The sequence below is a fragment of the Oncorhynchus kisutch genome, linkage group LG19, assembly GCF_002021735.2.
Source record: "Oncorhynchus kisutch isolate 150728-3 linkage group LG19, Okis_V2, whole genome shotgun sequence".
Taxonomy (NCBI): domain Eukaryota; kingdom Metazoa; phylum Chordata; class Actinopteri; order Salmoniformes; family Salmonidae; genus Oncorhynchus; species Oncorhynchus kisutch.
Window position 1 is genome coordinate 19,097,471 of NC_034192.2, and position 60,948 is coordinate 19,158,418.

A 60,948-nucleotide genomic window follows, 5' to 3' on the forward strand; every position below is an offset into this window, starting at 1 on the left:
TGCCACCTCTCCTCTCCCGTAGCTGACTCCTTCCATGCCCACTGTAGCACGCCATCAGCCAGCCGCAGTCTCTCAAGCGTTGACCACAACCTGTTGGTCGCGAGTGAGAGCGCTGTCACCTCTTCCCATGGTGGCCTCACCTGCGCCTCCACCAGCTGTAGCAGCTGGCTATAGGTCTGTGTCCCGTCTCTGCTGCTGCTCCCATTCAGCCACGTCGACAGTCTGCAGCTCACAGCAGACAGGCCCGCTCGCCCGACACACTGTGGAACAGACCCCCTCCTCTGCACACAGCGCTCTCTCCCGTCCCTCTCTTCGCTCACAGTGGCGGCAGCCGTCTGCAGTACAGGGCCGGGACAGGGACATGGAATCGGCGTTGGAGTGGCATGCCCCTGCCCTCTGCACCACTGTGAAGTCATACGGCTGAAGCTAAAGTGGAGAACACAGTTTTGTCTCTGGCCTCTGGGGAGAGGGGCACCTAACAGTAGTCACTGCAGAGGTCTAGTGAGGAGAACCAGGAGGACCCCCTAACCAGGTCCAATGACTCATCCATACGTGGTATGGGGTATGAGTCCTTCCTGGTTACCTCATTCAGCCGCCTGTAGTCCTCACAGAACCTCAGCTTGCCCCCCTTCTTAGGAACCATGACGACTGGTGCCGCCCACAACCGTTCCTGCTGCTCGGGGTCAATACTCACACAGTTCCTCCCCCATATCTCCCTCACTGCAGTCAGTATCCTCTCCTCTCCCATCTGGGGTAACTGGGCTGGGGTGGCGCGGCCAGGGCTCAAGGAGGGATGTGTCATAGAGGTAGCTGGGGGAATGTAACACACAGCCGTAGGTGACAGGGAGGCTGGGGAAAAGTCACACACAGATGTGGGGGAAGGGGGCAGCCATTAGTCTCTGCTGCTTTAACTGTTGGAGTAAAGGGTTTGTTGGGTTGTGTGAATGTGACATTGGGGGGGGGGGGCATGGTGACTTCCGGGCCTCCCTGGAAGCTCAGTGTGCCCCCATTTAGGTCTAACTGGCAGCCTGTGCTCCTAAGAAAGTCCAACCCCAGGATACAAGGGTCCTGCACAGCCGCCACCCACACAGGATGACGCACAGTCCTGCCCCCTACTGTCAGAGTCATTATTCCCTTTCATGGGTTCCAGCTCACCTGTGACTGTGCAGAGCTGCACAGTTGTGGGTTCACAATGTGTCCAACCTGGCACAATATCTGGCCTCACCAGGGTTACTGTGGACCCAGTGTCCACCAGGGTAGAGCAGGGCACCCCCTCCACAGTGACAGGGACATGGCAAAAGTCCCCAACACAGGTCCGGCCGGCCCACCACAACAACAGGCTCCATCAGCTTGCCCTCGTCTGCTTCTGGGAGAAGCGTAGCCTTGCTTCTCCGTCTGTGCCGGTGGGCTCCTCCTGAAGATGATGGTGGTTGGGAAAGAGAGCCAGGGGTCCGCACTACCCGGTCTATGCGGACCCCAAGCCGTTTCCCTGAGCTCTGGGGGACATGGGGCAATCCCAGTGCAGATGGCCTTGCTGACTACAACCCCAGCAGACCGTGGGACCAGGGCGTGTGTTTAGTGCCGCCTGTAGTGACACAGCACAGTACAACCCATATGCATTTTCCAGCTCTGGGCTGCTCTGCCCCCCAGCCCGCACAGAGGGTCTGTCTCCCTGCACCACCACCAAAGCCCCAGCTGAAGCCCCAGCTCATACCAGCTCCCTCTCCAAAGCCATCTCCAAGGCTATCTGCAATGACTCAGGATGAGCCAGCTGGGTCTGTATGCGCAGCTCTGCTCTGTAGGAGAGAGCGCCTGTATGAACTGGTCCCATGCTAGCTCGCTCTGCACGGAGGGGGGCATGTGAGCATATGCCTGCTGAGAGAGGCTCTCAATTTCATTAGCTAGCACCCGTAGAGGCTCTCCAGGCTGCCTGCATCTATTACTCAGTTCTGAGCGCAGCAGCCCGGGCTGTACACACTGTCCATAGCGCTCCCACTAAAGCACCATAATCACGTCTGTCCTCGGGGCTAATCAATATCAAACGGGCCAGAGCATCATCCGTGAGGCATAAAGCCAACTGCAGTGCCCTATCTTCATTCGACTACCCCCTAAAATGAGCTAACAGTTCAAACTGAGCATGAGAATCTTCCCAATCCGCCTTACACCCAAAAATGGTAGTCGACAGGGACTCAATTCTTTTGAAGTCGACTCCCCACCACTACCTGTGAGATTGAGAGTCTGACTAGTAGCAGCTTTGTCTTCTCTTCCCTAGCAGTTGAAACTCAAACATTGAAAAACAACGTAGCTTGTGAACAAAACAATGTAAATAGCCAAGAAAGGACAAAGTCTCCCTCCAGTAGTCTTTAGTTTCAAGTAAATTTGACTAACTTCTATTCCTGTGCGCAGCACTTCCAAAAATGTATCTTTCACTCAATTCTTCATTGTCAGGTACTGTATAGATATACGGCCTATGGTTATTGTATTTTTCACTATGGTGCTTTAGCACAATATTCCATCTGCTGACACAATATTTGCCTTCCACTCAGTACAACACGACCCAGGAGAGGCCTATTGCAAGCACTGGATTGGAGCCTTCAGAGCCTGTCTGCTGTGGGAGGACAACAGAATATTCTGAATGGACATTATTAAAACAGAATAAACATTTTTGTAATGCCCAATCGGGACTTTTGCAAATTGTTCAAATAAATAATTGTGTGGAGAACGCCCTATAGTTAAAAAGATTAATTATGAATATAGGGATTCGGTGGTTTGATCCCTGTTACATTTGATATCATTGTGATTAACAGCAACCTATTACAGTTCGTAACATAACATTGTTGACACATTGTGGCAGCTCAAATTATGTGGTTGAAGATGGAATAGTGCAGGGCTCTCAACCTTGTTCCTGGAGAGCTACTACCTTGTAGGTTCACTCCAACCCTAATCTAGTGCACCTGATTTTAATAATTACCTGCTTAATAAGTTAATCAGGTTAGTTACAATTGAGGTTGGATTGAAAACCTACAGGAGGGCAGCTCTCCAGGAACAAGGTTGGAGAGCTTTGGACTAATGGATCTAGTTCTTAGATCAATGCATTTGAAATTCGATAAGTCACTACGAAGGTGCAGTTCCCAGAAGTGGAGCTGTCTCTTAATGCAATGGATGGGAAGCCTTATTTCATGTAGTTGTAATTAAATTATGTCTGAAGTTAATTTGTTCTTAATGTAGGACATTAAATGATCAGATTTGGATGAGTTGGCAGCAGTACTTTAGTCAATATCAGCAAAGGATATTGGTTATTAGTTAGTGTCAGTAAAGTGTTGTTTTTATAACACCAAGACAAACAATATGGACTGTGTAATTTAATATTTAAGATCATTAAGTGAACAGTAACAGCCAATATGGAAATACAGTGCATTTGGAAAGTATTCAAACCCCTTGACTTTTTCCACATTTTGTTACATTAGAGCCTTATTCTAAAATGTATGAAATAAATAATGTAGCGTCATACCCAAGAAGACTCAATGGTGTAATCGCTGCCAAAGGCACTTCAGCAAAGTACTGAGTCTTTTTTTTACATTTGCAAAAATGGCAACCTGTTTTTGCTTTGTCATTATGGGGTATTATGTGTAGATTGATGAGGGTGAAAATTATTGTATCAATTTTTGAACAAGGCTGTAATGTAATGTGAAAAAGTCAAGGGGTCTGTATACGTTCCAAATGAACTGTACAAACGATACAGATGTAAGTAGATAAATTATTAAATGTTGATGTGGCAGTTACATTTTCAAACACTCAATTGCTACTGTAGTTTAGTGCTACTAGATACAATTATGTATCGGAATAATATGTTTTTATGCAACACCGAAATGTGGGGATTTCACGATGAATTCCATCTGAGGAGTATACAGTAAAACATTTAAAATTCACATTTAAATCACAAAAAGGAATAATATACAGTTACCGATAAACTGGAACAATATACTATTTTACCTTTTACCTCAGCCAGCCAGTTGAACCAGTGGCAGATGGTGTCGTTCTCCAAACACCGCCAGTTGCCGCCAGGTATGGAATGGGTTACTTTAAACATGTCCCACAGGTCCCTGGCAGTGGGAGGCTTTATGGAGTCCACAAAAAGTGCTCGGAAGCTGTCCAGGTGGTTCCCCAATGCCTTGAGCAGCCCAAGAGAGTTGAGATCATATTTGAACCTGTCATGGTTTAGAGATATATAAACATATATGTAAAAATATATGGATATTTTAAATAAGTGTTAAGGACAATATAGTGATGTGTATCGATTTAGGGGGGTGGACTGATTAAAAATACTTATGTTAGAGGAGGTAATGACAAGGAATTCTGTCATGAGAATTTCTATCCCAATGTTCTAACTGAATTATTTTATAACTCCATCTGTATCCTAGAGGTTGTAAGGCTCTAGGTTTTAAGAAACAGAGTCCCAGCATGCAAATGATCAGTTCTTTATTCAGAGAGCGCTATGTCTTCAAAATGAGAACATTCTTTTTATAGCACACACACAAATGAACTCACATCAGTAGAAACTCCACCTCGCTTTAGGTGGGCTGTATTTTTCCACAGTTCACATACATTGTTTATCACACTTCTGCAAAATGTTTCATTATCTTCTGCAAGCCGTTTCTAACAGTTGCTCTCCTCCCTAGGGTAGGGAGGCCTCTTTCCAGTTATTAGTTATTAGTTTCACCGTTGTCACAAGTCGTCTGTCAACAGTTCAGTTGTCCTTTGTTGTCTCATATTGCGAAATAGTAACACAATGGTCTTAAAATGTCTAGTCACACACATTATTGGATTATGACTAGCATTTCATACAATTATACGTCCCTAGCAGGGCGGAACAGATATGACAGCTTGTTACACAAAGGAGAAGGGGCGGGGTTTGAGTGAAAGAGCGGGAGACTGGGGAACAAAGGGAAGAAGCTGTGCTATCGTAAATACAGTATCTTATGCATTCTAAATTACCGCCCATTTGGAAAATGAAAATGCAATAAATATTTACTCTGAGCTGCGCTTCAGTAGGTTGGTGGTAGATGGAAGACCGTGTTGCCAAACCGAGTCATTTGACCTTTGAAGAATGTCTGTGGTGGTCACTTGAATAAGTTGTAGTAACGTCGTTGTGTGGTAGAAGGGATACTCTGTCTGTTCCTTCCTAACCCTCGTTTTCAGCTGCGGTTACTGACAGGCCTGCTGCTGAGAAGATGTGGGTAGAACTGTTTCCAAAGTTGGATGTTAATGTCTTATGGAAAAATGTATACTTACCTGGAAATAAATTGGAATGTGAAAATAATGATTTTAAAATAAGACAAAATTGTATATTCACAAAAGTAGTGTTGCATCACAATAATAAAGAAATAAAAAGCTAATGCGATATATGTGGTAGTGTACCGGAAAATTGATTACACTTATTTGTAGAATGTGAGGAATTAAAATATTTTTTAGGAAAGTAAAGGAAATGACAAGTAAAAATTGGGGGAGTGTTTATTCGGAAAAGTATGTGTGGGAGGAATTGGTTTTATTTGGTGTGTGTGATGAATGAGAGAGTGTTAATGTGTATTTGTTGAATGTTGTTTTAAGGTTGTTAGGTATGCTATTTTTTGTGGGAGAAATTATACGTATTTTGAGGGGAAGAGGGTAAAGGTGTGGAGTATTTTATAGCATCGTTTAAGAAGCACATAGATATGTTTTATTGTTATAGAATGGAACATTTAGATTTTGATGAAGCTTTTGTTGATGGGAGTGGGTTAATTGCACGGGTGGATGGTGGAGAATCCCAATTTTTGAAAGCATTGTTTTGTTATTTTATTTTATAGTTGATAGGGGGTTTCTTTTAACCTGTTTCTTTTTGTGAGTGGAATTTATGTCTTAGTCTTGACTGTATTTGTCTTCGTTCTTTTAAAATGGAATGGCTATCCCACTTCCTCAAAGGTTTTTGAGTTACTGTAACGGTTCTCGTCCTCCTCTTCTGAGGAGGAGTAGGAAGGATCACCACTTTATTGTAAGAATGTGAATTGTCAGAATAATACTAGAGAGAATGCTTTTTTTCAGCTTCTATTTCTTTCAACACATTCCCAGTGTGTCAGAAGTGTACATACACTCAATTTGTTTTTGGTAGCATTGCCTTTAAATTGTGTAACTTGGGTCAAACGTTTTGTGTAGCCTTCCACAAGCTTCCCAATAAGTTGGGTGACTTTTTGCACATTCCTCCTAACAGAGATGGTGTAACTGAGTCAGGTTTGAAGGCCTCCTTGCTCGCACACACTTTTTCAGTTCTGCCCACACATTTTCTATAGGATTGAGGTCAGGGCCTTGTGATGGACACTCCAATACCTTGACTTTGTTGTCCTTAATAAGCCATTTTGCCACAACTTTGGAAGTATGCTTGGGGTCATTGTCAATTTGGAAGACCCATTTGCGACCAAGCTTTATCTTCCTGTCTGATGTCTTGAGATGTTGCATCAATATATCCACATACAGTGGGGCAAAAAAGTATTTAGTCAGCCACCAATTGTGCAAGTTCTCCCACTTAAAAAGATGAGAGAGGCCTGTAATTTTCATCATAGGTACACTTCAACTATGACAGACAAAATGACAAAAAAATCCAGAAAATCACATTGTATAATTTTTTATGAATTTATTTGCAAATTCTGGTGGAAAATAATGCCATCTACTACTTTGTGAAGTGCACCAGTCCCTCCTGCAGCAAAGCACCCCCACAACATGATGCTGCCACTCCCGTGCTTCATGGTTGGGATGGTGTTCTTCATCTTGCAAGCATCCCCCTTTTTCCTCCAAGCATAAAAATGGTCATTATGGCCAAACAGTTCTATTTTTGTTTCATCAGACTAGAGGACATTTCTCCAAAAGGTATGATCTTTGTCCCCATGTGCAGTTGCATACCGTGTATAGCTTTTTTATGGCGGTTTTGGAACCGTGGCTTCTTCCTTGCTGAGTGGCTTTTCAGGTTATGTCGATATAGGACTCGTTTTACTGTGGATATACATACTTTTGTACCTGTATCCTCCAGCATCTTCACAAGGTCCTTTACAAACAACAGTACGCAAGTATAAACACCATGGGAACACGCAGCCGTAATACCTCTCAGGAAGGAGACGCGTTCTGTCTGCTAGAACAACACAGATGAGCATACTTTGGTGCGAAAAGTGCAAATCAACCACAGAACAACAGCACAGTTGAACGTGGTACCTTCAGACATTTGGAAATTTCTCCCAAGGATGAGCCAGACTTGTGGAGGTCTACAAATGTTTTTTCTGATGTCTTGGCTGATTTCTTTTGATTTTCCCATGATGTCAAGCAAAGAGGCACTGGGTTTGAAGGTAGGCCCTGAAATATATCCACAGGCACACCTCCAGTTGAATCAACTGATGTCAATAAGCCTATCAGAAGCTTCTATATCTATATTTTCCAAGCTGTTTAAAACGCACAGACAACTTAGTGTATGTAAACTTCTGACCCACTGGAATTGTGATACTGTGAATTATAAGTGGAATAATCTGTCTGTAAACAATTGGTGGAAAAATGACTTGTGTCATGCACAAAGTAGATGTCCTAACCGACTTGCCAAAACTATAGTTTGTTAACAGGAAATGTGTGGAGTGGTTGAAAACAAGTTTTAATGACTCTAACCTAAGTGTATGTAAACTTCCGACTTCAACTGTATGTGTGTGTTCCCTCACGCCAACCCTAACCCCAACCCTACTGACGGACTGACCCTAACGCCCAGCCATCTCACCCCAGGGCCTTTTTATTACAGGTGGGCAACCAAGGGGTCTACATCTCTGGCCCATGCGTCAATGCCGTAGAGTGCACCTCCCTAATCCCCCCTCCGGTTTCCACATGGCAGAGATGGAAGTGGATCAACCGACTCCACAACTAACAAAGAACCTAACCCTAACCCGGGTTTGCATCCCACCCCTAACCTTAACCCGTACCCGGGTTCGCATCCTAACCTTAACCCTTAGCCTAACCTGGGTTTTCATCCCACTCCCACCCCCTATCCTTAACCCCCTCCCCTAACCTGGGTTCGCATCCCACTCCCATTCCTAACCCAGGTTCGCATCCCGCTCCCTACCTTAACCCTTCCTCCTCATCATCCCATCAACAGAAAATGTTCATCCCCTTGGTATCAACATTTTCACATAGAGTCAGACCCCTACATCACCAATAAAACACAACTTCTCCATAGCACAACAGGTTTACCCACCCCTTCAACCTTACAGAATCATTTCAGCATTCAGGAAGAATAAAAATCTCAGACTTACTCACTCAGGCAAAGTTCAGTAACATACCACCACAACCCCCCAAACCTCATACCACCCACTACAGACAGAGAAAATTAATCTCTAATCCCAACAGTGACACCTCTGCCCCGATCACAAATAGCCTCTCCCTCAGCACCTCCAATGTTATCTATATTATCACCTGTACACTATGAAATAAACACTATCGGTCAAACAAAACATACAATAGAAACCTGGTTGAAACAACATCTGTACAATATCAAACAAGCATAATTACAGACAGTACTGGTTAATCACTTTCAAGATCACCCCATCACAAACCTCAGTGTATCAGGTCTGCAGGCTGGTCCTGGGTGGACCGGGAGACAGCGAGGGGCAGCAGAATGCAAATGGATCTGAGTTTTAAAAACCATTACACCGGAGGGTTTAAATAAGAAACAGGGATAGGGCGTTGAGGAGGGGTTGGAGGGATTTAACCTTTTTACTTATAATACAAAACAAGAAAAATTTAAAAGAAAGAAAGGTGGTTTGATGGATAATGTGTAGGTTTCTCTGTTAAGACTCACTCAGTACCATCTTTGTTTTATTTATGATCCTATGCTCCCATCTAGCAGCTCTTTGAAGATACTGCATTTGAATAACATTTTATTGAGACATTGGAGGGGCACATAGGAAAAGGCCTGTGCACCTATAAAAACAAGTTTATTTTAACCCTGCCAAATATAAAACCTAACCCTAACCCCACCCCTATCCTAACCCTACATGGACTTAAAATGGCATCAGATCGAACTTGTGGATTCCCAAACAAACAAAAACCTAACCCCACCCCACCCCACCCTTATCCTAACCGTAACCTCACCCTTACCCCAACCCTAACCCCCACCCTACATGGACTTAAAATGAACGTATGACCAAGGATGAAGACTCCTAAAACCAACGTACCCCATAACCAACTCTACTAAAGTGGGCAATTGGAGGGTTCTCCAACCTGGGCGGATCTGTGCCCGGACCCCTCGACTCCCCCATTCGACAAGCGGAGTGCAACCCTCCCCCCGGTCTCTGCATCAGGTTGAAGGCATCAGATCAACATTGTGGATTCCCTAACAAACAACCAACCTAACCATGGCCAGACACCTGGGTGTTGGGCGTCGGGGGGCCTGGACACAGTCAGCCCAGGCACCTGATCTACATCTACAACAGAGATCTACACTACAAAAGACCCGACACAGCACTTCTAGTACTCCAACCAATACACAAAACTGGACAGAAAACAACGGCTTCTACAACTAAAGGCAAGATCACTTTTCACACCAAAGGACAAAACAAACAAGACCACCGACCCCCTACACCAATGGAGACCACAACAAAAAGAGACCATCACCAACGGATACCACCAACACGACACCCACCTCACCTACACTCCACCAACACATAGGAAACACAACCACATTAATAAGTACCCCCACATTTGGAACGCGATGGCTTTGGCACCTGGATGGATGACTGGCGATGGACACATTAAAGGGAGAGGAGAGAAAAGAGAGGCTCAACAACAAAGACCTCATTGAAACAGGACATCTCATCTACAAAACTTCATGAACACCACCTGACCCATACAGGTATGTATTATCCTCACCTCCTATGTGCCAACCCCAGGTAAGTATTCCCTCTAGCATGGGTAGCACCACCAACGGATGGACAACTCAGGATAAAAGAGACCACTATCCCCAACACCAGAGCAGAGCTACTACCACACAACCAGAGGAGCTGTAGCACAACACAACATGTTTCTAAAACTCACACCTACCTACGAGGATCCACCTCCTACTTGAACTCAGCACGGCACTTCACTGCTACCGCTAGAATGGAAAGCTATGGAATTGACACTACTACCCAACTCCAATAACAGTGGAAAAATAGAAAAACACCTGGGAGGAACAAAACACCAGACTGGTGACAATCCCAAGGGAGTAATCTTCATCATCCTATAGCCCCTGGATTCGGACCAACACCTCTGAGAAGCTTAGGCCTTCAACACGCTGATATAGCCCACCGCTCTCCACCGGTACAATGAATACCAATGGGAAACCGATAACACAGCACAACTACCTGAACTTCAACCACAGTTGAGAAAGAGTAAAACACCTCCCAGGAAGGAAACAATGGGTGGACTACAACCCCACACGGGTAGACTTCATCCTATTATAGCCTCAGAATTTTGTCCCACACAGACAAGGAGCAAAGACCAACAGAACAACAGCCCACCGCTCTCCTCCACTACAATGGAAGCCTATGGAGAATCGATAACACAGACACCCAACTTCAAAGGTAAGTATGAACCACTTTAACACCTCTAAACAGGACCCTCTAACAGGAGCACCTACCCAGGAAGGTGGACATCTGCCCTAAACACCCCTTGGACCCTGGGAAGGCCCACACTCAATATGGAACGGAACCTACTACAATCAGTGCTAACCGCTCCCAACACCCCATACCAGGCAATGGGAGAGAGAGAAAAGGCAGCTAACTACTCATCTTCATTCGCTTGCTATGACCACAAAACACCTCAGAAAGATCTCTACAGGGGCTGGCTCCAACTCCCCAAGTGTACACCCTTGCTTCTGACTCCTCCTGGACCTGCCACCATCAGAAAATCAATATGGCACTTAAAACCAGAGAGGATGAGCCTAACGCGCCTTGATGCTAACACACAGGTCTATGGCAGAACAAAGGTCATATTGGCGTCTAATCCCACAGACGCCAATATGTCCTGGACCCCTCACCCACCCACAGCGGAAACGGCTCCCCAAAAGAGAAAGGTCACCGGGCCCAATGCAATTCTCCATTGTAATCAGTGGAGCTAACTCTCTATCCCAGACCACTTGACCTCTAGATGACATGGACATCCCATGCAGGCCACTACAGGTACTGCGATCTGATTGGACGAAACAGCCATACCCCTCACATGCACAATGCATGCTCTCATCATGCTCCAATGAGAAGCCTCGACACCTGCTGGATCACACCCCCTTTCTCTATAAAAGAAGGGCATCATCTCAGACTCAGCACCATTTGGTCGAAGCACTTCAAGGAGACAACTTCATCCAGATCCCAGCAAAGAGCAAGAGACCCACTGTAGAAGATTCGCCACACTACGGCTAGATCTACCAGACCTCCACTCCCAACAATCTGAGCTACTAGACCCTGGCCTTCACTGACTAGATCTTCCAGATCTCCACCCCCACTAACACTACACCTGCACCACACACACCTTTTTCCAGTCCGGAACGGGTAGCTCCTTAGTACCGACTAGGTGCACCTTTTTGCACACTTTTCACTTCCTTTTCCTCCCTGTCACCTGAAGAAGCCCAGCAGGCAGAAATGCATTGTGGCTGGGACCCTCCTAGATCCGTTGTGCAGCTGTAAGGAAGGCAGGACTTCGGGAGCCTCTTTTTGGCTACTTTTTGGCTACTTTCTTCTTAATTTGTACTTCATTCTCTCCTTAATTTGAGTTTTACACAGCTCCCACACACACTACACAAAACGCCGATGGACGAGACTCAAAGGACTTCACTCCAGCAACCTCAACACCCAACATGAAGAACACAGACACCCCCACAACTACGGCAGACCTCCAACAATGCTACGAGGGACAACCAGAGGCCCCACGCGGCCCACAACTATCCTTCCTACCCTCCACATCCTACAAGGGACGACGCACCGAAGGGCCACCCGAAAACATTTTCTGGGGGGCAACCCAGTCTCACCACCCGAACGTCACATCTTCGACGAACAGAACAATCTTCAAACACCTCTCCAGACCGATCTACTTATCACAGGAAGATGGAACCAGCACTACAACGCCACCACCACACTCACGGACCACCTGAGACCACTTGACTCCAACAGTCCGATATCACTACCAGATCTTCGGATGGCAGGAGCAAAACTAAGGGACTACAGGACACACTCTCCAACCGACCCTCTGAGACCACCAATAACAGACCCATCACCCACAGAGGGACCAGGCCTACACAAATCTCCACCTCCGTTCAACACACCACCCAGCAGAGGACACACCCATCCAGCAGAACACCACCGCTCTCCACGAGACTGACCCAGCCCAGACACCTCCCGTCTGAGACACCACGACTACTACACAGGCCATTGGTCCCCCCTTGGTACAGCAAGATATCACCACCACAAGACATCCTACAGCAGGCACTCCCACTACACAGGGAGGCAGAGCAGACCAACAGAACAGGACCGAACAGCTCCTGCACCTCCACGTAGCACCTCCAACCCAGAGGACCACCACCACACAGAGAAGATTGAACACCACCATGCCCTGGGACCTCCTCCACGCTACACAACAGCTTCCAGACAATCCAGGGAATCAAGAAACCCACCTACCTCCAGAGAAACACCTCCCAAGCGGCGAACTGATCCACCTCGTACTCAACACCACCACAGCGACACCTCTGGAACAGAGGCTACGCCCCACACCGGCAGCAGCTTCAGCCAAGACGCCGAGGCCATTACTTCTACTACGGGTACCATGGACTACTCACCAGTCCCCAGACATCTCCTCCTCCTCTTCCCTAACATCATTCCAGTGGCCCATCTCTCCTCTCCACACCCATAGAACTACCAAACAACAATCCAGAGAGACCCCACCACATGGGACCTCCACCCTCTTCCACCCCAGTATCAAGACAACATCTAAACTCATCAGAGCGAGACACCACCTGGAAGCAACCAGCGAACACCTCTCCAGAGGCCCTCTACCACCTGGCTACCAGACCAAGACAAGGCAACTGATAGCCCTCTTTACCCCATCTAGAGCATCACATCCTCGACAAACTAACCATCAACACCACGCAATGGCTCAGAAGGAACCATGATATCACGGAGAGACACTACAGGAACGAAACAGAACACACCCACCACATCCTCTCTGACAACACCAACTGGACAGAGGCCTGGTACCTTGGCAGCAGATGGGCAGAAGAACTCCTCCAAAGACCTCCACTACTACCTCTTCTGGAGAGCCTGCGGAACTCCCTCCCTTGCTTTCAAGGACTGCTACTAGAGGACTCAAGAGAACCCACAAGACCAACAGGGCCTCTACACCCTCTCCAGATCCTAACAGAACCAAACCCTATGACAGAGAGGACCTAAACACTCCTCCAACCTTCGGTCCAACCCCCCCCCCCCCCCCCCCCCCAATGGGCCGTCTGTGCGCTGAGCCTCCCTAGCAAATCAGGCCCATCCAAATCCTAACACCAAAGGGTGAAAACCATGGTAAACCGGTAATCATCTAAATATGCCTGGACACTTGGCTAATCAGCAGGAGAAGATGGTTCCACCCTTATCCTAACCCTAACCTTACCCTTACCCCAACCCCCCCCCCACCCCACCCCCCCCCCCCACCCACTCTATCCCTGAACTGGACTTAAAATGGAAGAAAGACCAAGGATGAAGACACCTAAACAAACACACCCCAAAAATGCGGAGTGCAACCCCCCCGGTCTCTGCATTAGCTTGAAGGCACCAGATCAACCTTGTGGATACCTTATAAACAAAAACCTAACCCTAACGGACGTTATTATTTGTTTCCCAGAGCATTTTGCTTTTCTAGTTAGAGCCTAATGTTGGCAGTGTTGGCACTTTGTTCATTGTTGTTTAGCTAGCTAACATTAGCTGGCTGTCTCGTTAGCTAATGTTACGTGACGTGTGTACAACACCCGTTGAATACACACGTCTGCAAAAAAAGCGTAATGAAATTGTTGCCAACAGAGCTGGTTGTTTTCATGTTATCCAGAGGTTAACAAATCATCAGACAGAGCGTCAAGTGTGCGCTCCGAGAGCGAAACAAGATGGGTGGGGCTAAAGCTTATAGGGTGTGAACGATGCTGAATGGGTGTAGACAAAGAAGATTTTCTCAAAAGTGACTTTACAAGTTGATCAAATTTCAAAGCAGAATTACTTTCCCATTGTTCCTCAAATGCAGTGTATGATATACCATGTTGTAGCTCTAAGTATCTACTTTTATCCAATGTAAAAAACACCATTTCACATTTTGCTACATAAGACCGAATCCAGATGGTGCATCACAATTAATGCATGTAATGCTTTTATTATAAAAGTGCATTTTTATGGTGAAAATGATCTCCCCCAAACTTGAATCTCATGCCCTGCTTATGTATGGCAGTTAGGCTCTATACCCCTTTTAAAGTGGATTAATGTTCTTAATAACTTCTAGTGACTCCCCATCCCGCATGAGGGAGCGTAATCATCGACTGACACTAATTAGCATAACGCAACGGACATAAATATTCCTAGAAAATATTCCTATTCATGAAAATCACAAGTGAAATATATTGAGACACAGCTTAGCCTTTTGTTAATAACCCTGCCATCTCAGATTGTCAAAATATGCTTTACAGCCAAAGCTAGACAAGCATTTGTGTAAGTTTATCAATAGCCTAGCATAGCATTTTGTCCAGCTAGCAGCAGGTAACTTGGTCACGGAATTCAGAAAAGCAATCAAATTAAATCGTTTACCTTTGAAGAGTTTCGGATGTTTTCACTCACGAGTCTCCCCGTTAGATAGCCAATGTTCCTTTTTTCTACAAATATTGTTTTTGTAGGCGAAATAGCTCCGTTTGTTCTTCACGTTTGGCTGAGAAATCGCCCGGAAATTGCAGTCATGAAAACGGCGAAAAATATTCCAAATTAGCTCCATAATATCGACAGAAACATGCCAAACGTTGTTTAAAATCAATTCTCAAGGTGTTTTTCAAATATCTATTCAATAATATATCCACCGGGACAATTGGTTTTTCAGTAGGACCGATTGGAATAATGGCTACCTCTGTATTTTACGTGAGAATCACACTTAGAGCATCAGGTGACCACTTGCGCAGTGTAGCCGCTTACCGGTATTCTTCAACATAAATGCGTAAAACTACGTCACAATGCTGTAGACACCTTGGGGAATACGGAGAGAAAGTAATCTGGTTGATAGCCCATTCACTGCTCAATAGGGACGCATTGGAACGCAGCGCTTTCAAAACATGAGGCACTTCCGGATTTTTCTCAGGCAATATCAGTTCTGTTATACTCACATTCAATATTTTTACAGTTTTGCAAACTTTAGAGTGTTTTCTATCCTAAGCTGTCAATTATATGCATATTCTAGCATCTTGTCCTGACAAAATATCCCGTTGACGACGGGAACGTTATTTTTCCAAAAAGAAAATACTGCCCCCTAGTCACAAAATGTTTTAATTTTAAGAAGATATTTGGCCTCTTTTAGTAACACTTTTTTGGTTACTACATTATTCCATGTATGTTATTTCAATGTCTTCACTATTGTTCTAGAATGTAGAAAAAATAAAGAAAAAACGCTTGAATGAGTAGGTGTGTCCAAACTTTTGACTGGTGCTGTATACAAAATAATATATGTGTGAAATCTGTTTAGAGAAGCGGACTAATAGCTGTAAGAGCAATCCATTTTCTGAACAGGGTGTTGTGCCTAATAAACTGTTTGGTGAGTGTCTATTGTAGTAGTGAAGTAAACCTGCTCACCTTTTAAACTAGTAAAATACTTGACAAAACGGAGCTGTAAATGAGACAAAGAATCAGAAACCGATTAATCACTTAGTAAATGTATTGTTTTCTCATGCACTTTCAACTCTGTGAAAGAACATTCTGTGAAAGTTATTTTTCTAAGAACCAAAGGAGAACCTTTAGGGAACCTTACAGGAACGTTCTGTGCTAGCTGGGAATGACCTTTATATCAAATAAAAGTTGGAGTCACGCAATGACATGTGTGGTCCTCCCACTACGACTCGGGAAAGCATTATTAGGCTGCAGTTTATTAGGCTACAGATGAAATAAATGATGATGAACTGCACAGGATGGTGAAAGTGCAAAGTGATGAGCTTGATGCTCCTTTGCAATAAATATTGAGGGTCTTATGCTGGTGACACGATGATTGATGCTTGGCTGCTGTTTGATAAATAAAAATAATCTTGCTCTTTTGTCCATAGTAATCTCATCATGTAGGCTATATGCGTACTGTATTATGCTAGCTGTTGGCTAATGTGAACGTGCCACTACCAGAGTGGGCACACTCACTACATAAGTCAATTTTCTTGGTAACAAAGCCATCAGTAGAGTTGAAAATGCAATGGAAACCCATTTAACTTGGCCGGGGTAGGCCGTCATTGTAAATAAGAATTTGTTCTTAACTGACTTGCCTAGTTAAATAAAATAAAAAATTCAAACCAAGCCAAAATAGTGCTCAGGCGTAAACACAATGATCCTCTTGGTGGTGATAAAGGGGTGCTCTTTGGCAACTGGGCTTTTGAGTCACACCCTTAGCTTTATTCAAGTCCATAATAAGAATCCTTTTGGCAGCAGTCTCTCATGACAGACACACAGTGCAGCTGGCCAGCACACACACAAAATGTAGTTCTGGGCTCCAATCTTAGTTTGGCAGTGGTCCATTCTTCAATACTGGTGGGTACTGCAGGAGCTAGTGAGGCTCTGCTAGGCCCAACAGATTATCAGTTGGCAGAGAGAGTCAAAGTCAAATATCAAATGGTTGACTGTGTGCTGTCATTGGTGGTGGTGCTGCCTGTCCTCTCCTTCCTCATCGCTCTGAGAGGACACAGAGTAGCCACACCCCTAGTCCTCCTCCAGCGACCTGTTTTCACAAACAGACAAACAGGACCAGTAGCAACACCAAGTCACACACTCGCAAATTAAACAATAAATTGCTTTATTGAAGCCTCTGTAGAACTCAAAGGGACACATTCATTTTCAAATCAATTAAAATATATTTAAAAGGCCTTGACACAAATTTGCCACAAACAACATCAATTTCAATCACCGGTAGCCTACAGAATAGTAATAACAAAATAGTCTCAAAACACTCTCACCTGTCCTTAGAGCTCCTGATAGAGCAGAGGAGGTATTAGTATGAAGGCTTGGGATGACTGACAGTCCATCCACCTCTGATGATCCCTCCCCTTTCTCCATGTGATTGGTCTCGCTACCCTGCCCCTGCCAATCACTAAGAGCCGTTTGAAAGCTCCTTGCCAGACAAGCGGTGATGTCCTTAGCTCTCTCAGCACTGGTGCACCAGAATATCTTGCACTGTAACTGTAGTTGCTGGCCTTGCTGCTTACAGATGTACAGGAACACATTGGGGTGCTTGGTGTCGGCTGCGCAGAACGCAATGTCCCTCAGATAGGTCTTAGCGAGCTGTCTCCCCGTGGCAATCTCCTTCACCTCTATGTAACGCTGCCGCAACACCAGAGCGTGCTCCTTGCACAGTTTCTCAGGGGCCCCCGGGGCCCACTGCTGGAGCAGCAGGCCTATGGCCCCCTGGGCCTGTTCCAGATCCAGGGAGTAGATTTTCTCAGTGCCCAGGTAGAGCACCTTGTAGAGGGGATCCCCGTGGGACAGGGTAGCGGTGCGGTTGGGCCGGAGGTGGAACCGGCGGCGGAACACAGCGGGAGACTTCCTCAGAGTCTGGATGAGCTGGAAGGAGGGGTTACTCTGAGACATGGCTAGAGGTCAAAGGTCAGTACCAGGGTGCGTTCAGACTTCAGAACCTTTGGTTGTTGTTGTTCTCCCAGAAGCCTCTGTTATTAAACCCGGTAGAAAGTTATTCACTCATTGCACCTGGGGGTAAAGAATTTAAGTTAGAAAAAATATGAATTACTTGAGGGAAAAAGTTGTAGTTACGAGTAGCTTAAAGGGTCGGATTCCCAGATACAGATCAAGCTAAATCCTGGACCCAAAAGCAATTTCAATGGAGAGCGTTTTTAGGCTTTTACTGAACATAATCTGTGTCCAGGAATCTGGCACAAAATGTTATTTTATTGTTTTAGCGGAATGAAGATACGATATCTTCAGTACATCATGTACTTCCTCCCTTTCTTTTCTTAACTTACATTAATGATGGCTTTTAATCTAAGTTCCATGGATGCATGTTGTACATTTGATTATCTCAAACAAACATGAATGTACAGTATATTCATACAGTTGCACTATTTCAGCCATCTCTTAGGTCTATGTATTTACATCAGCAAAACTATGTGGAAATAATTAAAGAATACGTTCAATCTTGGAAGTACTGCAATACAATGATCAATTTCTAGAGTTTTAAAAATAAAACAATAACACTGTAAGAGGCTCAATATTGGGCAAGTTAAAATTGCATTTTTAAATATATTTTCTTTACAACTGTAGACCTACAGTGGGGCAAAAAAGTATTTAGTCAGCCACCAATTGTGCAAGTTCTCCCACTTAAAAAGATGAAAGAGGCCTGTAATTTTCATCGTAGGTACACCAACTATGACAGAAAAATGAGAGAGAAAAAATCCAGAAAATCACATTGTAGGATTTTTAATGAATTTATTTGCAAATTATGGTGGAAAATAAGTATTTGGTCAATAACAAAAGTTTATCTCAATACTTTGTTATATACCCTTCGTTGGCAATGACAGATGTCAAACGTTTTCTGTAAGTCTTCACAAGGTTTTCACACACTATTGCTGGTATTTTGGCCCATTCCTCCATGCAGATCTCCTCTAGAGCAGTGATGTTTTGGGGCTGTTGCTGGGCAACACGGTCAATTATAAAACTGATACCAGCAAGGGTCAGTGTGTATTATTCCCCATATAAAAGTAAATACTTTTATACTTTTTTTTGCACTACATAGAGGTTAGGTTGTCTTACTTCCCACCCCCTTCTCCCCTTCTCTCTCACATGATCAAGTGGCCCCTTCACATAACTTATCTACCGCTGTAGCAGACTTCACGGTGCACTGATGCAGCCCTTTCGCAACAAAAACATGCAGACAAGAATAGATATTTTACTGTGAAGAATTATTGCAAAGTTAATGGACTACATGACATTCTTTCGGATACATTGAAAGTAGGCAACTTTTTCTTTTTACTTTTTTAACCATTGTGGGGTAAGTGACAGGAGTGTGACACAAAGTAAGGGAAATGCTGAAATAAACCAATAGATCTGTATAAATTTGTGGAACATTTTGAGTCGTTTGTTTAACATTTCTACCTCTTACTTCAATATGGCTTTAGCCATTATACAGAAGGCATATTGATCTTGTTTTGCTCATTTTGGGCTTCTACAATCACCCTTTAAGCTTCTCGTATCTACAACTTTTTCTTTTTATTTTTTCTAACTTAAATTCTTTACCCCCAGGTGCAATGAGTGAATAACTTTCTACTGGGTTTAATAACAGAGGCTTCTGGGAGAACAACAACAACCAAAGGTTCTGAAGTCTGAAGGCACCCTGGTACTGACCTTTGACCTCTAGCCATGTCTCAGAGTAACCCCTCCTTCCAGCTCATCCAGACTCTGAGGAAGTCTCCCGCTGTGTTCCGCCGCCGGTTCCACCTCCGGCCCAACCGCACCGCTACCCTCTACAAGGTGCTCTACCTGGACACTGAGAAAATCTACTCCCTGGATCTGGAACAGGCCCAGGGGGCCATAGGCCTGCTGCTCCAGCAGTGGGCCCCCGGGGCCCCTGAGAAACTGTGCAAGGAGCACGCTCTGGTGTTGCGGCGGCGTTACATAGAGGTGAAGGAGATTGCCACGGGGAGACAGCTCGCTAAGACCTATCTGAGGGACATTGCTTTCTGCGCAGCCGACACCAAGCACCCCAATGAGTTCCTGTACATCTGTAAGCAGCAAGGCCAGCAACTACAGTTACAGTGCACGATATTCTGGTGCACCAGTGCTGAGAGAGCTAAGGACATCACCGCTTGTCTGGCAAGGAGCTTTCAAACGGCTCTTAGTGATTGGCAGGGGCAGGGTAGCGAGACCAATCACATGGAGAAAGGGGAGGGTCATCAGAGGTGGATGGACTGTCAGTCATCCCAAGCCTTCATACTAATACCTCCTCTGCTCTATCAGGAGCTCTAAGGACAGGTGAGAGTGTTTTGAGACGATTTTGTTATTACTATTCTGTAGGCTACCGGTGATTGAAATTGATGTTGTTTGTGGCAAGTTTGTGTCAAGGCCTTCTAAATATATTTTAATTGATTTGAAAATGAATGTGTCCCTTTGAGTTCTACAGAGGCTTCAATAAAGCAATTTATTGTTTAATTTGCGAGTGTGTGACTTGGTGTTGCTACCGGTCCTGTTTGTCTGTTTGTGAAGACAGGTCGCTGGAGGAGGAGGAGGGGTGTGGCTACTCTGTGTCCTCTCAGAGCGATGAGGAAGGAGAGGACAGGCAGCACCACCACCAATGACAGCACACAGTCAACCATTTGATATTTGACTTTGACTCTCTCTGCCAACTGATAATCTGTTGGGCCTAGCAGAGCCTCACTAGCTCCTGCAGTACCCACCAGTATTGAAGAATGGACCACTGCCAAACTAAGCTTGGAGGCCAGAACTACATTTTGTGTGTGTGCTGGCCAGCTGCACTGTGTGTCTGTCATGAGAGACTGCTGCCAAAAGGATTCTTATTATGGACTTGAATAAAGCTAAGGGTGTGACTCAAATGCCCCACATGCCACAGAGCACCCCTTTATCACCACCAACAGGATCATTGTGTTTACGCCTGAGCACTATTTTGGCTTGGTTTGAATTTTTTATTTTATTTAACTGGGCAAGTCAGTTAAGAACAAATTCTTATTTACAATGACGGCCTACCCTGGCCAAGTTAAATGGGTTTCCATTGCATTTTCAACTCTACTGATGGCTTTGTTACCAAGAAAATGGACTTATGTAGTGAGTGAGCCCACTCTGGTTTTGGCACGTTCACACTAGCCAACAGCTCGCATAATACAGTATGCGCATAGCCTACATGATGAGATTACTATGGACAAAAGAGCGAGATTATTTTTATTTATCAAACAGCAGCCAAGCATCAATCATCGTGTCACCAGCATAAGACCCTCAATATTTATTGCAAAGGAGCATCAAGCTCATCACTTTGCACTTTCACCATCCTGTGCAGTTCATCATCATTTATTTCATCTGTAGCCTAATAAACTGCATGCTTTCCCGAGTCGTAGTGTAAGGACCACACGTCATTGCGTGACTCCAAATTTGATTTGATATAAAGGTTATTCCCAGCTAGCACAGAACGTTCCTGTAACGTTCCCTAAAGGTTCTCCGTTGGTTCTTAGAACATTCTGTGAAAGTAATTTTTCTTTCACAGAAAGTGCATGAGAAGTGATTAATCAGTTTCTGATTCTTTGTCTCATTTGCAGCTCCGTTTTGCCAAGTATTTTACTAGTTTAATGTGAGCAGGTTTACTTCACTACTACAATAGACACTCACCGAACAGTTTATTAGGTACAACACCCTGTTCAGAAAATGGATTGCTCTTACAGCTATTAGTCCGCTTCTATAAACAGATTTCACACATATATTATTTTGTATACAGCACCAGTCAAAAGTTTGGACACACGTACTCATTCAAGCGTTTTTCTTTATTTTTTTCTACATTGTAGAACAATAGTGAAGACATTGAAATAACATATATGGAATAATTTAGTAACCAAAAAAGTGTTACTAAAGAGGCCGAATATCTTCTGAAAATTAAGAACATTAATCCAATTTGAAAGGGGTATAGAGCCTAACTGCCATACATATGCAGGGCATGAGATTCAATTTTCACCATAAAAATGCACTTTTATAATAAAAGCATTACATGCATTAATTGTGATGCACCATCTGGATTCGGTCTTATGTAGCAAAATGTGAAATGGTGTTTTTTACATTGGATAAAAGTAGATACTTAGAGCTACAACATCGTATATCATACACTGCATTTGAGGAACAATGGGAAAGTAACTCTGCTTTGAAAGTTCATCAACTTGTAAAGTCACTTTTGAGAAAATCTTCTTTGTCTACATCCATTCAGCATCGTTCACACCCTATAAGTTTTACCCCCACCCAACTCTTTTCAATCTCGGAGCGCACACTTGACGCTTTGTCTGATGATTTGTTTACCTCTGGATAACATGAAAACAGCCTAACCAGCTCTGTTGGCAACAATTTCATTACCCTTTTTTGCAGACGTGTACTGACACCGGCTGTATTCAACGTGTGTTGTACACACGTCACGTAACATTAGCTAACGAGCCAGCCAGCTAATGGTAGCTAGCTAAACAACAATGAACAAAGTGCCAACAATGCCAACATTGTTCTCTAACTAGAAAAGCAAAATGCTCTGGGAAACAAAAAATAATGTCCTCTAGGTATCCAGCCACCTAACATTAGCTAGCTAACATTACACTAGCTTAAGACAAACAGCTAGCTAGCTAGCTAAACAATGAACCTTGCTAGGTAACCAATGTTTAAGATCACACACGTCACATAACGTTAGCTAACGAGTCAGCCAGCTAACGTTAGCTAGTTAAACAACAATGAACAAAGTGCCAACAATGCCACAGTACTGGGAGCTAACCAACCAGATCCAGTGGTAGCTAGCTAACATTAGGCTCTAACTAGAAAAGCAAACGGCTCTGGGAAACAAATAATAACGTCAGCTACGGAGCCAGCCAGCGAACGTTAGCTAGCTAGCTAACAGTACACTTTAGCTTGAAATGAAACCACTTTGTCAAAATTAGAAATGTGTAATATCTGAAAATGGAACTTTAGCTTGCTGACGCAAGACTATCTTACACATATACATCATCGTGCATGATGGACACGTCTCCCTGTCAGGAATGCCATACCCCGGTTGCCCTTAGTTTGAAGATGTAATCCAGAGACAGGTGTTTTCTCCATCTCTTTAGTTATCATACTCTAATTCCACTTGATTCAAAACTCTAATTCAAAACTTGAGCAAACTTGAGCAACACTTATGCAGCTCCACTACACAATACATTTGGGGGAAAAAGCCACATTCAACAGGATTAACAATACAGACTGACCAGCTCAAATAGACAGAAGCCTTCTATATGGCAGACCAATCCAAACTCCTCTCTCGGCATGTCCAGTCCACTCATTATCTTAACCAATCATCGCTAGAGGGAAGTTTGCCATCTTTTTCTGTGGCTTAACCAACCAGGCTCGTAATTTACCGGTTTTATTTGTATTTACACATGGCGTACAAGATAGTTATTAAAGCACATGAATGTGTACATGTTCGAAAAGGCATTTCTACCAACAAAAAAAAGCTGCTAGTGGAACATTTCCGCTAGTGGAACATTTGTGCTTATAGCCTACTACCATGTGCTCATTGCTGTGCTTATAATGTGAAGAAATAGCCTAATAATTGATCAACATTTTAAGCTAAATGTTCTGATCTGTTGTGTCAGCCACATTGTGTAAAAAAATAAACAATGATATGCTAGTGGTTGTATTAATTTGGGATTTACCGCATCCCACAACTGTCCCAGACCATGTTTGGAATATTTATTTCTCGCACAGAATAGAATAGATTGATTGACATTTGCACTATGGGGGATAATAGATTGACATTGGCTAATGCTTTTGCTGTTCATTAGGCCTACACATATTGTTGGCTGAAGAAAAGTAAATGTGGACAGTTCTTCCAATATCTTCAATAGGCACCTCGGAATTGGATAAGGGTGGGTGCAGTTGCGTCCCCGATGTGTCTGTCTTCACTTGTAGCCTGTAAGAAAGACCCGATCACGTGATGGAGAACACAGTGCTCAGGGAGAAACACCTGCATTGCTTGCTGTTTGGGGTTTTAGGCTGCGTTTCTGTACAGTACTTTGCGATTTCAGCTGATGTAAGAAGGGCTATATAAATACATTTGATTTGATTTGATTTGACAGCGGCCACTGGCCGCAAAAGGCATGGATTTGTTTAGGGTGCATTACGGAGACACAAAGGGGATGCTGCTGTGAAATTCTAGGTATTATCAAGTGCTTGTCAAATTGTGAATGAGTGACTAATGTAGTGTGTACAGCCTGCGCAAAAAAACTAAGTAGAGCTCATGCCTTTCAAGCAACTTTTTTTGAAATAATCATTAGTCGCATCATGCAGCCTTACATGTATTAAAAATCTAACATATAGCCCAACGTTTGTAGAACAACTAAAGTTGCATTAATCATTTTAAATTAAGCATAAAGGAATATCTATTTCTTGGTTAACCGCTCAACACAGAATAGCCGCATGTGCGCACGCCCTCAAATTGTTTGGAGAAAATGTCCTTTTATATTTTATTCAGCTTTGTTCAATTGTATTCTTCATACTATAAAATAATGCCACAGAATGCCAGGAGATGCTAAATGTGTTTATGATAATTAACGGTTATTAACGGACAGTTATTACCGGCTGACGAAATTTCATGAACGCCACAGCTCTAGACAATACCGTTTTGCTGTAGAATTTGTGATTTTTTTATACATTAGTTTATACTGGATTATGTGTCATTTTGTTAGTGATGTTCCAACATTCCCTCCTTCTGCCAATATCAGTTATTTTGAAGTCTTGGAAGACTTAAAAAACGTTCCTTTTTATTCTATGTTTTATTTGAGAACGTTCACCGCTACCTTCATACAACCAAAAGAGAACATTAATTAAACGTTTGGATGGAAACCTGGTTTGCTATTCAAACTGTTTTATTGTAGCAATATTATGATACATTTCACATGTGGCCTTGAGAGGGATGTCTTGAGTTGAATACACATTCATTCACACACTTTCATTACATATAAAATGTTTGATTTGGAGTTACAGTGGCTTGCATTAGTATTCACCCCCCTTGGCATTTTTTCCTATTTTGTTGCCTTTACAACCCAGAATTAAAATAGATTTTTGGAAGGTTTGTATCATTAGATTTACAAAACATGCCTACCACTTTGAAGATGCAAAATATTTGTTTATTGTGAAACTGTAACTTGAGCGTGCATAACAATTCACCTTCCTCAAAGTCAATACTTTGTAGAGTCACCTTTTGCAGCAATTACAGCTGCACTTCTCTTGGGGTATGTCTCTATAAGCTTGGCACATCTAGCCACTGGGATTGTTGCCCATTATTCAAGGCAAAACTGCTCCAACTCCTTCAAGTTGGATGAGTTCCGCTGGTTTACAGCAATCTTTAAGTCATACCACAGATTCTCAATTGGATTGAGGTCTGGGCTGAGACTAGGCCATTCCAATAAATGTAAATGTTTACCCTTAAACCACTCGAGTGTTGCTTTAGCAGTATGCTTCGGGTCATTGTCCTGCTGGAAGGTGAACCTCCGTCCCAGTCTCAAATCTCTGGAAGACTGAAACAGGTTTCCCTCAAGAATTTCCCTGTATTTAGAGCCATCCATCATTCCCTCAATTCTGACCAGTTTCCCAGTCCCTGCCGATGAAAAACATCCCCACAGCATGATGCTGCCACCACCATCCTTCACTGTGGGGATGGTATTTTTGGGGTGATGGGAGGGGGTTGGATTTGCGCCAGACAAAGCAATTTCCTTGATTACCAAAAAAATCAATTTTGGTCTCATCAGAGTACCTTCTTCCATGTGTTTGGGGAGTCTCCCACATGCCCTTTGGCAAACACAAAACATGTTTGCTTATTTATTTATTTATTTAAGCAATTACTTTTTTTCTGGCCACCCTTCCATGAAGCCCAGCTTTGTGGAGTGTACAGCTTAAAGTGGTCCTTTGGACAAATACTCTAATCTCCGCTGTGGAGCTTTGCAGCTCCTTCGGGGTTATCTTTGGTTTCTTTGTTGCCTCTCTGTGTCACATCTGCTCCAGCTATGCCCTCTGGTGTTCATCCGGTGTTTTCTTGACCTGCAGTTACTCCCCCTGTACACTCTCTCTCTCCCTCTCTGTGTGGTTGGAGACAGGTGTGCTGGAGTCAGAGCAGATCCCTACCAGCTGAAACTCGTTCCATAATCAAGACCTCTACAAATACTCAGTCCTGCCGCTTCCACTCTGCCAGATCGTAATCTCTGCTCAGTCAGTTCATGATTCCATTTATGACTATTCAAGATCCTGTTACTCTGCTGTGCCTGTTTCCCTGCCTGACACCGTTTATCCTGTCATTGCAGTTACCGCTCTGTCTCTGGCTCCACATCTCACCACCCAACTACCTTGCTCTGGATTATACTTACCACCACTACCTTGGATTCCCCCTCAGGACCTGTTACCCTGTTTAACTCAGCTAACTCCAAGCTCAGTCTCCACATCTGTTTTTTCTGCTAATCATCCGAGCTTCCCCGGATCTGCACTCCATATCTCCCTGTGTAACAATAAATATTTTGCAGACTCCACTACTCTTCACCAAATTCTTGTTGGTCAAGGTGCCATTCTTGAGCAACATGACCAAGCCCTAAAAGCCCTGCTGGAGAAAATCAACTAGTTTTCATGGAGCCTTTCTGACCTACAGGTCCGAACCTCCCCCCAGAGTTCACAACCAGTCTCAAGTCCCTCTTCTCCGCCCTGGGAGCCTTTTGTTTACCGACTCCTGAGCGCTATGATGGTAATCTTGGCACTTGCAGAGCCTTTCTTGTGCAATGTTCACTAGTATTTGAGCAACAGCCCTACTCTTTTGCAAGTGAACGAGCCAAGATTTATTTTTTGATTGGCTGCCTTCGTGGAGCAGCGATTTTCTGGGCCACTGCAGTGTGGGAGAGACACCTATCTGCTTCTCCTACGGTGGATTCACAGATGAGGAAGGTCTTCGACCACACAGACTGTGGAAAGGATGCCGCTAAACAACTTCGGTCCCTTCGTCAAGGCTCCCAGAGTGTGGCTGAAATTGCATGTGAGTTCCGCAGAGAACGGCTGGAATGACGAGGCCCTTCACGGAACATTCCGGAACGCACTCACTGACACCCTCAAAGACGAGTTGGTGTCCAGAGAGGAGCCTGATGGACTTGACAAACTAATTTCTCTCACTATCCGCATTGACAACAGTCTCCGTGAGTGTTGGAGGGAGAGGGGAGGTAGGGTTGCATGTCCCATAACATCTGCTTCAGTGCCTTGCTCTCCTTCTCCGACTGCATCACATCTCCAGGCAGGTTCTAATCCTGAACCCATGCAGCTCGGCCGGACCGTCTATCTCCAGAGGAGAGGCAGCGGCGTATCAGTACTAGGAGCTGTCTATATTGTGGCCAGGTTGGTCACTTGGTCTCCACTTGTTCCCTGTGTCCAGCAAAAGAAGGGGCTCGGCTGTAGTGGGGATATACTGTTGAGCCAAATCACCTGCCCATCATCTCCCAGACCTGGTTCTGGGTCATCCATGGTTAAAGCTATACAATCCACAGATTGACTGGACCACCGGAAGGGTAACTACTTGGAGTACATTTTGAAATTATAATTGTCTACATTCTGCCCTTCCTCCTGCCCTGTCTCCATTCTAGAACCCCCAGACCTGTCTTCTGTTCCTCCAGAATATCACAGTCTAGCTCCTGTATTCAGTAAGTACCACATCCCATCGCTGCCGCCTCATCGGCCGTATGACTGCTATTGAGCTTCAGCCTGGAGCGCCTCTCTCTAGTAGCAGGTTGTATAACCTCTCTCGCCCCGAGCAAGATGCCATGGAAGAATACATCCAGGACTCCCTGGCTGCAGGACATGTCAGGCCTTCTTCCTTTCCGGTAGGGGCTGGTGTTTTCTTTGTAAAGAAAAAGGATGGGTCTGAATAATATCACTGTGAAGAACAAGTATCCCTTGCCACTCATCAGTTCTGCTTTTGCCCTCCTCCATGGTGCCACAGTGTTTACTAAACTCGACCTACGGAATGCCTACCACCTTGTCCGCATCAGAGAGGGAGTGGAAAACTACGTTCAACACACCACTTGGACACTTTGAGTATTTGGTCATGCCTTTTGGGCTCACTAACGCTCCTGCTGTTTTCCAGAGCCTGGTTAATGACGTTCTGAGGGATGTGATTGGACGCTTCATTTTTGTGTATGTAGAAGACAAACCTGCCCTACATCCAGATTGCCAAACGTCTAAACTCCCGGTAAGCCAGGTGGGCATTGCTCTTTGCGAGATTCAACTATACACCCTCTTCCGCCAGTTCACCGCCGACAACACAAGTTCCGAGCCAGAGACCATTGTGCCATCCATCTGCATCGTTGCCACCTTCTCCTGGGAGATTGAGGCTCAGCAGAACGAACCTGACCCAGGTAATGGTCCTAGAAAGGCTCTGTTTGTTCCAGATTCAGTTCACTCTGAAGTTCTTCAGTGGGCCCATTCTACTCACCTCACCTGTCACCCTGATATGAACCGGACTCTCACCTTCCTGCGTCAGCGATTTTGGTGGCCCACTATGGAGAGAGATGTCTGGGAGTTCGTCTCAGCCTGCTCAGTCTGTGTACGGAACAAAACCTCCACTAAACCCACTTCCGGTCTGCTTCACCATCTTCCCATACCCAGTCGCCCCTGGTCACACGTAGCTCTGGACTTCGTCACTGGCCATCCCCTAATGGTAACTCAGTCATACTCACCATTATCGACAGATTCTCCAAAGCGGCTCACTTCATTCCCCTCTCCAAGCATCCGTCCTCCAGGGAGACTGCGGACCTGCTGGTATCACATGTGTTTTGGCTGCATGACATTCCCACTGACAATGTTTCTGACAGGGGACCCCAGTTTACATCCCAGGTATGGAGATACTTCTGTTCAGCTCTTGGTATCAATGTCAGTCTTTCTTCTGGATATCACCCCAGACCAACAGCCAGACTGAACGGGCCAACCAGGAGATGGAGACTGCCCTATGCTGCATTACTTCGTCTAACCATTCCTCCTGGAGTGCTCAGCTACCCTGGCTGGAATATGCCCACAAAACCCTCACCAATGCCTCGTCAGGTATATCAACCTTCAAGTGTGCTCTGTGTTATCAACCCCTCTTGTTCTCCACCCAAGAGGTCGAGGTGGCGGTTCTCTCAGTCCATGAGCACATGCGCCGTTGTCATCACACCTGGAGGAGGGCCAGGGCTGCCCTTCTCCATGCCTCCGCCAAGAACCAGTCTCAAGCCAACCCGTTGCCGTGCCTCAGCTCTAGTCTACACTGCAGGCCAAAAGGTATGGCTCTCATCGAAGGACTTGCCTTTGAAGGTGGCTTCCAGGAAACTTTCCCCCCGATTCATTGGTTCCTTTGAGATTGATCATGTCATTAACCCCTCTGCTGTGCACCTGAAACTCCCAGTCTCTCTCAAGATCCACCCTACCTTACATTTATCCCTGATTAACCTCTCTTGGGTAGGGGGCAGTATTTTCACGTCCGGATGAAAAGCATGCCCAAAGTAAACTGCCTGTTACTCAGGCCCAGAAGCTAGGATATGCATATAATTGGTAGATTTGGATAGAAAACAGATTTGGATAGAAAAGTTTCTAAAACTGTTAAATTTATGTCTGTGAGTATAACAGAACTGATATGGCAGGCAAAACCCTAAGGACAAACCATCCCCCCCAAAAAACATTCAGCCTACCACTGTTTTCAATGGCTGTCACTTTTATTATAAGGTGAAATCCTCCCAGATTGCAGTTCCTAGGGCTTCCACTAGATGTCAACAGTCTTTAGAAAGAGTTTCAGGCTGGTTTTTGGAAAAATTAGCCAGAAATTGTAGTTTTTCTAGGTGGCTCCCATTTTGGCTGTAGTGTTTCCAAGCGCGTGGAAGAGAGCGCGTTCTTTGGTATTTTTCTCCGGTAAAGACCATAACGATTCTCCATCTTCAATTTTATAGTTTATTTAAATATTAGGGTGCCTGAGGTTTGATTATAAACATTGTTTGACCTGTTTGGAAAAGTTCATTAGTAACGTTTGGGATTAATTTTGTATGCATTTTGATGGAGGGAAACTGGGTGGATTATTGACTGAAGCACGCCAGCTAAACTGAGTTTTTATGGATATAAAGAAGGACATTATCGAACAAAAGGACCATTTGTGATGTATCTTGGACCTTTTGGAGTGCCAACAGAAGAAGATCATCAAAGGTAAGGCATTTATTATATCGCTATTTCTGACTTTCGTGGCGCACCTACCTGGTTGAAATATGTTTTCATGCTTTTGTATGTGGGGCGCTGTCCTCAGATAATCGCATGGTGTGCTTTCGCCCTAAAGCCTTTTTGAAATCTGACACAGCGGCTGGATTAACAAGAAGTTAAGCTTTATTTTGATGTATTACACTTGTGATTTTATGAAAGGTAAATATTTATAATTCTGTAGTCTGAATTTTGTGCTCTGCAATTTCACCGGATGTTGGCCAGGTAGGACGCTACCATAAGAAGCTAAATCTGTCAGGTCCAGTCCCCTGTCTCCTCCTGCAGCAGCTCCTCCACCCCCTTGGATCATCGATGACCATCCTGCCTATAATGTCCGGCGGCTTCTGCACGTGCGCCGTTGGGGTCGCGGCTGAACTGGGAAGGATACAGGCTTGAGGAGCGCTGCTGGGTGCCAGATGGCACCCTTACAGGGGGGGGGGGGGGGTACTGTTACATTTGCTCTCGTCACACCCTCTACTGCTCATCCTGTGGCTCCTTGACCTGCCACCACTCCCCCAGTGCTCTTTTCCTCTGTGTGTGTGTGTGTGTGTGTAGATCCCCACTAGCTGCAACCTGTTCCATAATCACTACCAACAAATACTCAACCCTGGTCCAGCCCTGTCTCCAGTCCCACGTCTCGTCAGTCCTGCTACTCCGTCCTGGATCCCCCACTCTACTGCTCCCTTGGATTCCCCTCCGGACCTGCTTACCCTGTCCCAACACCTCTCGCTCGTGCCTCAGCACCTGTTTTCCTGCAACCCGCCTGAGCTTTCATTGGCCTGCACTACATCTTTCCCCTGTGTTTCAATAAATACCTTGGTTACCTCATCCGAGTCTCCTCGTCTGCGTCTGCTCTTGGGTTCACCTGTTCTGCTCCGTGTAACACCGTAAGGCAATCAAACAGGCAAAACGTCAGTATAGAGAAAAAGTGGAGTTGCAATTCAACGGCTCAGACACGATACGTATGTGGCAGGGTCTACAGACAATCACGGACTGCAAAAGGAAAACCAGCCACATCACGGACATCGACATCTTGCTTCCGGACAAGCTCAACACCTTCTTCGCCCGCTTTGAGGATAACACCGTGCCACCGACGAACCCCGCTACCAAGGACTGTGGGCTCTCACTGACGTCAGCTACGAAGAAGAAGACATATAAGTGTGACATTTAAGCAGCCCAGACGGCATCCCTAGCCACGTCTTCAGAGCATCTGCAGACCCAGCTGGCTGGTGTGTTTATGGACATATTCAATCTCTCCCCTATCCCAGTCTCCTGTCCCCACATGCTTCAAGATGGTCACCATTTTTCCTGTACCAAAGAAAGCAAAGGTAGCACTCACTTCTGTCATCATGAAGTGTTTTGAGAGACTAGTCAACGATCATATCACCTCTACCTTAACTGACACCATAGACCCATTTCAATTTGCTTACCGCCACAATAGATCCACAGACGATGCCATCACACTGCACACTGCCCTATCCCATCTGGACAAGAGGAATACTTATGTAAGAATGCTGTTCATTGAATATAGCTCAGCATTCAACACCATAGTACCAGGCATACACCGCCTGGTATGGCAACTGCACCGCCCACATACGCAGGGTTCTCCAACGCATCACTGGGGGCAAACTACCTGCCCTCCAGGACATCTATAGCACCCAATGTCACAGGAAGGCTAAAAGATTATTTAAGGACAACAACCATCCGAGCCACTGCCTATTCATCCCGCTATCATCCAGAAGGCAAGGTCAGTACAGGTGCATCAAAGCTGGGACAGAGACTGAAAAGCAGTTTCATCTGACTGTTAAATAGCCATCACTAAATAGCCATCACAACCTCTCACATTAGAGGCTGCTGCCTATATACATAGACTTGAAATCACTGGCCACTTTAATAATGTTTACATATTTTGCTCTACTCATCTCATATGTATATACTGTATTCTATCTTAGTCTATGCCGCTCTGACACTGCTAGACCCAAATATTTATATATTCTTAATTACATTACTTTACTTAGATTTGTGTGTATTGTTGTGAAATGGTTAGATATTACTGCACTGTTGGAGCTAGAAACACAAGCATTTTGCCACATCTGCTAAACACGTGCGGGTGACCAATAAAATGTGATTTGAAGAGTGTGCAAAGCTGTCAAGGCAAAGCGTGGTTACTTTGAAGAATCTCAAATCTAAAATATATTTTGATTTGTTTAACACTTTTTTGGTTACTACATGATTCCATATGTGTTATTTCATAGTTTTGATGTCTTCCCTATTATTCTACAATGTAGAAAATAGTAAAAATAAAGAAAAACACTTGAATGAGTAGGTGTGTCCAATCTTTTGACTGGTACTATACATCTAATATGCTAAAGTAAGCTGTGTATGACCTGCAATTACTAGAGCGGTTGATAATGTTTATTTGCTAAAAGTGTGATTTTGCATTGTTGAACAAATGACATGCATGATATATTAAATCTACTATACTCAGTCAACGAATCATTACGTTACACAGGAAAACAACTTGCATCGCAAACATTTCTTTCAAACAGACTATTTTTCCTTAGAATGAAAAGGCAGAGGCACATCCAGACACATCTTATTTTAGCACACTGAGAAAGACAACTGTCACTTTATTCTCAGTACATTACGCCCACGGGGTGAAATTCTCCTCTCGACAGTCGTATTCATGTGGAGGCGCCATTACATTATGGATTACATTTATTTATGCTGGAATATACAGAGTAAAGAATAGACCAGAAAGAGATTACAGAAAGATTAGCGTTTAACAATGTACATTTGGTAATATGAAGCAGATTATTTGACACACATACAGACAGGTTGTGAGTACAAAAGGTTAGAAGGCATGGTAGTATGGATAATAATTTTTCACAATGCTAGTGCAATGTGCAGTGTGTGTTGAACCCTCCTTGAGCACCAGGACCTGAATAGGACCACTCCCCACCCAACAGAGGTGTATTCAATGACATTTAATGTTCAAAACAGTGCATATAGAAATTCAAGGAATAAAACAAATGCTTCCGTGTCAAACATGACACACAATCCAACTGTCTGTTCTACAAAATATATATGAATGTTCCGAAACACAACCCGGATCCCCATGCCCTCCCCACCCAATAGACCTGGGTTCAAATAGGATTTCTTTCTTCAAATACTTTTCAATGTTTGATTTAGCCTGACTGGAGTGCCAGATGGGTAGGGATTGTACTTCTGGGACCATTCCATTGGCTCCAATGTGTCAGGCAAGCTCAATTAAGCACAACTAAAGCATTTGCAAGAAAACAAATAATATTTGAACCCAGATATGCACCCTTCGCCTCCCCCTCAGACGTCGGCATTGTTCGAGCCGAGCCCCCTTCCACCACACAGACACATGCAGACAAGCACACAGCAGCCCCCAACCATGAGCATGCCCAGAAAGATATATACCAGAGTGGTGGTCCAGAAGGCAAACAGATACAGGGTTTTGTTGCAGTGGAGAGCTTCTTCTTCATTATAGTTTGCAGGGAATATAGAGTAGATCCACACGTTGCCTGGAGATGGAGAGATAGAAGGGTGGGTGAAGAAATAGAAGGGAAGGCTGATAACCCTTTTGAATACATTATGGGCTGGTTTTGTGGGTCCTTGACTAAAAAACATGCTTAAAAAGAGTCTTCATTGAGAGTACTTCTTAGTCCAGGGAGGAGACTGGCCCTATATGTTCAGATTTTGTCAAACAACAACATACTCTGATCTCTGCTAGTTTAATCCTCCCAAAATCTTTATGTAGTTGTCACAGGTGTGCCGAATGCCCTTAATTACTGTGCATGCTTCTACCGATTTGCTATTGCTTGAATCATTGAGTAATGCGATTAACTCCCTATTTGTCCCTGCCGCTTTATAACATTTGCGTTAAGGATCTGATTAAGTTCATGTGCTTTCCTTGCACTGAAACCTGTTTTTGTTTGATTTAATTATGTTACTTGTTATATCCTCCCTCCATTTTGTTTGCTAAGCAAAATATAACTTTGTTAATGGAAGCCGTAATTGGAAGAGAAATAAATTAACTTGTGAACCGATACCGGCTTCTGATTTTCCTGTCTTGTATTTCCACTCAAATCCATTCTCAAAGAACCTGTGTTGCCTGTGGTAGAACTGTTATTTACAGCTCCCTATGGTCTTGGGCCCGATTCCGACCTGAATTAAGCATGCAAAAATGGAATGTAGTTCTGTTTTTTAATACACTTCTCTCTGTTTTCTGACCTGGTGCTTAAGCATGAGAATAGCGTACTATTCAGACACTATTCATTTGGGGTTGAGGTTGAATAAATGGAGGTGTCTAAAGCTACACAATATTCTGACCTTGACCTAATTCCCACCACAATTTTATTTATTTAACTTTTAACTAGGCAAGTCATTTAAGAACAAATTCTTATTTACAATGATGGCCTAGGAACAGAGGGTTCTGGCTTTTTTAACTTGCAGGGATGGGAACTCTTGAATGTCTTAATTCTAGGCAACCCCAACTTTCTCTGTTTCCTATTTCTATGTTTAGCCACTCGGTATCACCCGTCAGGCCTAATAACACATATTCAACTGTAAATGTACTGTTAGTTGTCTTCAGTTGGTATAGCCTACATTACCATTCCATTTAATGACAACCGTTTACCTTCATTTGATTCCTCTGTAAATGCCTTCAAGAGGATCATTAGTAACAGTTGATAATACATATGACCAAAAGTATGTGGACACCTGCTCACTAAACATCTAATTCCAAAATCATGGGCATTAATATGGATTTGGTCCCCCTTTGCTGCTATAGCAGCCTCCACTCTTTTGGGAAGACTTGATGTTGGAACATTGCTGCGGGGACTTGCTTCCATTCAGCCACAAGAACAAGTTTGCAGATGACACAACAGTAGTAGGCTTGATTACCAACAACGACGAGACAGCCTACAGGGAGGAGGTGAGAGCACTCGGAATGTGGTGTCAGGAAAACAAACTCTCGCTCAACGGTCAACAAAACAAAGCAGATGATTGTGGACTTCAGGAAACAGCAGAGGGAGCACCCCCCTATCCACATTGACCGGACCGCAGTGGAGAAGGTGGAAAGCTTCAAGTTCCTTGGTGTACACATCAAGGATCAAGGACAACAACCATCCGAGCCACTGCCTGTTCACCCCACTACCATTCAGAAGGAGAGGTCAGTACAGTTGCATCAAAGCTGGGACCAAGAGACTGAAAAACAGCTTCTATCTCAAGGCCATCAGACTGTTAAACAGTCATCACTAACACAGAGGTTGCTGCCTACATACAGACTTCAAATCATTGGCCACTTTAATAAATGGATCACTAGTCACTTTAATAATGTCACTTTAATAATGTTTACATATCTCACATGTATATACTGTATTTTATACTCTCTATTGCATCTTGCCTATGCCGCTCTGTCATTGCTCATCCATATTTATATGTATATATTCTTATTCCATTCCTTTACTTGGATTTGTGTGTATTAGGTAGATGTTGTGGAATTGTTAGATATTGCTGCACTGTCGGAACTAGAAGCACAAGCATTTCGCTGTACCCGCAATAACATATGCTAACCATGTTTAACCATGTGTATGTGACCAATAAAATTTGATTTGAGCATTAGTGAGGTCGGTCACTGATGTTGTGCAACGCGACAAGGCCTGGCTCGCAGTCAGCATTCCAAAGGTGTTCGATGGGGTTGAGGTCAGGGCTCTGCGTAGGCCATACAAGTTTGTCCACACTGATCTCGACAAACCCTTTCTGTATTGACCTCGCTTTGTGCACGGGGGCATTGTCATGCTGAGACTGTTGCCACAAAGTTGGAAGCACAGATTTGTGAAAAACAGCCCCAGACCATTATTCCTCCTCCACCAAACTTTACAATTGGCACTGCATTCGGGCTGTAGAGTTCTCCTGGCATCCGCCAAACCCAGATTCGTCCGTCGGACTGCCATCACTCCAGATAACGGGTTTCAACTGCGGCAAGTTTTTCACCACTCCAGCCGACGCTTGGCATTGCGCATGGTGATCTTAAGCTTGTGTGCGGCTGCTCGGCCATGGAAACCCATTTCATTAAGCTCCTGACAAAGTAATTGTGCTGACATTGCTTCCAGAGGGAGTTTGGAACTCGGTAGTGAGTGTTGTCTGTCCTCAGTTGCAATATTTACGCGCTTCAGCACTCGGTGGTCCCGTTCTGTAAGCTTGTGGGCCTACCACTTTGCGGCTGAGTCCTTGTTGATCCTAGACGTTTCCACTTCACAATAACAGCACGTACAGTTGACCGAGGCAGCTCTAGCAGGGCAGAATTTTGACAAGCTGACTTGTTGGAAAGGTGGCATCCTATGTGCCACATTGAAAGCCACTGAGCTCTTCAGTAACACCATTCAACTGCCAATGTTTTCTATTGAGATTGCATGGTTGTGTGCTTCGATTGTATACACCTGTCAGCAACGGGTGTGGTTGAAATAGCCGAATCCACTTATTTGAAAGGGTGTCCACATACTTTGTGTGTATGTGTATATAATGAAAGACATGTAGGCTAATTAAATCCTTATGGAGCAGAGCACAGACTAAGCCGTAAACGTTTGAACCCGTCGCATGCCGCAATACTTGGCTGTTTCATCACAGCTCCATGGTTAGTGCAGGCAATAGACAAGGGTTGAGTCTATCATACACTGTTCTTCCTATTTTAATTCTATGTACACTAATAGTCCAACATTACCATGGGTTAAAGAACTGAACGTGGCAATTTTCAGAATGAATCAAACCACCATTTTTCTTTCATGCGTAAAGGCTCTCCAAACCTGTTTTATTATTATTATTCATAAATACATTCCTAACCATAAATAATGACAAGATCAGAGTATTTTTAACTCTACCAGGTGGTGTTAAAACTAAGATGAATATTCATATATTTAGATGGCTTTCTTTCATTGATCCCTAATATTCTGAACCCGTTCGTTCTCTCGATATATTCTATTGAGTCTGTCGACAAAATAGGGAGCGGGAGGGTGGCCAATTCTAATGAAAGGTGCACTATTTAAAGGGATGGCTCAAGATAAATGTACCGAAAATGAAAACTCCACCAGAAAATATGTTGGCCAGCAAGTGGGAGGGTTTTCAGCAGTTGAATGAAATGTATTCAGAGTGCGAAAGGTAGCCACACCTGCAGAGTGTGTTACGTGACTAAATAAGGTAAGACCACCTAAAGCAAGATCGATTCAAGACCAAGACCGGAGCAAATCGAGAATCGAGTCAACACCAGAAGGGTGGGTGAGACCAAGTCAACTGTGCAAAGGTGTCATCAAGGCAAAGGGTGGCTATTTGAAGAATCTATATTCTCTATTTTGATTTAATACAAATAAAACATTTGGTTACTACATGATTCCATATGTGTTGTTTTATAGTTTTGATGTCTTCACTATTATTCTACAATGTAGATAATAGTAAAAAAAAAGAAAAACCTTTGAATGAGTAGGTGTTCTAAAACTTTGGACCGGTAGTGTATGTCCGAGTGAATGGACTGCTTATCCTTTAACACCACACTGTGTGTGACTGCTGTCTTTCCATCGGCCCTATGCAGTTGTGTAGTGGTGCATACTAAAAGTTTGCACACAAAAAAAATCCCAAACGGCCTGCCCAGCGAAGGAAAGGCCCCATGGGTGAAAATTATATGTTTTACCATGGTTTTTATTAGTTTTCCACACTTTCTTAATAGAAAAAGTCCACAACAATGCTTAAAACATATTAGGAGACCATTTAGGAGGTCTGAGAAAAATATAAATTAATATATATATTTTTTTTTTATTTTTTTTGGGGGGGGGGGTATTTTTTGTAATATTAATCATGTATTCTTTATCTGTTTTTGCTCAATCTGATTGGGTGGGTCTGGCTCCCTAGTGGGTAGGCTTGTGTCCACTCAGGCCTACCCATGCCTACACCCCTAATGCAAACAGGGCATAATGACTGAATTGCTGATAAAAAAATAGCATACCAAGACTTCGGTCTCGGTATACCTACACTACCTTGATAGGCATCCGTTGGGATTAAGAAGTTAGTATATACAATGCCCATTGAAAAAAAGTGGGTATACGGCGTACAGCCTCCATTACGCCCCTATCGCTTTGTGCTTTAGCATTTTCATTTTTTGCCTGGTGTGTTCCTTGTTCTTCATGATGCTCTCTGCGCTTTTAACAGACCTCTGAGACTATCACAGTGCAGGTGCATTTATACAGAGAATTGATTACACACAGGTGGATTGTATTTATCCTCATTAGTAATTTAGGTCAACATTGGATCATTCAGAGATCCTCACTGAACTTCTGGAGAGAGTTTGCTGCACTGAAAGTAAAGGGGCTGAATAATTTTGCACGCCCAATTTTTCAGTTGTGGATTTGTTAAAAAAGTTTGAAATATCCAATAAATGTCGTTCCACTTCATGATTGTGTCCCACTTGTTGTTGATTCTTCACAAAAAAATACAGTTTTATATCTTTGTTTGAAGCCTGAAATGTGGCAAAAGGTCGCAAAGTTCAAGGGGGCCGAATACTTTCGCAAGGTACTGTATATTGGGAGTAGTGCCTTTCCTCAGCCACAGTGAGTTATATGAAACCTTCACTCTTGCAAAGACTTTGAGAAATAAGCTAAGGAAGTATTTTGTGGAAGAACCAAGACACTTTCGAGTAGTAAGAAATTTATAAAAGCAACAGATACCATTAATAAGAAGTGGCTAGAAGCGTCTTATATGGTGAGCTGCCGAGTGGCTAAGACAGGCAAGCCCCATACTATTGTGGAGGACTTCATTCTTCCTGCTGCTGCGGATATGGCTGGGACAATGCTGGGGGAAAAGGCAAAAAAATATATACAGACAATGCCTTCATCAAACAACACTGTTTCATGATGCATGGCAGGAGATGTTTTGAAACAATTACTGCTTTGCATACAAGCCAGTGAATTCTATGCATTACTGCTGGATGAGTCAACAGACGTGGCGGGCCTGGCACAGCTCCTGGTATATGTCCGTTAACATTTATGGGGGGTCAATTAAGGAAGACATCCTCTTCTGGAAACCAGGACAACAGGAGAGGATATTTTTTAAGTACTGGACAGCTTTGTGACTTCAAATGAACTTTGGTGGTCAAGATGTGTTGGTATCTGTACTGATGGCGCAAAAGCCATGACAGGGAGACATAGTGGAGTGGTAGCGTGCGTGCAAGCAGTTGCTCCCAACTCCACTTGGGTACACTGCAGCATCCACCGAGAGGCTCTTGCTGCCAAGGGAATGCCTGACAGCTAGAAAAACGTTATGGACACTACAGTGAAAATGGTTAACTATGTTAAAGCAAGGCCCCTGAATTCTTAGGTATTTTCTGTGCTATGCAATTACAGTGCCTTGCGAAAGTATTTGGCCCCCTTGAACTTTGCGACCTTTTGCCACATTTCAGGCTTCAAACATAAAGATATAAAACTGTATTTTTTTGTGAAGAATCAACAACAAGTGGGACACAATCATGAAGTGGAACGACATTTATTGGATATTTCAAACTTTTTTAACAAATCAAAAACTGAAAAATTGGGCGCGCAAAATTATTCAGCCCCTTTACTTTCAGTGCAGCAAACTCTCTCCAGAAGTTCAGTGAGGATCTCTGAATGATCCAATGTTGACCTAAATGACTAATGATGATAAATACAATCCACCTGTGTGTAATAAAGTCTCTGTATAAATGCACCTGCACTGTGATAGTCTCAGAGGTCCGTTAAAAGCGCAGAGAGCATCATGAAGAACAAGGAACACACCAGGCAGGTCCGAGATACTGTTGTGAAGAAGTTTAAAGCCGGATTTGGATACAAAAAGATTTCCCAAGCTTTAAACATCCCAAGGAGCACTGTGCAAGCGATAATATTGAAATGGAAGGAGTATCAGACCACTGCAAATCTACCAAGACCTGACCGTCCCTCTAAACTTTCAGCTCATACAAGGAGAAGACTGATCAGAGATGCAGCCAAGAGGCCCATGATCACTCTGGATGAACTGCAGAGATCTACAGCTGAGGTGGGAGACTCTGTCCATAGGACAACAATCAGTCGTATATTGCACAAATCTGGCCTTTATGGAAGAGTGGCAAGAAGAAAGCCATTTCTTAAAGATATCCATAAAAAGTGTTGTTTAAAGTTTGCCACAAGCCACCTGGGAGACACACCAAACATGTGGAAGAAGGTGCTCTGGTCAGATGAAACCAAAATTGAACTTTTTGGCAACAATGCAAAACGTTATGTTTGGCGTAAAAGCAACACAGCTCATCAACCCTGAACACACCATCCCCACTGTCAAACATGGTGGTGGCAGCATCATGATTTGGGCCTGCTTTTCTTCAGCAGGGACAGGGAAGATGGTTAAAATTGATGGGAAGATGGATGGAGCCAAATACAGGACCATGCTGGAAGAAAACCTGATGGAGTCTGCAAAAGACCTGAGACTGGGACGGAGATTTGTCTTCCAACAAGACAATGATCCAAAACATAAAGCAAAATCTACAATGGAATGGTTCAAAAATAAACATATCCAGGTGTTAGAATGGCCAAGTCAAAGTCCAGACCTGAATCCAATCGAGAATCTGTGGAAAGAACTGAAAACTGCTGTTCACAAATGCTCTCCATCCAACCTCACTGAGCTCGAGCTGTTTTGCAAGGAGGAATGGGAAAAAATGTCAGTCTCGATGTGCAAAACTAATAGAGACATACCCCAAGCGACTTACAGCTGTAATCGCAGCAAAAGGTGGCGCTACAAAGTATTAACTTAAGGGGGCTGAATAATTTTGCACGCCCAATTTTTCAGTTTTTGATTTGTTAAAAAAGTTTGAAATATCCAATAAATGTCATTCCACTTCATGATTGTGTCCCACTTGTTGTTGATTCTTCACAAAAAAATACAGTTTTATATCTTTATGTTTGAAGCCTGAAATGTGGCAAAAGGTCGCAAAGTTCAAGGGGGCCGAATACTTTCGCAAGGCACTGTATATGGGCAGCGAACATGTAACGCTTTTGCTGGTTATCAAGGGGCAAAGTATTGACACGTCTTTTAGAATTGAGAGACGAGCCTAAAGTTTTCTTTACTGACCATCATTTTCACTTATCTGACCGCTTTCATGATGACGAGTTTCGCACACGACTGGCCTATCTGGGTGATGTTTTTTCTCGCCTAATAATCTGAATCTAGGATTATAGGGACTCTTCAGCTATATTCAATGTGCGGGACTAAATTGAGGCTATGATTAAGAAGTTGGAGCTCTTCTCTGTCTGCATTAACAAGGACAACACAGGTCTTTCCATCATTGTATGATTTTTTGTGTGCAAATGAACTCAAGCTTACGGACAATGTCAAATGTGATATAGCGAAGCACCTGAGTGAGTTGGGTGCGCAATTAAGCAGGTCATTTTCCAAAACGGATGACACAAACAACTGAATTCATTATCCCTTTCATGCCCTGCCTCCAGTCCTTTTATCGATATCTGAACAAGAGTGCTTCATATTATTATTTGTGCCCTGGTCTTATAAGAGCTCTTTATCACTTCCCATGAGCCGGGTTGTGAGACAAACTCACACTCATTCTAATGTTTAATAAATGTATCGTATAGTATGTGTGTGGCAGCCTTACAATGATGGCAAAAAAAAGTAGAGTACGCTGTTCCTGGTGCTAGAGGGGGTACGCAGCTGGAGGTTGAATGTTTGAAGGGGTACGGGACTATAAAAACTTTGGGAACCACTGGGCTAGAACAATTATGTACCAAAGATATCATAAATTATGTTTTGAAATGCATGCGTAATATGCAGTAGGCTTTTTTGCATAACAGCACACTCATTATTTTAATTCAGTTTTTTTTTTATAGCTTGGGCTCATATAAAGGCCTATGCGCATGCATAAGCTCTAATATACATATGGGTGTTTTGAATTAATCATCACCTGAGAAAGTGCTGTCCATTTTGTTGTGTTTGGCTTTGAAACAATATCCACAATATCCACGTTTTCCACTCAGTTTAAACCTGTTGAACTTCTCTCTTCAAATTCATCACACAGGACCTGATGGAGGGACAATAGAGCCCTGAGTACCAGCCCATTAGGACCTGATAGAGGGACAATAGAGCCCTGAGTACCAGGCCTTTAGGACCTGATGATCGTTACCAAGTTTGGTAGTACCAACTCATGTCCAGAGTGCATAAGGGGAGATTACCGTGACTCAATGGTCACGTGGAATTTTACTGCAGTCAAGACTGCCCGATGTGTCGGTAATATGGCAAGGGAGAGGGTCAGAGTCCAGGATTGGAGCCTCCCAGTTACCTCATTGATCCTCAGAGGCTTGTGACTTGGAATACTTGGTCCTTGTCACATTCTGACCATAGTTCTGTTATTTTATTCTTTGTTTTAGTATGGTCAGGGTGTGAGTTGGGGTGGGCAGTCTGTTTGTTTTTCTATGTTGGTTTTTGTGTTCAGCCTAGTATGGTTCTCAATCAGAGGCAGGTGTCGTTAGTTGTCTCTGATTGAGAATCATACTTAGGTAGCCTGGGTTTTACTTTTGGTTTGTGGGTGTTTGTTTCCATGTGAGTGTTTGGGTCACACGGTATTGTTTCGTTTTTCGTTTTGTTCACATCATTTATTGTTTTGAATTTCAGTGTTCAGTTCGTTTCAATTAAAAATCATCATGAATACTTACCACGCTGCGCTTTGGTCCGATCCTTACTCCTCCTCAGATGAAGAGGAGGAAAACCTTACAGTCCTTCCTTTTTATACAGTGCATTCGGAAAGTATTTAGACCCCGTGATTTTTTGCACATTCTGTTGTGTTACAGCCTTATTCTAAAATAGATTTTTTTCAAATCAAATCAACACATAATACCCCATATTGACAAAGTGAAAACGGGCTTTTAGAAATTTTTGCAAAGTTATTCAAAATAAAAAACAAGTACTTTATCTACATAAAGTACCAGTCAAAAGTTTGGACACACCTACTTTTACTATTTTCTACATTGTAGAATAATAGTGAAGACATAAAAACTATGCATTCCAGGTGACTACCTCATGAAATTCTGCAGCATTGAAGGTCCCAAGGACACAGTGGCCTCCATCATTCTTTTTTTTTTTGCCCCTTTTCTCCCCAATTTCGTGGTATCCAATTGTTTTAGTAGCTACTATCTTGTCTCATCGCAACAACTCTGTACGGGCTCGGGAGAGACGAAGGTTGAAAGGCATGCGGAAGCCAGGAAACACCTGGCAACCTTGGTTAGCGCGCACTGTGCCCGGCCCCCCACAGGAGTCGCTGGTGCGCGATGAGACAAGGACAAGGTCCGTGTGTCGCCCCACGGACCTCCCGGTCGCGGACGGTTACGACAGAGCCTGGGTGCGAACCCAGAGTCTCTGATGGCACAGCTAGCGCTGCAGTACAGCGCTCTTAACCACGGTGCCACCCGGGAGGCGGCCTCCATCATTTTTAAATGGAAGATGTTTGGAACCATCAAGACCCTTCCTAGAGCTGGCCGCCCAGCCAAATTGAGCATTCGGGGGAAAAGGACCATGGACAGGGAGGTGACCAAGAACCCGATGGTCACTCTGACAGAGCTCCAGAGTTCTTCTGGGAGAAACTTAAAGAAGGACAACCATCTCTGCAGCACTCCACCAATCAGGCCTTTATGGTAGGGTGGCCAGACGGCAGGGTGGCAAGTAAAAGGCACATGACAAGCCACTTTGAGTTTGCCAAAAGGTACCTAAAGACTATCAGACCATGAGAAACAAGATTCTCTGGTATGATGAAACCAAGACTGAACTCTTTAGCCAGAATGCCAAACCTCATATCTGGAGTAAACCTGGCACAGTGAAGCATGGTGGTGGCACCATCATGGTGTGGGGATGTTTTTCAGCAGCAGGGACTGGGAAACTAGTCAGGATCAAGGGAAAGATGAACAGAGCAAAGTACAGAAAGATCCTTGATGAAAACCTGCTCCAGAGCGCTCAGGACCTCAAACTGGGGCAAAGGTTCACCTTCCAACAGGACAATGACCCTAAGCACACAGCCAGGGCAAAGCAGGAGTGGCTTAGGCACAAGTCTCTGAATGTCCTTGAGTGGCCAAGCCAGAGCCCGGACTTGAACACGATCGAACATCGTTGGAGAGACCTGAAAATACCTGTGCAGTGACGGTCCTCAGCCCAGACAGAACTTGAGAGGATCTGTCGAGAAGAATGGGAGAAACTCCCCAAATACAGGTGTGCCAAGCTTGTAGCTTTATACGCAAGAAATCTCAAGGCTGTAATCACTGCCAAAGGTACTTCAACAAAGTCCTGAGTAAAGGGTCTGAATATTTACGTAAATGTGATATTTCAGTTTTTCTTCATCTGTTTTTGCTTTGGAAAGGAAAGGGCTTATCTCAAATGGACAGATTTTTGACGGAGTAATCCCATCTCAAACCACACCTCGAAACCAACTCCCGTTTGAATTCAGTCAGAGAGGAAGAGGCAAAGCGAGAGGATTTACTCCACCTAAAAATCTGTCTGTGTGAGATGAGACCTTTTCTGTATGGAGGTCTATGAGAGAGCGTCAAATTACATCAGGCTTATTTGATCAGATAGAAGTTTAATAATGTTTAGGCTGTTAGCAATGTTACCACATCGTGATATAAGTGGATGCACCAGGTATTCCGGCAACTATCTGCCCCCTCACTGCCCCCCCCTGCCTTCAATCATTGAGGACATGTATTTTCATTGTTAGAGTGGTCACGCGACTTTCTTGTCAATATAATAGATACTTTTTTACTCAGTCATGGCCGCTAGCATTTCTTAACTTATTGGTGACAGGGGTGCAGTATTGAGTAGCTTGGATGAATAAGGTGCCCAGAGTAAACTGCCTGCTACTCTGTCCCAGATGCTAATATATGCATATTATTAGTAGTATTGGATAGAAAACACTCGGAAGTTTCTAAAACTGTTTGAATGATTTGAATGATGTCTGTGGGTATAACAGAACTCATATGGCAGGTGAAAACCTGAGAAAAATCCAACCAGGAAGTGGGAAATATAATGCTTGTCGTTTTTTTACCCAGCCCCTATTGTAGATACAGTGGGATATTGGTTATGTTGCACTTCCTACGGCTTCCACTAGATGTCAACAGTCTTTAGAACGTTGTTTGAGGCTTCTACTGTGATGTGGGACCGAATGAGTCAGAGGTCTTCCAGCAGTCACATGCATTTTACATGAGAGGTATCTCCCGTTCCTTTGCTTTTCTGAAGACAAAGGAATTCTCTGGTTGGAATATTACTGAAGATGTATGTTAAAAACATCCTAAAGATTGATTCCATACATCGTTTGACAAGTTTCTACGGGCTGTAACGGAACTTTTTTAACTTTTCGTCTGAAGTTCGGCTGGACCTGAACGCGCTTTTGAATTTGTTTACCAAACGCCCTAACAAAAGAAGCTATTTGGACATAATCGAACAAAACAAACATTTATTGTGGAACTGCGATTCCTGGGAGTGCATTCTGATGAAGATCATCAAAGGTAAGTGTTGACTAACCAATATGGAGGATATCTTTTTGGCTGCTTTGTTGTCTGAACGCTGTTCTCAGGTTATTGCATGGTTTGCTTTTTCCGTAAAGTTCTTTTGAAATCTGACACAGCGGTTGCATTAACCTTTTTGGGATAGGGGGCAGCATTTTCACTTTTGGATGAATAATGTGCCAGAGTGAACTGCCTACTACTCTGTCCCAGATGCTAATATATGCATATTATTATTAGTATTGGATAGAAAACACTCGGAAGTTTCTAAAACTGTTTGAATGATGTCTGTGGGTATAACAGAACTCATATGGCAGGTGAAAACCTGAGAAAATCCAACCAGGAAGTGGGAAATCTGAGGTTTGTAGTTTTTCAAAGCTTGGCCTACCGAATACACAGTGTCTCTGGAGTCAAGTTGCACTTCCTACAGCTTCCACTAGATGTCAACCGTCTTTGGAAACTGGTTTGAGGATTCTACTATAAAGGAGGGGCTCATGAGACCTGTTTGAGTCAGTGGTCTGGCAGAGTGTCTCAGGCTCGTGATGCGCACTCCCAACAGAGTTAGCTCTCGTTCCAGTGCTTTTCTTCAGACATAGGACATCTCCTGTTGGAACATTATTGATGTTTTATGTTAAAAACATCCTAAAGATTGATTCCATACATCGTTTCATTTGTTTCTACAACCTGTAACGGAACTTTTAGAGTTTTTGTCTGGACGAAGTGCTTGCGCCTCATGAAGATGGATTACTGGGCTGAACACGCTAACAACAAGTGGCTATTTGGATATAAATTATGGAACTTCATGTAACAAATCAGTGATGGTACGTGAATATTTATAGTGTTATTTCTAACTTCTGTTGACTCCAAAATGGCGGATATTTCTTTGGCTGGATTGGGCTCTGAGCGCCGTTCTCAGATTATGCTTTTTCCGTAAAGTTTTTTTTAAATCTGACACAGCGGTTGCATTAACTTCTTCGAGATAGGGGGCGCTCTTTTAATTTTTGGATAAAAAACGTTCCCGTTTTAAACAAGATATTTTGTCACGAAAAGATGCTCGACTATGCATGTAATTGACAGCTCTGGAAAGAAAGAACTCTGACGTTTCCAAAACTGCAAAGATATTATCAGTGAGTGCCCCAGAACTAATGCTACAGGCGAAACCAAGATGAAATTTCATACAGGAAATGGTCCAGATTTTGAATGCCCTGTGTTCCAATGTCTCCTTATATGGCTGTGAATGCGCCAGGAATGAGCCTGCACTTTCTGTCGTTTCCCCAAGGTGTCTGCAGCATTGTGATGTATTTGTAGGCATATCATTGGAAGATTGACCATAAGAGACTACATTTACCAGGTGTCCGCCCGGTGTCCTCCGTCGAAATTATTGCGTAATCTCCAGGTCCATGCGCGTTCCATTTTCTTCAGAGGAGAAAGTCAACTGCCACGAATGATTTATCATCGATAGATATGTGAAAAACACCTTGAGGATTGATTCTAAACAACGTTTGCCATGTTTCTGTCGATATTATGGAGTTAATTTGGAAAAAAGTTTGCGTTGTAATGACTTAATTTTCGGGTTTTTTTCTTACCCAAACGTGATAGTTAACGTTGCGTTATGCTAATGAGCTTGCGGCGATAATTACACTCCAGGATACAGGTTTTTTTCGTAGCCAAACGTGATGAACAAAATGGAGCGATTTGTCCTACACAAATAATATTTTTGGAAAAACTGAACATTTGCTATCTAACTGAGAGTCTCCTCATTGAAAACATCTGAAGTTCTTCAAAGGTAAATTATTTTATTTGAATGCTTTTCTTGTTTTTGTGAAAATGATGCATGCTGAATGCTAGGCTTAATGGTATGCTAGCTATCAATACTCTTACACAAATGCTTGTTTAGCTATGGTTCAAAAGCATATTTTGAAAATCTGAGATGACAGTGTTGTTAAGGAGAAGTCTATCTTTAATTATGTGAATAACACTTGTATATTTTATCAATGTTTATTATGAGTATTTCTGCAAAATCACCGGATGTTTTGGAATCAAAACATTACTGCACGTAACGCGCCAATGTAAACTGAGATTTTGGGATATAAATATGCACATTATCGAACAAAACATACATGTATTGTATGACATGAAGTCCTATGAGTGTCATCTGATGAAGATCATCCAAGGTTAGTGATTCATTTTATCTCTATTTGTGCTTTTTGTGACTCCTCTCTTTGGCTGGAAAAATGGCTGTGTTTATCTGTGAGTTAGTGGTGACCTAACATAATAGTTTGTGGTGCCTTCGCTGTAAAGCATTTTTGAAATCAGACACTGTGGCTGTGTTAACGAGAATTTTATCTTTAAAATGGTGTAAAATACTTGTATGCGTGAGGAATTTTAAGTATGAGATTTTTGTTGTTTTGAATTTGGCGCCCTGCACTTTCACTGGCTGTTGGCGAGGTGGGACACTTACCGTCCCACATATCCCAGAGAGGTTAATGAACCAAATCTAAAACAACGCCAAATCAGTAAGTGCAATAGCCCTTTAAGTACCTACAACTTCCCTTTTTACATCTCACTGTTGTTCACAACATTTACAACCACTCTCATTATCTTTTCTCACCTGCTATGAACCAGCAGAAGAGGAATAGTGACACTAGAGAGTTCCAGGCGGTACAAAGGCTGCTGAGAGGGCTCTGCTGCTCCCCCTCATCCTGCTCCCTGGTGCAGGGTAGGCAGGACAGGACAGCCAGGGCCAGGGCAAACACCCCCGTCACCACCAGGTAGATGGGGATATAGCGCTGCTGGGGGCAGTTCTCCAGGAACATACCACCTAGTAGGGAGAAGAAGGTGTATGGGTGTCAGAAAGTAGGCTGAACAAAGGTGTAACTAACATTACATCTGCGTGTGATAATAAAAATAATTGTAGTTAATAGTATATGATACATACCTATTGCGATCTGGGCGACTGGCAAGGCAGTCATGATGAGTTTGGATATGACTGAAGGCACAGAGGAACAGACAATCACCAGTTATCTTTCAATGTTTCTGCATCCATGATGATGTGGCAAGTTACAATTAGCTTTTTGAAAGGCCTATATCTTGAAAACTTGAATCCTGACATGCAAAACATTTTGGAACTGTACCTACTGTGGATTAATGAAAAGAATACCAGAAATATAGTTTTTTTTGTGTATTATTCCTTTCAGTGGTGTACAGTGGCTAGCCACTTATCAACAAGCTACCTCAAAACACCAGGCAGAGAAAATAAGACTACAGTTGCATCAGATAAAACATGTGGTCACATATAATGGCACAGAGGAACTATGAAAAAAACTGCTAACACCCACACACATACATCCATACATTCACACATAAGACAACACAAAAACACAGTTTAAAAACTGTATGTAGGGTAGCATACCAAGCACAGGAGTACTTGGTTTGGGCGCTTGGCGCATGTTCTGCAGTAGAGTCCCGTCTTCCATTTCTGCTGATACTCACTGATCTGCAGAGTGAGGCAGACAGTGAGCTGTTAGAGTCTAGAGTTCATCATAATCATCATCCTTTAACTGTGCGACTGTGGATGGATACATGTCAACCGAGTCGTGTTCATTTGGCACCAAACAGAAGAAAACTGAATGAAACAAGGAGGGACTACCAGGGGTGTATTCATTAGTTGGATAGTGTTGAAAAACGTTTTGCAACATAAATAATTTACTCCAGACGCTCTTCAACATGACGTAAAAGCTGCTGGGTTCATAAACGGAAGACCATGTGTTTAATGTATTTGATACCATTCCACCTATTCAGCTCCAGCCATTACCTCAAACCCGTCCACCTAAATTAAGGTGCCACCAACCTGCTTTGGTTTGGAGTAAAAGGTTTCCGTTGCAAAATGTTTTGCAACAGAACCCGACTAATAAATACACCCCTGGACTCATTCAAAAAGAAACACTTGTTTTTGTTTCCATTGCAAAACCTTTTGTTACGATGTGCCCTAACGAACAAGACCTAGGTCACCAAACAAGTAAACCTCAGATGCAGTTCAGAAATGACAGAAAGTAGCATACAAAAGCTCAATTTAATTTAATTTAATGAACATGAAATGTTCGCAACACTCTTCTCTACACTGCTCAAACAAGACAGGCTGCTGCACTCAAGTGTTTTGATCTATGTCCAATTGCAATATTTGATTGAAAAATCGCAATTAAGAGTTTTTGCCCGGGTTTCCCAAAAGCATTTTATGGCTAGGTTCATCATTAGAACCTTTGTAGGAGCATCATTAAATCTCTGCGTTGTTCCCCAAAACTATTTATATTAATGTTGCACTTGAAATCGCTCGTAATCGAACACCTGCCTTAGACCACTCATAGAACAGCTAAGTGTGTCTTTAGATGATTTTTGTGCCCTTACTCGTCACTTTATACACCCTGCTAAACTTAGAATCACTTGGTCATCTGGCAATTCTGGAAAATGCCAGATGGGCTGGACCATTTTTTAGTTCGGTTGCTGGTTGAAATTGACACACAAAAATATTTGTTTATATACAAATGGGTCTGTTAAGTTTCTCATTTTAGATTTTTGCGCAATTTCTCTGTTATACTAATCGATAATGATTATTTGGCTGATCAAATAATTAGCAGCCCTACCCCCTGTTTTCTGATAGGCTGAGGTGAGGTCACGCAAACTCACGTTCAAATTCAAATGCGGTATCCGCAAAGATTCCTGCTCCGACTCATCAATTACAGCCAAGTTCATGGATCGTAAAATAAATGAAAATGTGCCTATAAACGTGGAAAGAGCACATTCTACATTGTCCCCTCACTTAAAACGTGCCATTTTTTTGGCAGCTAAAACCATGATTTGGTCAAACAGTAAAATGCATTAACTTCAACTTCATGCCCTGCCCCGTGACTGTTTCACTGGGGCCGGATACTTTAATGAGCAAGCCCCCCCCTAATTCTTGTAAAACAGGTGGAGATAAAATGTAAGATTAATCTCTTGTGAAGTTTAATGACTTTACTTACAAATGTTTTTTTATAAGACAGAAAAATATTGGATAAAATATGTGAAAAGTCCGGACTGCACTTAATGGGTACTAAATTAGCCTACCTCTTAAAAATATTTATTTGTATTCATTTTCAAATGTTCAAAACTTACAAATTGACATTTCTTCTGTAAAATTGGAACAACGGTGATTTATGGTGAAAAAGACAGAATAGCATAGTCTTCTCAGACAATATTTGGAAACAAATGGTCTGAAGTATACATATACTGTACACTATAATATTGTGAAAAGTTAGTATTGATATTAATTTAACAATATTTATTTATTGCCATTTGGATTCTGTATAGATATTCACACAAGTCTGTTAAAATCCATTTAGTCAGTTTTATTTAGAAATTCTTTAGTAAGTAATACTTAAAGTCTACTTGTCTACTTTTAATAATGATTTAAATAAAATATGGGGGGGAATGGTGTTGCACATGTCAGCATTAATATCCGCACTATGAAGAGATTTGATGTAAAGTCCATCTTTTAAACTCACCTGCATATCCATTTTTTTCTTTATTTGTTGTTCCTTTCCCATACATACAAGTTGTTTTTAATTCATTAAAAAATATATATAATATTGGAGTGGAATATAAATAATAACATTGGAATATAACATTTAATAACAATAAATGAACTAACTCAGTGTAAAATTGATGTGGGAACTCTCTGCTATTGCACAATTCTAATTTGTACATGTAAATCACAAATAAAGCTATCCCCAGTCAAATTGGAGCACAACTAATGAGCCCACCTCCTGCACTGCTTACACCTAATCCAGTCCCCACCTGTGACTGAAAACAGGGGGAGAGATACCAATTGAAAAGCTCTCTCTTAAAAACGTAGATATCTAGCTATATAACATAAAATGCTCTGTAAAATAGCTAAAAAGCTATAAAGTTACATTAACTGTAAAGATATCAGTCACCAGTGGAAACATTTACAACATTTATGTATTTTACCTCAGACGATCCTGTAGTAAGGTTGCTAGCTAGTACACCTAGCAACTTAATCTAGCTAACTAGCATTTACTGCTAGTGAAGTTGCTAGCTAGCAAGTTAGCATGAAGTAGCACTAACTGGGCTAGTCATTGTCTAAATGACAGGTATAAATAAATTCATTAGCATAAAGGGGTAACTAGCCCCCAGGGGCCAGTTACCCCCTAGTAGGGGGAGGGGCGAGTCGCCCCCAACACACTCATCCAGCATAATACTACTTTATTAAAAAATGATCCAAATGTTTCTCTTTAAACAAGTTAATTATTTATCGTAAGGCTTTCCTACTTGTATATTTAAAATATATATATATATATAGATCTAACTTAATTGGAATATATCCACAACTTTTTCTAAATTTAAAAAAATTAGAAAAAGTTACCACAAAATCGTTTTGTTGAAATATCTCAAAAAGTTGTGATGACACGGAGGACATTTTTTGTTATCCCGGGGGGCAATTTACCCCCTACTACCCTAATTAACACTTGGGGTAGTTGTTGATTCAAAAGAACAAATGTGACAGGCACTAATTTGCAATATAGCCTAAATTGTTAGCTTGGCTTTTATAATCTATAAGGCTTAAGCCGACAGACAGAACAAGAAGAAGCACAGAGTAACAGCAGAGAAGATGAAGAGACAGACAGCATAACAGGGAGGCAAACACAATGGCTAGAGTAGAGGCAAAGTTATAGTGGTGAGTTTAATCTGCAGTGGTATTTTTACATATTGTATTTGTTTTAAGCATGACAAGGTAAAAAAAAGAGGAGGACCATGTCTCACCAGTACTGGGACAAAAATAGTTGAGAAATGCTGTACTGTACTGCAAATGTTGTGTCAGCAGTATTGCCTGTGTCTTAGTAGGGTGTGTGTGGAAATGGTGTGTGTATGGTTGGGGGATGCCGATAACTTCAGAACAAAGTTGACTACAACTACAAAGTTGCCAATGTCTTTGCAGTTGATACAAACAAACAGAGATGACTGCATTAAAATATAAACAGTAGGCTATAGGCCAATTTCAATCAAGTTAGTTATATTTTGCTACTTGTAGGCTACTGTCTGTAATTTGTCTCAATGTATACTGAACAAAAATATAAACGCAACATGCAAAAATGTCAAAGATTTTACTGAGTTACAGTTCATATAAGGAAATTTAAATAAATTCATTAGGCTATAATCTATGGATTTCACAAGACTGGGAATACAGATATGCATCTGATGGTCACAGATACCTTAAAAATAAAGGTAGGAGCGTGGATCAGAAAACCAGTCAGTATCTGGTGTGACCACCATTTGACTCAAGCAGCATGACACATCTCCTTCGCATAGAGTTGATCAGGCTATTGATTGTGGCCTGTGGAATGTTGTCCCACTCCTCTTCAATGGCTGTGCGAAGTTCCTGGATATTGGTGGGAACTGGAACACGCTGTTGTACACGTCGATCCAGAGCATCCCTAACATGCTCAATGGGTGACATGTCTGGTGAGTTTGCTGGCCGTGGAAGAACTGGGACATTTTCAGTTTGCGACATAAACCGTGCATTATCATGCTGAAACATGAGGTGATGGCGGTGGATGAATGGCACGACAATGGGCCTCAGGATCTCATCACGGTATCTCTGTGCATTCAAATTGCAATCGATAAAATGCAATTGTGTTCGTTGTCCATAGCCTATACCTTCCCATACCATAACCCCACCATGGGGCACTCTGTTTTGCAATATTGACATCAGCAAACTGCTCGCTCACATGACACCATACACACTACGCTGTCTGCCATCTGCTCGGTATAGTTGAAACTGGGATTCATCTGTGAAGAGCACACTTTTCCAGCATGCCAGTGGCCATTGAAGGTGAGCATTTTCCCACTGAAGTCGGCTACGATGGCGAACTGCAGTCAGGTCAAGACCCTGATGAGGATGACGAGCATGCAGATGAGCTTCCCTGAGACGGTTTCTGACAGTTTGTGCAGACATTCTTTTATTGTGCAATCCCATAGTTTCATCAGCTGTCCGGGTGGCTAGTCTCAGACGATCCCGCAGGTGAAGAAGCCGGATGTGGAGGTTCTGGGCTGGCGTTGTTACACGTGGTATGCGGTTGTGTGGCCGGTTGGACGTACTGTCAAATCCTCTAAAACGACGTTGGAGGTGGCTTATGGTAGAGAAAATAACATTAAATTATCTGCCAAAAGCTCTGGTGGACATTCCTGCAGTCAACATGCCAATTGCACGCTCCCTCAACTTGAGGGGAATTGTGTTGTTTGACAAAACTGCACATTTCAGAGTGGCCTTTTATTGTCCCCAGCACAAGGTGCACCTGTGTAATGATCATGCGGTTAACCTGCATGGCTACCACAGCATTCTGCAACGAAACGCCAGTATACCAAACTTATTGATATACTACACCTGTCAGGTGGATGTATTATCTTAGCAAAGGAGAAATACTCACTAACAGGAATGTAAGCAAATTTGTGTACAACATTATAGAGAAATACGCTTTTTGTGCATATGGAACATTTTTGGGATCTTTTATTTAAGCTCATTAAATATGGGAACAACAAAAAACATTTTGGGTTTATATTTTTGTTCAGTATATAGTACCAGTCAAAGGTTCGGACACACCTACTCATTAAAGGGTTTTTCTTTATTTTTACTATTTTCTACATTTTAGAATACATTTAAAAAATATGAAATAACACATATGGAATCATGTAGTAACCAACCAAGTGTTAAACAAATATTTGAGATTCTTCAAAGTAGCCAGCCTATGCCTTGATGACAGCTTTGCACACTCTTGGCATTCTCTCAACCAGCTTCATCACCTGGGATGCATTTTAATGAACCTCTTGGAGATAGGGGGCATAATTTTCATTTTTGGATAAATAGCGTGTCCAATTTCAACTTCCTGCTACTCATGCCAAGAACATAAGATTTTGATAAAAAAAACACTCTGAAGTTTCTAAAACTGTTTTAATCATGTCTGTGAGTATAACAGAACTTATGTAGCAGGCAAAACCCTGAGGACTAACTGTTCAGAATATTGTTTTTTTCCCTATCTCTGTTCCCTGAGTTGTCATTGCCCAGGGATATTTCTTAGGAACCTGTTGTCAGTTCCTACCACTTCCACTGGATGTCGCCAGTCTTTGGAATTTGGTTGAGGTTATTCCTTTGTGCAATGAAGAAGTAGGCCAAATAGGAACTGGGTACACTGTTGATAGTTGCGCAAGACGTAAAAAGTATCGCTGGTTTGTTTTCCTTCCTGTATTGAACACAGAAAGACCCGTCTACAATTTGATCGATTATTAACATTTAAAAATACCAAAAGTTGTATTACAAAAGTAGTTTGAAATATTTTGGCAAAGTTTATAGGCAACTTTTGAAATATTTTGTAGTGACTTTAGGTTTTTTGGTAAGCTGTTTTTTCTGGATCAAACGCGCTTTATAAATGGACATTTTGGATATATATGGACTGAATGAATCAAACAAAAGGACCAATTGTGATATTTATGGGACATATTGGAGTGCCAACAAAAGAAGATCGTCAAAGGTAATGCATGTTTTATATTTTATTTCAGTGTTTTGTGTAGCGCCTGCAGGGTTGAATTATGCTAACCCCTTTGTTTACTGCTGGTGCATATGGTGCAGGCTATCAGATAATAGCTTCTTATGCTTTCACCGAAAAGCATTTTTAAAATCTGACATGTTGGCTGGATTCACAACGAGTGTAGCTTTAATTGAGTATCTTACGTGTGTGATTTAATGAAAGTTTGAATTTTATAGTATTTTATTTGAATCTGGCGCTCTGGTATTCTCCCTGGCAATTGGCCAGTTAAGACATTTGCGTCCCGCCTATCCCTAACAGGTGTGCCTTAGTAAAAGTTCATTTGTGGAATTTCTTTCCTTCTCAATGCGTTTGAGCCAATCAGTTGTGTTGTGACAAGGTAGGGGCGGTCAGCCCTATTTGGTAAAAGACCAATTCCATATTATGGCAAGCACAGCTCAAATAAGCACAGAGAAACGATAGTCCATCATTATTTTAAGACATGAAGGTCAGCCAATCTTGAAAGTTTCTTCAAGTACAGTCACAAAAACCATCAAGCGCTATGATGAAACTGGCTCTCATGAGGACCACCACAGGAAAGGAAGACCCAGAGTTACCTCTGCTGCAGAGGATAAGTTCATTAGAGTAACCAGCCTCAGAAATTGCAGCCCAAATAAATGCTTCACAGTGTTCAAGTAACAAACACATCTCAACATGAACTGTTCAGAGGAGACTGTGTGAAGCAGGCCTTCGTGGTCGAATTTCTGCAAAGAAACCACTACTAAAGGACACCAATAAGAAGAACAGACTTGCTTGAGGCAAGAAACACAAGCAATGGACATTAGACCTGTGGAAAGTCCAAATTTGAGATTTTTGGTTCCAACTGCCGTCTTTGTGAGACACAGAGTAGGTGAACGGATGTTCTCATGGAGGAGGAGGTGTGATGGTGTAGGGTGCTTTGCTGGTGACACTGACTGTGATTTATTGAGAATTCAAGGCACACTTAACCTGCATGGCTACCACAGCATTCTGCAGCGATACACCATCCCATCTGGTTTGCGCTTAGTTCCACTATTATTTGTTTTTCAACAGGACATGACCCAACACACCTCCAGGCTGTGTAAGGGCCATTTGACCAAGAAGGAGAGTGATGGAGTGCTGCATCAGATGACCTGGCCTCCACAATTACCCAACCAATTGAGATGGTTTGGGATGAGTTGGACTGCAGAGTGAAGGAAAAGCAGCCAACAAGTGCTCAGCATATGTGGAAACTCCTTCAAGACTTTTGGAAAAGCATTCCAGGTGAAGCTGGTTGAGAGAATGCCAAGAGTGTGCACAGCTGTCATCAAGGCAAATAATCTCTAATATAAAATATATCTTATATCTTATTATTTAAAAAATAATTACACTGTTTTCTCCCCAATTTTGTGGTATCCAATTGGTAGTTACAGTCTTGTCTCATCGCTGGAACTCCCGTACGGACTCGGGAGAGGTGAAGTTCGAAAGCTGTGTGTCCTCCGAAACACAACCCAACCAAGCCGCACTGCTTCATGACACAATGCCCACTTAACCCAGAAGACAGCTGCACCAATGTGTCGGAGGAAACACCGTGCACCTGGCAACCGTGTCAGCATTCACTGTGCCTGACCCGTCACAGGAGTCACTAGTGCACAATGGGACAAGAACATCCCTGCCGGCCAAACCCTTCCCTAACCGGATGACACTGGGCCAATTGTGCGCCGCCCCATGGGTCTCCCGGTCGCAGCCGGCTGCGACAGAGCCTGGATTTGAACCCAGAATCTCTAGTGGCACACTGCGCCACTCGGGAGGCCATATAAAATATATTTTGATTTGTTTAAAACTTTTTTGCTTAATACATGATTCCATATGTGTTATTTCATAGTTTTGTCATCCTACAATGTAAAAAATAAAGAAAACCCCTTGAATGAGTAGGTGTGTCCAATCATTTGACTGGTACTGCATTTCATGATGTGTAGCCTGATCCGAAAGCAGCTCTCCCTTACTTTCGATCCTATCAGAATCAACACATGCTCCAACGACGCAATTAGCAACCGTTCTCTCTGCTTGGTGTATTGTTACATCTTCGACTGTTGTCGGAAAGATGCATCGTTAAAACACTTGTAAGCATGAATTCCATCACTATCGGGAAACAGGTGTGGTGATACTGATGATTTGTCGGCACAGAGGCGCCATATGGATGGTGCGATGCAATTGCGTAGTCAAATTGAGCTCAGTACTACAACGCCGTGCACATCTCAAATGCTGAAACAATTTTTATTTTTATTTTATTTAACTAGGCAAGTCAGTTATTAAGAACAAATTCTTATTTATGATTGGTTGACATGATTGGTTGACGGTAGGTGAGGGTGGGAGGTCCTGTATAACACAAACACACTTCCTTGACAGCTTCCTTCGCAACAGCTCTCTGATGCACCGCGAAGTATGAATGCCCTTACTTCTGCAGTGGCCATATCACCATTAATGCTGCACGGCCAATGCAGACATTGGATTGACCATACAGAGCCTTTTAGCTTCAATGCTAGTTGCCAACAACTGTTGTTCCTGACGCAACCACTAGATGTAGCTATCGACCTACTCCATCGAGCCACAGCGGCAGAAACTTAAACAAAACATCTGTGGTGACAAATCATCGGTATCATAACACCGGGCCCTGTTCTGTTTGACCACAAGGGAAAACTCTGGGAACAAATGGCCTAACACATGCTGCATGGACAGAACCCGTTAACCCAATTACCTAGTAAATCTGAAAAGGCATGACTCCACATCTGAGGCTAACAATGCAGCAGTCAGCCTCATAGTAAAAGCCAAGGATATCTGGTTTAAGCCTGCACGAGTTCAGTGGCTGAGCCTTGTGCTGCTCTAAGAGGGTAATAATGTCTCTGAGTAAAGAGTAGTAGAATAAGTACTAGAACAGGGTCGTATAACATAATTTATTGAACCTTTATTTAACTAGGCAAGTCGGTTAAGAACAAATTCTTATTTTCAATTATGGCCTAGGAACAGTAGGTTAACTGCCTTGTTCAGGGGCAGAATTAAAGATTTTTACCTTGTCAGCTCAGGGATTCGATCTACCAACCTTTCAGGTTACTGGCCCAGGTTACTGGCTCAACGCTCTAACCACTACCTGCCGCCCCAAAGAGGAGAATGTATGGAGAAACTTCTTCGAATGGCCCTGAAATTATAATTTTCTGACGAGGGCTTCAGTTTAAGATTTCAACCACATTCCATAATCCAACATTATGTTACATTATGTGGCCTCCAAGGCCATATTCCAATGGTCATTGCTTACAGTATTCTCTGCATGGGCCTCTTTCCATTGTGTACAGAATTGTCCAGGTAAAAATGTGTTTATATATATATATATTTCAGCTGGTGTGTGTGTGTGATAATATCATAGCTGTGGTTGGTTGATCCCCCATTCTCCAAACGAAGCTACAAGTAGTTTTAACTTCACATCAAGCTCTGGATCAAGTTTTACACAGAATCCAGATCTTGCTGTGAAATTGGCACTCCTCCAGCAGAGGATTACAATCTCACATCACCAATCACATGCTTTTTGCATTTCCTTTGGTCTTGTGAAATAGAGCAGCCACTCACTCACCATTTGACTAATATTTTGTAGTTAAGGCTACAAAATTATGGATATGGTGATGGCCTAAATTGGCCTAACAATGTATTTGTTAAGGATTGATATTATTTACAATATTGATAAAATCAAACATCAAATCAAATTAATAGTCAGTAAACTATCTGTGAACAATATTATAAATGTATCACTTGCTGTTACAACATTATCCCCCAACAAACCATCCTGATATCGCAAGTTTATATTCTGTTTCGCTACAGGAACGTGTAGCGTAACAGAATGTAAACTCGCGAGAACAGGGTGGTTCGTACGACGCTAACAACAGGTGAGGCATACCTGGAAAAACCTGTATATATCGGGTGTTAAGAATGGGGACTTTCGATTTATTTTACAAACGCTACATTGTTGCTTGACATTCCAAGCAAATAAAGGTGCGCTTTTCTGCAGCAATTATTAAACAGAGTAGGCCTACCAGTTGCTGACCATAATCTGGGGCCTATTCATTCTGCGAAACAGTTGCAAAACGTTTTGCAACTAAAACCAATACGTTTATATTGGACGGTAGGTACTCCCCGTTCCGTTCGCTTCCATTTAAGAACAGTTTTGCAACAGAATTGGCGGAATGAATACACCCATAGTATTTTCTTAGTTCGCAAAGAGTTTACAGTATCCGAAAATAATATTTTACCTGTCGGTCGTAGTTGTGACAGTGTACAAATCACCAGTTAATGCGATGGTGTCATAAAAGTAGAGACCGATGAATGTAGATTAGAGGCTAAAGGAAAGTTAAGACAAAAAGTAGACTGAGAAGATTCAGCAAATTCAATTCTGTAAACTTCCTCCCTCTTTCTCCGTTGCTCTGCTGGGGTGGGGTGGGGGGGAGTGGAGTGACGGAGGGAGGGACCATCCCAGCAGATCACGCTGTTGCTGAACATACCGAAACCCCGCACAGTGATATGAACGAGCTAGAGGATCAAAACAGCAATGTATCATGGGAAAATTGTGACCAACTGATCTATAAATATTAATGAGTAATAATTTATTATGAAATATTGTTTGTCGATCAGTCAGTCGGCTATTCCCTGCAGTCGTTTTGATGTTCTCGAACACGGCCAATGGGCGTAAACCGAAAGTAGCTGACTGTAGACGGAAGTCAAAGGGAGAGGTAGGTCTACACATGCACGGACAGCAAGTCTGACAACTTCTGCTGTTTTGAGGGAACGTGACAGTAGCTAGGTTTTCATCCAATTGGCGACTGATTTTCATGCAAATATTCAAAAATCTGCATAAAGAAAATACGCACATTTTACCACTAGTGGTGTGTTTCTACCAGACGGACCAAAACGGAGTTTTCATGTTGGCCTAACGAATACAAATGTAAAGTTCAATATGTTTCCATCGCATTTTCATAGTAGTAGTTTTGTCACAAAAACTGTTGCATTAAATAGCAAATGTGTCTACTCTAGCTCACAGATACAAGGCCAGTTAAAGGTCAGATAAATAGTTTTAAATAAAGGTTAAATAAAAAATTAAATAGTATACATTATGAGATTATTATGGATAAATGCAATAACACTTTTATTTGTCAAATGGTAGTCAAGCATCAATCATCATGTCACCAGAATAAGACCCTCAATATGTATTAAAAGGAGCATCAAGCTCATCAACTTGCATTGCTCCTTTCCAATAAATATCGAGGGTCTTATTCTTTTGACATGATGATTGATGCCATTTGACAAATAAAAGTGTTATTGATCTTATCCATAATAATCTCATAATGTAGACTATTTTTTACAACCCTGTGAGAATTATGTATTTCTTGCAGTGAAAGTATACAACAAATGTTCATTTTGTCTCAGGAACAGAATATAAATATATAATATTTATACACACATATATATATATATATATATATA

The 60,948-nt window shown here is 42.8% G+C and overlaps 3 protein-coding genes across 5 annotated transcripts; 1 reads left to right on the plus strand and 2 right to left on the minus strand.

The window, feature by feature from the left end:
• Positions 1 to 15,948: 15,948 nt before the first annotated feature.
• Positions 15,949 to 18,266, minus strand: LOC109910251 (uncharacterized). The gene is made up of 2 exons (XM_020509383.2): positions 17,243 to 18,266; positions 15,949 to 17,007 (listed from the first exon to the last, which is right to left on the minus strand). The coding sequence occupies exons 1-2, from the start codon at positions 17,871 to 17,873 to the stop codon at positions 16,898 to 16,900; spliced, it is 741 nt and encodes a 246-aa protein (XP_020364972.2). The 5' UTR covers positions 17,874 to 18,266; the 3' UTR covers positions 15,949 to 16,897.
• A 767-nt stretch (positions 18,267 to 19,033) lies between these two features.
• On the plus strand, positions 19,034 to 21,193 carry LOC116355022 (uncharacterized). Of its 3 annotated transcripts, none has more exons than XM_031797885.1 (3): positions 19,034 to 19,287; positions 19,539 to 20,267; positions 20,499 to 21,193. In XM_031797885.1, the coding sequence occupies exon 2, from the start codon at positions 19,656 to 19,658 to the stop codon at positions 20,259 to 20,261; it is 606 nt and encodes a 201-aa protein (XP_031653745.1). In that variant the 5' UTR covers positions 19,034 to 19,287; positions 19,539 to 19,655; the 3' UTR covers positions 20,262 to 20,267; positions 20,499 to 21,193. The 3 variants fall into 3 exon arrangements, with proteins under 3 accessions (XP_031653745.1, XP_031653746.1, XP_031653747.1); XM_031797886.1 differs by having other exon boundaries at positions 20,503 to 21,193; XM_031797887.1 differs by having other exon boundaries at positions 19,034 to 19,247.
• Positions 21,194 to 32,660: 11,467 nt separating this feature from the next.
• LOC109864409 (transmembrane protein 272) lies at positions 32,661 to 59,932 on the minus strand. Its single transcript, XM_020452185.2, has 5 exons — positions 59,721 to 59,932; positions 49,242 to 49,325; positions 48,768 to 48,818; positions 48,441 to 48,650; positions 32,661 to 33,814 (listed from the first exon to the last, which is right to left on the minus strand). The coding sequence occupies exons 2-5, from the start codon at positions 49,303 to 49,305 to the stop codon at positions 33,606 to 33,608; spliced, it is 534 nt and encodes a 177-aa protein (XP_020307774.1). The 5' UTR covers positions 49,306 to 49,325; positions 59,721 to 59,932; the 3' UTR covers positions 32,661 to 33,605.
• Positions 59,933 to 60,948: the final 1,016 nt, after the last annotated feature.

What these genes read in the sequence shown, in the direction of transcription:
- LOC109910251 (XM_020509383.2), bottom strand. Translation starts at nt 17,873, where the DNA reads ATGTCTCAGAGTAACCCCTCCTTCCAGCTCATCCAGACTCTGAGGAAG. An exon ending in ATCAGGAGCTCTAAGGACAG is followed by an intron (nt 17,008 to 17,242) that starts GTGAGAGTGTTT and finishes TTGTGAAAACAG; the next exon opens with GTCGCTGGAGGAGGACTAGG.
- LOC116355022 (XM_031797885.1), top strand. Translation starts at nt 19,656, where the DNA reads ATGTCTCAGAGTAACCCCTCCTTCCAGCTCATCCAGACTCTGAGGAAG.
- LOC109864409 (XM_020452185.2), bottom strand. Translation starts at nt 49,305, where the DNA reads ATGGAAGACGGGACTCTACTGCAGAACATGCGCCAAGCGCCCAAACCA. An exon ending in AGTCGCCCAGATCGCAATAG is followed by an intron (nt 48,651 to 48,767) that starts GTATGTATCATA and finishes TCTCCCTACTAG; the next exon opens with GTGGTATGTTCCTGGAGAAC. An exon ending in CTTCTGCTGGTTCATAGCAG is followed by an intron (nt 33,815 to 48,440) that starts GTGAGAAAAGAT and finishes CTCCATCTCCAG; the next exon opens with GCAACGTGTGGATCTACTCT.